Source organism: Malus domestica, chromosome 05, assembly GCF_042453785.1.
Source record: "Malus domestica chromosome 05, GDT2T_hap1".
Lineage (NCBI taxonomy): Eukaryota > Viridiplantae > Streptophyta > Magnoliopsida > Rosales > Rosaceae > Malus > Malus domestica.
In genome coordinates this window covers 24,652,797-24,724,885 of record NC_091665.1, presented here as the reverse complement: position 1 = coordinate 24,724,885, position 72,089 = coordinate 24,652,797, and the positions used below count along the sequence as shown (strand labels likewise).

Sequence of the window (72,089 nt, the reverse complement as noted above, 5' to 3'; positions counted from 1 at the left end):
AAACATGGAAATTTAGAATTTCCGCGTGAAAAAAACTTGGAGTTTGGGATCTCTAATTTCCAAGTTTAAATTCCATGTAAATATATGTCATTTCCTAATTTCTATGATTGAAAGTTTAAAAATAACAAATTCAGTATTCAATTTTGTTTTTACCATACTTAGGGCCTCCGTATTTAGATCTCGTATAAATACTTGGAGGACTCAAATGTAATTATGTAATAAATGAAGGGGCAAATATATAATAAGTGAAGAGCCCTTATTCTATAAAAGGACTCTTCACCCTCCTTATTTGGGGAGGCCAATTCCAAGGCCTGAGATCCCCAAAGCCTCACTCTCACCCTCAGAGGGTCTCACAAACAGAAAAATACAATATTAGTGTTGACGTAACCCAAACATTTGGGTGAACCACGATACATCTTTTGTTATTTACTTTCTTGCAGATTCACGGTCGGATTTACGTTGTTCCAAGACCTCCGGTTTTGTGCATCAACAAATTTCATTATTCTTTTAGGTTAACTAAACAAGAAAATTCACAAATTCTAGAAAATAAAATCTTGTCATTTTAAAATTGTTTAAAAATATTAAATTTCTTCATCCAAACATAGTATAAAAGAATTACAATAGTCGAGTTGGGTAAGGTATATGTTATTGGCACATTAAAAAAGTTATTTTGCACTCCTTGTAATTAGTGTACGTTCGTATGTTATAAAAAAAGTAGTGTATGTTTGTTTCTAAATATAGAAACTTGAAGTGCACAATGATGTTTTTGAGTGTTAATAAATCCGTTTCAATTTTTGTTTTTTTTTCATAGTGAATTAATTCATCTTTTTCATAAGAATATTTCTAGTGGAACATATTTCACAATCTCTAGAGAGATAGTTCACTAATAGACCGAGGGATAAGTAATTCGACTCATCCACATCTAGATCATGAATGTTTGGAATCCATATTATGCAAGGAGACTAAGTGACCCATTTAGATATGCTTTTAAAATCACTGACATCGGTTTTAGAAAAAATATTTTTGGGTTCCAAAAGCATTTAAAGTGCTACCCGTAAGAAGCATATTACTAGTGTTTCTTGTACAAAGCACTTCAAGTGCTTTTCCAGAATTCATTTGCATTTTTACTAAAAATTGGTTATAAAAACATTTTCACAAAATGTGCTTTCAGCTATTTTAAAAGTAGTTCCAAATGAGCCAAATATCTATCTTTGGCAAATTTTGGCAAAAAAGTTTATGATCTTAATAACTAATCAGGGGTTGATAAAATTTGGGTCAAAATATAAATTATTAACTGGGCTTAAAAACCTAATTAGGGGTTGTATATTCTTCTTGGCCTACATGACACACCCTAACAGGGAATGTCCACATAGATTCCGAATCGAGTTGTGTTGGACAACACCAGGAGGGTGATGAAGCCATAAAGTGTAGTGATGTGGAAAATATGAGTAAATTTAAACCCAAAAGTGCCTAAATGTCATAGTGCGCTAGTGAGCGGGAATGAACACATTTCACACGTGATGTCAGAGCATAAGTAAAGTGCAGTAAGGTAGAATGAGAATTATACCGTCGGAGGTAATCATATACCAAAGTTTGTCAAGAGTCCTCGTCGACACGAAAACTCAACTACTAAAACCTGGAGGGGCGGAAAAAAAAAAGGTGAGTGGGCCTAAAAATAAAGTTTTGTAAAAAAACCTTTTTTCAAAAAACATAATAATTCTTCGCCGTAAAATAAGTATAGTTTCCAAAGTATGCATACTATGTATAATACTTACAGTAAACTGTAATATCTTGAGCATGTAATATTTCACAATATCTTATAAATAAGCACATAATGTCCGATAGTCATCACATTTCGCATAAACTAATATGTCATATCAAGTGCTCATCGACATATACTGACACACGAGTTCATGCAAAAATATTCTTACATGAACAGGATTGGGTGTAATAATGATATATGCTCACCTGAAGCTTGGAGTTATGTGCATCACATACAAGTCCTAATTACCTATAGCAATCTAGGACAGGATTGTCACCTACGATGGATCCAAAGTGAGCGTACGGTGCGATGTGAACATACACGTGAAAGATTGGTCCTGGCCTGGGTGAGTACTAACACCGGGCAGCAACAATGAGCAGGTAACGTAAATACAATCATACAGCAGTAAATCAATAATTTACATCGATATAAAACTATTCATTACTGTAAATATAAATAAGGCATCCCATAATAATATGCATACATGTGCATCTCATAGGATTCATAATAATCTCACAATTTTTATCATCGCGACAATTCTTATAATGTCAATTTAATTATGGCATCACTTAGGAAATGCATTATTAATTTATGTATGGAAACTATATATATATATATATATATTGATGCACAAAACCAAAGGGGTCTTGGAACAACGTAAATCCGACCTGAATCTGCAAGAAAGTAAAGAACACAAGATGTATCGTGGTTTAACCCAATGTTTGGGCTACGTCCACACTAATATTGTATTTTTCTGTTTGTGAGAGGATTGTGAGGGAGAGAGAGAGCCTCTGTAATGAGAGTGAGGCTTTGGGGATCTCTGGCCTAAGTATTGGCCTCCTCAAATGAAGAGGGTGAGGAATCCTTTTATAGAATAAAGGATCCTCACTTATTACATATTTGCCCCTTCATTTATTACATAATTACATTTGAGTCATCCGAGTATTTATACGAGATCTAAATACGGAAGCTCTAAGTATGGTACAAACAGTAGTTCCCTATGTATTCAGTCAAAAGAGTCTTTTGGTTGGAGACTTGAAATTCAGTCCATGTGTGGGCCGAAGTAACTAGATGTCGTATTGAACTGATACTCTATATAAGGCGGTGATCAATCTGAAATGATGTTTAACTAGAAGTAGCACATGTTGCGAGGCTGCTCTGTTTGTGGCTTATGTTGCCTTGGTTGGCTCGGCTTGTGGCGTTGAAGGTGAGGGAGTCCCTTTTATAGAATAATGGCTCGCTCCTCAATACATAAATGATGGGCTAGAGTTGATGCTCGCGGTGATGCGGTTGCTCAGTAGGCGGTGACGCTTTCTAATGATGGTAAGGGAGTCCCTTTTATAGAATAAGGGCTTACTCCTCAATATATAAGTGATGGGTTAGGAGTGATGCTTACGACGAGGCGGTTGCTCAGTTGGCGATGATGCTCTCTAATGAAGGTGAGGAAGTCATTTTTATAGAATAAGGGCTCGATCCTCAATACATAAGTGATGGGTTAAGAGTGATGCTCGCGGCGAGGCAGTTGCTCAGCTGGCAGCGATGCTCTCTAATGAAGGTGAGGGAGTCCATTTTATAAAATAAGGGTTCGCTCCTTAGTACATAAATAATGGATGCTCTCTAATGAAAGTGAGAGAGTCATTTTTATAGAATAAGGGCTCGCTCCTTAGTACATAAATAATGGGCTAAGTCCCCCAAGTATTTTTCATGAGGCCCAGTTGAAGCCCAATATATGGTACATAATGTAGTCTCCCAAGTCTTCAGTCAATAGGGTCTGTTGGCTGGAGACTTCAAATTGAATCCATGTATGGGCCGAAGTGGTGGTTGTTCGGAGGCGGTATTTGTACACCATGCATTGAAGCTTTGTAGGTGAAGCTTTGCAAGTGAAGCTTTGAAGCTAAAGCTCTGTAAATGAAGCTTTCGAAGCTGGAGCTTTTGAAGCTAAAACTCTGTAAATGAAGCTTTTGAAGCTAGATTGACATGAGTGATGCTCATGAATGTTGACATGAATGATGGTCATGAATGTTTATGTATGATTGTTATGAATGATGCTCATGAACGTTTATGTATGATTGACATGAGTGATGCTCATGTATAATTTTGGAGTACTTGACATACTTTTGATCACCTGGTTGGTGATAATAGCGGCAGGTTGCCGAATAATTTTGGAGTACTGGGCGTACTTTTGATCACCTGGTTGGTGGTAATAGCGGTAAGCTGCCGAATAATTTTTTTTGTAGTACTGGACGTACTTTTGATCACCTGATTGGTGATAATAGAGGGCCTGACTCTTTTGGGCATATGGATTTTCGCCCTCCACTTAACATTCCAGCCCATTATTGTGGGCTTGCCCTTTTTTTATTTTTTTTATTACCTTCTGATGAGGTTTATACAAATGTCTCTGAAAGATAAGAAAAATAAATCACATCATTCAAAAATAAGAAAAGTAAATCACATTATTCTGGTGAGGTGTTTATTCCTTGCTTTTGCAGTGTCCCCATGTGCTCTCGCAGAGGAAAGCTTCCCTTTTGCTTTTCTTGATCTCCCTGCTTCTTCTCTGTCCACCAACTTTGCCTTGCAAGGTCATCTTTTGCTTTTCTTGAAAAATGATTTCACATGGCTGTGACTGCTTATTCCTTGCTCTGGGTCCTCATTTAACACTTTAATGTATGCTTGGAAGATTGTCTCTCGATCCTCATCACTGGGGTATCCATCCATGAGCTGATCGTATACAGTGACAAAACCAAGAGCGAACACAGGAGGGCCCACCGAGTCAGAGAGCTGTCAGATTCTTCAGCCCTGATCTCCCGCTCATCTTCTGTGATCTTGTAATAGCCTTGATGCGTGAGTCGGTCGCGGTGAGTGCTGTTGGTGTCCTTGTATTTGGGTCGGGTGAAGAAGAACCACTTATTCTCACGAACTTCTGGGATGAAACCCGTCGTACAACCTAACCCGACCCTTGATGTAAAACACATCCATGAGGAACGGCTATCAGCGAAACAACGAAGAAGCTGAGGCCCACATTGATCCGGACATAAGCTTCAGACTTGTGGGAGTAGAAGATTATTAGGAGGAGGCAGAAGAGGCTCACCACTATGTACACGATGGAGAATATACGGTCGACACTGGCATATGGGTAGAGGTGGGCGAAGTAATCGACGGCTGTGATGAAAGCATTCCATGGGAGGAGGTAGTCGAGACCCAGTGTGAAATAGAAGATATAGGCCAAGTGGAATGAGTCCTTTGGGATTTTATTAGGTACTGCGGCGGTTACGGTGGGGAGCAGGAAGCTGGCCTTAGAATTTTCGTCGACGATTTTGGCATTGAAACCGGGAGCCTCAGAAGATGAAATATGTTTGTAAAAGCTTACAAGAGAAAAAGTCAAGAATACAGCCCATAATACTGAGAAAACATAAAAAAACACCAGAGTTCATCTTCCCATCGCCGTGGCTGACTTGCTCTTTTCTGCTTTTGTTTCTTTTTTTTTCTTTTTGCTTTCTCTTTTCTTCTTTTGTTTCTTTTTTTCTTTTTGCTTTCTCTTTTCTTCTTTTGTTTCTTTTTTTCTTTTTGCTTTCTCGATCTGCTCAGTGCTCCCTCCGTTTGAACTTTGCACTTTACACTTTGATGTCTCCAGCGCTTTCTAACCAATCAGAGTTCGCCACTAAGGGGGTTTGCATAGTCTTGTTGAGCACAGCCTTGAACACGGAGCAACACTAAGAGGTGAAACAAGTCCTAAAAGAGCTTAAACGAGGATGATCCAACGGCAGATAAGTCGTCGTGAAGATGGGAACTCGGAGAAGTGAACTCGGAGCAGTCGTAACCGCCATCACCGAGTTGAATCGTTAGGACAGAGTGAGCTGAGTTCATAAGCAAGAAAGAGAGAGAGAGCCGAATTGGAGCTCACCACAGACTCGTCAGGGGAGTTCAGGGCCGAGTTGAAGTCGGGTCGGGTTGAGGGGCTAACGGGAGAGTGGTGTCGGGAGTGCGATTTTGATGAAACCCCAGGAAAATGAGAAGGGAAAGTAGAGCATGAATGTATCTAGCCAGATCTTGTGTCCTTAGCTCTTCATGGTTGTAAATCTCTTAATTCACCGTGACAACGATTGACTTGTCCTCGTTGTAGAGAGGTTGATCACTAGAGGCAGGGTCAATGATGGCTAACTTCTGATGAGCCAAAAAAAAAACAATCTCCATGCTGGTACAGCCCACTTCAGTCAGGTCCATGATGCTTCAATCTGCGCGAAAGCTCAAGAATCGGACCTTCTTGGCGAGATTTTTCCTGCGGTGTTAGGCAAACATGTCACAAAAAATATCGATATTTCGGACGGATCCCTCAAATGCTTGATGTAGCCTCTTATCTGGTGGGCTTGGGCTTTCTTAAGCGTTTGCGTTCCCTTTAATGTAGTCTGCTGCCTTCACCTTTGGAAACATGCAAAAATGTGCTCCTGATTTGCCTCTCAAACAAAGAGGCATAATAGAGTGCCAACCATCCTTTGGTCCTGATTTCATGATGAAGGGTGGAACCAGGAATTAATAAAAGCCTTGTCCAGATCTGTTGTTCGAAGAGTGACATTCATCACTGAGTGGAGGAGCCAATGCATCCGCTGTCGAGATGCAAAGCAGAGAAGAGAAAAGAGGAGCGTTGAGGTGGTGTGTGGCTGAGACCCACACATTATTTTTCTTCTCTTTCCTGGTCCTCACAGAAATCAGAAAATGAAAGCTGGCGTAGTACTCACTAAATGAAAGCTGACAGAAATCAGAAAATGAAAAATGGCGCATATTCATGGCGGAAGTGAAAAAATGAAAGAGAATCGACACAACTTTTCGTATCGATTCCCACAGACAGCGGCAAATGTTGATGCACAAAATCAGAGGGGTCTTGAAAAAACGTAAATCCGATCGTGAATCTATAAGAAAGTAAAGAACACAAGATATATCGTGGTTCACCCCAATCTTTGGGCTACGTCCACACTGATATTGTATTTCTCTATTTGTGAGAGGATTGTGAGGGAGGGAGAGAGCCTCTGTAATGAGAGTGAGGCTTTGGGGATCTCAGGCCTAACTAAGTATTGGCGTCCTCAAATGAAGAGGGTGAGGAGTCCTTTTATAGAATAAGGGCTCATCACTTATTACATATTTGCCCCTTCATTTATTACATAATTACATTTGAGTCATCCGAGTATTTATATGAGATCTAAATACGGAGGCCCTAAGTATGGTACAAACAATATATATATATATATATATATATATATATATATATATTATATAAAAGAAAAGACCCACTCACAGATACTTGTAAAGTCATAGCCGTTCGAACAAGCGAAGTCGGAGTCTCTGATAGTAATTTCACCTAAGCATAATGGAGACCCATTAGTAAAACTCAATTAGAATGTTTGCATTTGGAAAAACGGAAGGCGGATTCGGAATCACTGCATCGAAATAGGCTAAGAAGGGTCCCGACAAATTTTGTAAAAGTTCAACGAAAAGTCAACGGTCAACCCTAAAAAGTCAACCGAGCCATCTCAACGGTCAACTACATTAAAACTTTGGAATTTCACTAAATGGATGCCAAAAATGGACCCAGGACGTCAATGTCAATGCAAGAAATATTTTAAAGAATATTTCAAAGAATATTCCAGATCCATTTTCAGAAATAGGCCGGATCAGGTCAATGGCCCAAAGGTTTGGGTAGGACTTGGGCCGAGCTTGGATCAGGTTTTGGGCAGGGTTTGGGTTTAAAGCCCTTTAAAAAAAATTCGGGTTGAGTTGGATTTGATTGGGTTTGCGGGTCGCACTTGCTTGACCCAAAAATGAAGAACACCTGTTTCTGGAAAATTTGGCCGGGAAACTTCCCAGCTCTAATTTAGGTTCAAAACTTAACCAAAATTAGCATATAATATATGGAATTGAAACTTAGAACATGAGGAATAAGATTATACCATCAAAAGGTCAAGCCATGATTGGAGACAGTAAAAAAAAAAAGCCTGCAAAGCTCGGGTTCTCGCAGGAAAACTAGAGAGCGTTTCCCCCATGTGATTTCTATGTCCAAACAACACCCCAACTATCTTAAAAACAACCCAAACGTACTCTTAGGCACAATCTATAAATTATTAAGAAGATTTCAGCCTTATCTTCACCGTAGACGGCGAGAGCTCGCCATATTCGACATTGCACAGTGATGGTACTGTGCAGCGGGGGAGAAAAAGAAAACGAGGGGTTTCTCCCTGTTATTGTTCGTAGGACTCGCAGAGCAGGAAGTGGTGGTGGTGGCATCGCCGGAGGAACGGTGATCAGTGGTGTTGTGTGTATGTGTTGACGGGGAGGGGAGAGAGAGCTAAGAGAGGGAGAGTGTTGAGAGAGTTAGAGTGAGGGAGAGACGGAGAGAGTTCTAGAGAGTGAGGGAAAGGGACATGCGGTAGCGAGAGAATGGAGACTTTGTGATGTGTGGGCCCCATGGGCCAAAAATAAATTATTAAAATAGTAAAATATCCCCAAATAATAATATAATAATTATGAGAAATATATAAAATAATAAATAGTAATTTTTACAAAAGTATTTTTTTTCAAATTCGTAGTTCTGTAAAACCTCCATAGTAACTTCAATTTCGATTTTGTTTGTGTCTATGTGTTCGTACTGTTGAGTACTTCGAGAATACAGTAAAATAATAATTCGTACGTGTCACAAAAAGACGGTCAACGAAAGTTAGCAATCTCGTCTTAAGGACATTTTCGTCAATTCACTCCTCTAAAATTAATAAAACTGTAAAATTTGGGACGGGTTGTTACAATACAAATAAATGGTACATATATGTGGATGCAAATTTCGTCCACGGTTGATTTCACAAAATTCTACCTACAAGGAAAAAAAACACCTTTAACCTAATTAGCGAACACCTATAAAAAGAAGGAGGCGTCCACTAAAGGACCTTCGATCAATGGCGGGTGTCCACTAAAGGACATTCGATCAATGGCAAAGCCAGAAATTTTGTGGGGAGGGCAAAAATTATAAAGGTAAAAGGTCCAAAAAAACAATGTTGACAACTAAACCCTTTTAGATGGTAGACAATGTTAATGTTGTTCATAATTTATCAACACAAACAAGTTAAAATTGTCGTCGGCAAGGTTTCAAGTCATGAAAATGTCGCATAATAGGTTCATTATCAGTAAAATAAAAAACATCTCTCTCAATGTAAACAATCATGTTATCACTTAACCATTGATCTCCCATTTTGTGAAGCAGTGGTGTTTTCACAATATTCATAGCATAATATGCTCTCTCCATCGAAGCAGTTGCAACTGGTAACACCAAAGTCAATATAAGAAACTTATACACTAGTTTGTAGCCTTCACATCTCCCGAGTTCCGGTCTTCAAATTATTTCTCACTAATATATAGGAGAAATAATATTTGCATTGCCATTTTCTCCCTTTGCACTCCTTCCTTTTCTCTAACATTTGCATTTAATAAAGTAATAGACAATTAAGTGATGCAATGCATGGGGAACAAATATATTTAAGGCTTTCGTGACTTCTCATCTCCCAAAACCTTTGTCACCTTCTCTTTTAATTGAATTGCCTTGTAACTATCCTACTCATAAATATTTAGTGTACCAATGCTTTGTAATCTCCCTATTCAAAGGGCTCCATATGTATCTTTGAAGTTGTGAATTGAGTGAATTATAATTAATCCAAGAAGAAAGTGAGTTTCTCCTTCCTAAACAAGCATTTGGCTTGATCATATTGAGTGAATCCATGATTAGCGACGTGAGTGATTCCGTTGCACCTAGTCGAGCAATCCCAAGTTCATCCCTGTAACGACGTCGAGCGAATCCGTTGCCCTTGGTTGAGTGATTCCCAGGTTATCTATCCCTCATCTCCTTGAGACCCCTTGATTTTTCTGAATCATTAAGTGACATAAACAAAAAATGAGGACAAAAAGAGAAAATGAAAGTGTGAAAATTACTAATGAAGTTATCTTTTATACGTGATAACTGAAAATCACTAATAATGTTATTTTTATATGTGATAACTAGTTAATATGGTAATGACACATGACGAGAAAACCAATTTGATTTGGATTGTTGACCCAATAAACTATGTCCAATAGAGCATGAAATGACATCTCCTCCAACATAAGAAGCAACTTGGAAAATGGTTTTCCCATCAGGGCGGTCGTCAATTCTAATTATCAAACCTTTAGTTTTGGTTGGGGTCAATTTTCATGATTGAGCATTAGGTTGGTAGTACCAAATTGGCTGGGCTCATTAGGTCTAGTGGCAGTTTTGATATATCACAACAATACAGTATCATTTTTGTCACAAAAAATCAAAAGGAAACCTTGATTAACTTGTCATCTCTTGGTATCTTCGTCGTCTTTTGGTTTGCCCCCTAATTGGAGAAGAAAGGCAATCAAATCCCAGCTAATCCTTGTCATTTCCAGGGCTTCGAATTCCTGGTCCTACGAATTTGTGGTTTTTTTTATAATTCTTTTCTGGTGTTCCTCACACGCAATAGCGCAGCGGGAACAACTACAGATGGCAGATTCTTGCTTTTACTTTTAGGGTCGATTTCCGACAACCGGAGGTGCGGCACCTCCTTGTGCCTCTGTGGCTTTGCCACTACCTCTAATGCCTTAGAAAAGTAATAGAGAAAAACAAAAAAAATAAAACTTGAGAGAGGTTTGAGTAGTAAGTGGCGATCGTTTCCTCTGTTTGACCTAACTATTTATAGAGAAGAACTCTAACAGGCAGCTGGGGAGAGAGGTTGTAGAGCATACTAGGTAGTCCTTGATGATACAAGCTAATCTTAGCGGTCCTGCTAGCTAGTAGTTCTGAATGTTCTTGTTGGTATGAGTGCAGATGCACCGGACACCCAATAGGATACTCTAGAGAGTTGGGGCTCTGCAACCATTAGAACGATTATGGCTCGATGTTAGGTTATATTATGGGCAGCCCGGAGAGCCCAAGACACGTACCATGGGCTACCTTGGAGATTGCATGGTCTGTTAGTGGCATAAAAAGCTATTACCTTATAGCCGACTACGTCATATTCCTGGAGAGTAATTTTGTGGTGTACTCACGATATCAAAAATGAAACTTTTATATATAACATATTGTCCATGTGTCCTTCTCCTATTGAATGTAATTAATTTATGTGTCTGCAATACTGACCTCCAAGCCAAGAAAGGTACAGTAGTTAGTTCTCCACAAGAGCTCTTCTCCTTTTATATTCTGTCAAACAAGGCTCTCATTCATGCTTGCTTCTCATTGTGAAAATACAACTACAATCTAAATGGATAGAATTACATGAATTACTTCAATTTCTAAGCATGGTTCACTATTTATTAAGTTTGTGCATTCTACATGCCCACATGTAATAACTGTTGAAAATAACTCACGCTCGTGCTCGATGGATGGTAGTATTCCTTAACATCTAAATAGAAAAGTGTATTACTCCCTTCCTCTTATTGCAGATAATATCGTTTGTTCCAAAAAAAACAAAACAAAAGTGTATTAACTTTTGTTAAAAAACATTGTATTAACTTCAACTATTTGGATGAAACCAAGAAATAACCTCTCAAATGTAAAATTAAAGAAGAAAACCAAACCATTTCATCAAATTGAGTATGATTCCACCAAACAATTCCCACTTTCTAGCAATAGCAAAAGTCACAAAGAGACAATCCTAGCAACTTCGCTATCGACCCTAGCCTTAGGCTTAGGTGCTGGAGGCATCCACCCTTCCTCATTTCCTTCCTTCCTTCCTTTCTTCTTTTCCTCCCTCTTCTTTGTTTCCTCCTGAGTTTTCTTAGGTTCTCTTTCATTTGCCCTTTCCCTCTTTTCCTCCCCTCTCACCTCCTTTCCTCCTCCCCTCCCTGCTTCTGTCCTCATTTTCCTTTATCTTTCCAGTTTTCTCCCTTCCTTTTTAATTCTCAGTTTTCCCTTGTTTAATCTTAGATTTCCTTGAGTCGCGTCTCAACTATCATGGGCTTTATGCCCTTTATTTGACGTTTTCCCCTTACTTTTACTCCTTTTTGTCTTTTATTGTCTCTTCCTCCCTCCTCCCTAGATGTGATATTTCATTCTCATCCCACCATGGGCTCGGATCGGCGGGCTCCGATCAAAAATTGGATATCATATCCACTTGCCTCCCTCACTTTTCCTCCCTAATCGGCATGTCGGATCCCTATCGAGGGCAAGTGTTGGGTATTTTACATATCCCTTAACCTCACATTCTTCCCATATGTTATTTTGTTTGTATATATTTGTTTGCAGGGGTTCGTGAAAAGGACTTGGATATGGTGTCTACTTTTTCGGTTCGGAGTTTGGCTTCATCTGAAGATGTGACGGCGGCGGCAATGTGGTCTTTGTTGCTGGAGATTAGGTTTTTTTATTGTTTGTTTTCTGTTGCCTTCGGGCTTAAGCTTGTGTGGGCCTTCTGTTGTATATTGAGTTGTTGCTTTCATTTTGCTTGGACTTTTTACTTTTTCTGTATTTGTTTACTTAATTATTTTTGGGCCTTGTACTATTTTTTATTATAATGAAAGTTGTCTTCATGATAAAAAAAAAAGAAAAAAAAAGAAGAGTGATTATATTGTGAGATGTAAAACTCTGGGTAACCAGTCATGTCTCACTATTAAGCGTACGTTTACCCCTTCAACCCCAAGACTTTGCCTTTTAGCTAGCTAGGGTTTATGAACTATAAGCTTGGTAAGTTCATATAACTCTGTAGGTTGAGGGAGATGGGAACAGAGGCTACACAAACAGCTCATTAATTAGCATACCCTTTGACATTTTTCATTCCGTTTTTTCGAAGCAACCCTAATATATAATATGAAAATAGAGAGTTGAAACTTTCTGTCCACAACCGAATATAAATTCTTCATATATTCTCGAATGCCACCTGTTTACAAACCTTCTAAATTCGAACCAACTCCATCTGATTAATTTACTAATCAATCTCAAATAATGTTCTCCTCTCTATACATGCTCATCAATTAAGATGAGTTTTAATTACAAATAGTCTTTGAAATTGACCAACACCATCAAAATGACTCCTAAAATTAAAAATCGATCAAAGTAATCTCTTAAAATAGATGTCACAAATCAATATGGTCATTTTGTCATAATTTTGTAAAAACAAATTATGTTACGTGTTGACGTAGCACATAAATGGGCCCCATAAGTTTTATTTTTTTTATTTTTTGCTTTATTTTTTTATTTTTATCACAAAATTGTCCTTGAAATTGACCCGCACCATCATGATGGTCATTGAAAATCGATCCATGTAATCTTGGAAATAGATGTGTCAAATCAATGTAGGCATTTCCTCACAATTTTCCTAAAATTTTTGTTATATGCTGATGTAATACATAAATAAGTCTTACAAGTCTAATTAATTAAAAATAAATTAGAAATAGGTTCAATAATTTAATAATTAATTTAAAAGTTGTCAACCTAGAAACCCAATCCTGCAATCACTTCCAATCCCAACCCACACTCCTTTACCTTCATATATGGTAGCCTTCGCCGTCTCTTCTTTGAAAAAAAAAATCACAAGACACGCATCTTTACACCTTTCACATAATTGGATCAGCATCGAAACCACCTTTGGTGATGTCTTAGATTTGCGACGACTTCTGTGATATCGTCGTTAATATTGAGCCAAAAATAATCAAGAAAATAATGGAGATGACACGTGTACTTTAGGGTAAAAAGACAAAATTACCTCCGAGGCACACTGAGATTCCCACGCGCATGCAATGGACAATAACGGCTCAACCAAGGAATAGTAAAAAATGATCAAAATGGTATTTATTCAAAACTCTCTCTTCACTCATCATCAAATCCTCACCCACAAGGTAACTCCCAATTATTCTTTTCAAATTGGGATTAATTACCAAATTAATTGCAAGATATTATTTGACATAATATCTTGCAATTATATTCAAAATATCACCATAAGTGGCGGTCCCTATTTCTCCAAATAAGGTCGCCCACACCCGCTATATATAGCGCCATCTTCACACCAAAACGCAAGTTCATTCTCTCCCCAAAAATTCCTAAACACTTTCTCTCTCAAATTCTAACTATGGCATCAGAGATTCTTCGCCCAAAACCCTCCCATTCATCGTGGGCGCGTGAGGCTTTTGCCTTAAATCTTAGGTGCTATTATTTTGTAGGTGCATTTGTATCAAAGGAGAAGACGGCTTAAATTTGCATCCACAAATTGGTGCTTTTATTGAGAGTTTGATTCACACGCTCGAAGAAGACTCTCGCATTCAAAGTTTCTCATTTCATTTCTTGTTCGTTCGTAAATTTTTCATGCGTTCTTTTTTCTAGAATTTTTTAATTTTTTGAATAGACGTAGGAGAAAAATACAATGGTGATAAATTTAGAAACCATAACAAACGAAACTTCCTACATTCAAAGATTTAGATTAACTGATAGAGATTGTGATGTAGCCCTACCACGACGATCCATAAGGCTTAACGCGGGTGCAAGAAAAGCCACCACGGAGCACCACCACCATGGCAGCCACGGGGACCACCGTGGCAGTAGGGAGTGGGCTAGCTCCATAACAGCAGATCATGGCCTTATGCGCTACCACTACAACATCCTAAACCTAGGACCAAGCCCAAGCCCAGGAGTTGGTAGCAAATGCGCAAGTAGCCCAGGATGTGGCCTAATTTGCGGCCCACGCCGTAAGGCAGCCGAGCTAAGCCCAGCGCGAGCATGTCCAAACCGCTGACCATGAAGCATTACAAGCCTGAGCTGCGCCGACCATCCCCTCGGCCCAGATTCAACATGCTCCTAGCGCCGCACCGCTCCCACGTGCCCCGCACATGGCACGACCCACTTCTGCGGCTCAACTCGCTCTTGTGGCCCACTTGGTGATTCTGACCAGTTCAACTGTCCCAACTTTAGATTTCTGGACTAACGATTGAATCGGAGGGATTTTCATCCCGAGTTTCTACGAATTTGACCTATCCTAGCTTAAATTTTTCACCCGGAGTCCATTACACTTCTACCACCTATAGAGACACTTACCATCCAAGCCCTTCCATCCTGCATGGCAAACAACACTTGTCTCAATAAGTCATAAAGTTGACAGGTGCCCTTGCGCAACAGACGACCTTGGTGAATCAACTTTTGCAGCGTACCGAGATGCAACGTGCCCCATATGAGGTATCCCGAAGCAGGACAATGACAGACGACGAACCTCTCTAGCAGCCACTCAACTAGTCATGAATCGAGCTTTCTGGCAGTGTACACTCCCAACTGGGCCCCCAAAATAGCGTATACTCTCGTCTTAGAGCGCAAAGAAGTATGCATTCTTAGTTAAGCCCACAGACAAGCATACATTCACGGTTGGGGCCATATTCCGATAATCAACATAAGCAACCTTCCAGATGAAATGTTCATTTGCAATTAGGCCTGCAATGAGAATTCTCCATCTCGCATCAATGTAGGCAACATAACGGATGGAGAGAAATAATCACTCAATCTGGCTCAAGTTCAACTAGTAGCATGCGAGTAATTTGCTCGCCTGCTAGGAACGTACCATATGCACCGTAACTGTGACATAGATGAGCCGAGCACATGAAAGAGAAACCTATACCAACATGTCATTATCGGAGGTAGCCGAAAACTTTACTACCCCACTAGAGGAAATTTTAGGAAGAAGTTGAGAGGCTTCCGATTAAACGATTGCTCGATTTCCAACGCAATAAAGCTTGACGAGGCGCTTCGATAAGACATGACCAACATAAGTTGGTCACATTTCATTGATAAAGATCGAGTAGACGGGACTATCCTACATAGATTGTCGAATACAAACATTACTTCTGTTTCGACAAATGCAGCAGCTCAGCCTAATGGCGTACAAGGGGCAGACGAGTACCAGAATGACACACCAGCCCAACTACCAAGAACCGAGGGCATGCCTTGTTCTCAACATTCCAGACGATTCAATATTAAAGCAACACATCACCAGTAGCCGAGCATCATGGACCTAATGGTCCAATTCTTCCTGTTGCGCACAAGTTGGCTTAAGCCAACCCTAACTCTACACTTATAGTCGTGCCTACCTGCTCCACGGCTCCTAGCACCTCTTGATCTATCAACATGGCTCATAACTGTGCCGATCTTGCACCACGACTCTTAACCGTGCCAATCTTGCCTTGTGGCTCGCGCCGACTAAGCCCATGACACTCCAAACTTCAAAGCATTCAACGACGGAGTAGAAGACAAGGCTTTATTAATAGCCCCTGCTAGCGAAAGACTTAGTGGTGAAGTAGCTTGCAGTCTATTCAAATTCTCAGCTAATCACCAACCAAGCCTCAAAATGGCACACGACGAAACATCTAATGATGGCGCAATACTTAAAGAAAGTTTGGGAGCATCTCACTGCACTTCCTACGTACACCTTTACGTGGGTTCCATAAGCTGTTAGAAGTCTCAAGCAAATCATCGAACAAGACCTCACAAGCTGAGGATTATTTCAATAGTCTAACAGTCTAGTTTTGCTCAGTTGCGCTCACAACAACCACTTCTGTGCTCTCCAATGCAAGAAGGTAAACTAATTCTCTGACACCCATTTGGGTCCACTCTCCAGTGGGTGATGATAAACTAATTGCTCTCCACTACGAAAGGGTAAACTAATTTCCCGACACCTATTTAGGTCTACTCTCCAGTGCGAGAGGATAAACTAATTGCTCTTCAGTGCAAAAGGGTAAACTAATTCCCTAACACTCATCTGGATCTGCTCTCCAGTACAAGAGGATAAACTAATTGCTCTCCAGTGCGAGAGGGTAAACTAATTCCCCGACACCCATATGGGTCTGTTCTCCAGTGCAAGAAGACAAACTAATTGCTCTCTAGTGAGAGAGGGTAAACTTATTCCTCGACACCCATCTAGGTCTGCTCTCCAGTGTGAGAGGATAAACTAATTTCTTTCCAGTACGAGAACGTCACACAACTCAAAAGATCAAATACTCGAAAACCAGTTGAGCAACAAATGGTCAGGGGACAGCAGCCACTTTGCATTCAACAATTCGCTCACCCGACACTTCATCTTCAGCAGCTCCGATCTTGGTAGCTCGGTCCTTGATTGCTAAATCTACAACATCTGAGAAATCAAACTCAAGCAATTTCCTCATTCTTGGCAAGCAACTCAGATGTGGCAGCCCAAACCATGGCACATGCAACGCCACTTCCTCGGTACATACCGAGTTAGCCCTTGGCTTTAGTCAAGTTAAGTAGCACAAGTTATGGCCCTGCCACACCATCTCCTTGACCCATGACAAACCAACTCGTGGTCCTTGCCAGCCGACGTGTCGCACCACCCCAACGGCTGCTCTGTGGCAGCACCATCCAAGAAGAATACAAAGAAAATTAAGTTTTTCTTACATTAGTATGGTGTGAAGAAGACAAAGAAATCAACAGAAGACTGTTCTTTGCACGAACAAGCAAAGAAGAGTGCTAGAAGTTGATTTAATCCCTTACTTAAGGTAGGCTTAAATAGGCTTTGGAGGCTATTTATTTCCCTTTCCTAGAAGAATCTAATTCCAAGTCCAAGTGAGAATCTACATCAAAGTTGGAGATATCTACACCTACTGCTTTTTCCTGCGAGCAGCCCAATAGGTGTGGGGGCATTTGTGGAGCAAAAAATAATTAATAAAATTATGGAGGCGACATGTGTACTTTAGGGTAAAAAGGACAAAATTACTCTCGAGGCACACCGTCATTCCCACGAGCATGCAACGGACAATAACGACTCAATCAAGGAAGAGTCAAAAGTGATCAAAATGGTATTTATTCAAAACCCTCTCATCACTCCTCATCAAATCCTCACCTACAAGGTAACTCCCAATTATTCTTTTCAAATTGGGATTAATTACCAAATTAATTGCAAAATATTATTTGACATAATATCTTGCAATTATATTCAAAATACCACCATAAGTGGCCGGTCCCTATTTCTCCAAATAGGGCTGGCCACACCCCTATATATAGCGCCATCTTCACACCAAAATGCAATTTCATTCTCTCCCCAAAATTTCCTAAACACTTTCTCTCTCAAATTCTAACTTTGGCATCGGAGATTCTTCGACCAAAGCCCCCCCCATTCAGTGTGGGCACATGAGGCTTTTGGCCTTAATTTTAGGTGTTATTATTTTGCAAGTGCATTTTCGTCAAAGGAGAAGACGGCGGAAATTTGCATCCACGGCTAACATTTGGACGATCGACATCATCACAACCTTAATCTTAGAGAGCTTGTTGAGTGCTTCTACATGTGATCTTGGTGACGTGGAGAATGGCGAGCTACGCCTAGATATAATCCCATTCTATAAAAAGATATTTTGACAACTTTTTAAATTAATTATTAAATTATAAAACCCACATCAGCACCCATATCAGCACATGACAAAATTTTTGACAGAATTATGAGAGAAGGACAACATTGATTTGCGTCATCTATTTTGAGGGACTACATTGATCAATTTTTAATTTCAGGCCATCTTGATGATGTAGTTTAATTTTAAGAACTGTTTGTGATAAAAGCCTGTAAATCTTGTGGGACCCCTTTATGTATCACATCAGCATATAACAAAATTCTTGACAAAGTTGTGATGAAATGACCGAATTGATTTGCACACTTATTTTCATGGACTATATTGATCAATTTTTAATTTCAAAAACTATTTTGATGGTATAAGTCAATTTCAATAGTAAACCAGCTTTTACAATAAATTCATTATAATAAAAACCCGTCTAAGATAAACATAACAAATAGTGACTTGGAGAGATCCCCTTTAAACGTGTACGCGTCGTTTCCATTACCACAAACCTTCAACATTACTATTTTGATCTGTTTAGAACTTTGCATGTGAGAGCCGTCGGTGTGTGGCATTCACATGTATAATTAAGTAATGAATGGTTATATAAAATTATAAAATTATAAAATTACAAATTTATAAAATCTAATGATTGAATAAGTGACCGACCAGTCTTCCAAGATTATGTCATGATCAATTTAAAAGGTGAACCTTGTTTCATTAATATTTTAGAAGTTATATACCATTGTGTTGGATAATAGATTTTTACATGAAAAATATAACAAGATATATAGTTTATTTATGGTGGTAGATCCAATCTTAATATTACTCGTTGTCAGCTGTTAAGTTTAAGTTGTGATACGATTGGCTGATTAGACGTAAATGTGAGAAGAAAAAAAAAAGAAAATTAATGAAAAAAAAATTAAAAAATTTTGAGTTTTAACTATAAAGATAAAATAAAGTGTAAAGTGAATAGTACCAGAATTGATTTTTTTAATGTAAAAATATGATTTTTTGTTAAAGTGAATAATACCGAAAGTTTTTTGTTAAAATTCTCGAAAAAAAATGTAAACTTGATATACATTGTTATCTCTTTCCTTTTCAGTTTAAGTTGTTGTAACTAGGGGTGGGCATTTAGAACTGAAAACCGAAACCGAAACACGAACCAAATCGAACCGCACCAAACGGTTTGGTTTTGCGGTTTTGGAACGGTTTTGGTTTTGAAACCGAACCGCAACATAGAAAACGGTTTGATTTTGGTTTTGACTTTTGAAAACCGCACCGAAATCAAACCGCACCGCATATATTAATAAACCTTTAATTAAATGTCCATATTAAATTTCATGTTTTAATTAGTTGTTTGTTATAATTCATGCACTTAGTATGGACTCAACCACACTAGAATATCATCATTCATCACTTTATTTCGTTCATTAACTTGAAGGACCTTTGTTATTTTATACCATCACACACACACACATATGTACAAGGGTGGACTAATCTTGATATCAAGAGTCGAACAATGATCTAATGAAGTCCACTCATTTGAAGCATGATATCACATATTCTAGTATGAAAGTTTCACTCACGTTCAATGAATTCAAAGTTATTCAATTTGTATTATGTTATACCTTGTACGCGACATCCTTTTGTTGCTCAAACATGTTTTAACATCACAACTGCATGCAACATGCTAATTATTTATATAACAAATGTCTTTTTCCTATTGCTACTGGGTAATGCTTATTAATATGTTAAATTGCAAATTGTACATTTTTTTCTTAAAAACCAAACCGAAACCGTTTGAAACTGTACCGAACCGAACCAAACCGTAAAAAATTCGATTTTGATTTTGAGAACTGCACCGAACCAAACCGTGCCCACCCCTAATTGTAACCTGCTGGTTGTCTAGACCCTGTTTACTTCGAATATCACAGCTGAATCCCAATGGGCATAGAATAGAAGTTTCTTTCTAACAAAGTCAAATGGTTGCTATCATTCGGTTTAATATTTGATTAAATATTCTAGCTACAACTCAGATGGCAAAATCCCACATTCGCAATTCCTATATAAAGCTCAATCGTGGATGTTCATCGGTACACAGAAGTTTAATTAAATCTTAATTAAACACACACGGCACACAACAAAACAAACTATCAGAAAAATGGGGCTGATCAAGAGAGTATTGTTTAGACATTTTCGAGCTCCGATTAATCGAAAGAGCAATTTGATCGGAAGCAATGAGTTCATAGAGGCTGTTGCAAAAGTAAATGGTGGTCATCATCATCAGAGTACTAACGTAATTTCTCATCAGGCTCAGGAAGATGGGGTGGTGAGGATGAAGATTCTGGTAAGAAAGCAAGATTTGAAGCGAGTTCTGGAGCTCATTAATGGCGCTGGCATTCATAACCAAGCATCAGTTGTTAGGGCAACATCGTCATTTTCTCTGGAGCAGAGGCCAAGTCTTTTGAGAAAACAACAGATTCTGAGAGCCAGACATAGTCGCCAAAGTTCTTGGATCCCGGAGCTGCAAAGCATACCTGAAGAAATATAATTAAGCTTAATTATTATAACAATTTTTCAAGTGTGTATGTTTTACTATATATGTTTAGCACATCGCTTTGATCACTGTAAACTTTTTTCCCAATTCCTATTGGTTTGTCTCCTTCGACATAATCAGACTGTTGGTTCTCTGATAGCTTGATGTAAATGAAATTAAACGTTCATTTAAAAATATTTTTAAAATAACAGAAAACGCTTTTGGCGAAATTGATTTGAGGTTTCAAAAGCACTACATATGTGCTTCTTGCAAAAAAAAAAAAAAACACTTAAATGCTTTTCCAAGATCCACTTGAATTTTTATTAAGAATTTGATTGGAAAAACATTTTCACAAAAACGTTTTTAATCATTTTAAAAAACATTTCCAATCCAGCTATAATTTGTTTCCAGTAGTACTAGTTTTTTTTTTTTTTTTTGGTGGTGGGAGAATACCAATACCGTCAACGGCAATCACAGAAACAACCAATCATCGCTAGTCGTTACATAATGAAGACTACACTTCATAATTGTAGAAGGAAATGAGTGCAAAACAATTGCAATCCCTGGCTTAGCAAAGCATAGCCTCAATCGGGTTGAACTCTATAAACGTGTCGGAAGTAACCTCTTTGAAGCATCAAATAACATAACAAATGTTAGTAACTTAGTTACCAAAGAATGAACACCAAGTCGTGAAATGACTGTAAAACAATGTCAATTAGGGTTTTGATTAAACGAATTGACACTACGTATAACCAACTTATCTAAATTTATTAAGGCCCATTTGACATAACAGTTTGTTTTCAGTTTACACTATAGGGGAAATAAGTGTGGGAGAGGAGGGATGTAGAAAAGGAATGAAGGATTGTGGATGTATAAGAAATGAAAGACTTAATGAAAGAAACCCTAAAACCATTAGAAATATAAAATTGTATAATGAAAGACGTAACTGAAAATTATTTTAAAAAAAAACTACTAATTTTAAGCTGTTTTTACTCTCAAGATTTTGATTGCATTCATTTTTTTTCTTGTCTCTTATCTACTTTCCTCAATATACAAAACGTAAAAATTGGAAATTGAGAACGAAATGATTATTAAACATGTCTTAAACGTCTTTTATAATTCCTCTCTCGGAGGGGAAAACCCTCATAATTTACCAATCATGTCTAATAATTAAGCGTCATTCGTTACTTAGTACTACGGTCTAGTGATATTCCTTTTCACTTGTAAGTGAGAGGTCTTAAACTCGATTCTCGTCAAATGTGAATTTAAACTAAATTATTACTAGCCCATTGTGAGGTTAAGCTCATCCTCATTCCCCTTCATGTAGATAATTATTTGATAAAAAAAAAAACAATAATAATAATAATTAAGCGTCCTTCAACCCCAAGACTTTGGCTCATGTTTAGGGTTTATGCGCTGTAGCTTAATAAGTTCATACGATTGTAGGTGGGGAGAGAATAAAACTAATGATTAGAAACGCGTACGGGCCATACAAACAACTAACTATATCATAACCTTTCACATTTTTCATTTCAAAATTTTGAAGCAACCCTAATAATATTGATTCTTCATTCTCGAATGCCACCTGTTTTAATTTGAACCAAACTCCATCTGATTAATTTAATTAATCTCAATGAATGTTATCTCTTTACCTAATCACCAATCTATGATAAACATATATAACAGATAGATTCTCATGATTCTCGAATGCTACAACTGTTTACAAAGCATTTTAATTTGAACCAAACTACATTATGATTAATTTAATTAATCTCAAAGAATGTTCTCTCTTTACCTAACATTAAATCTGAGATAAAGATAACTGAACTGAAAGAGAAACCTAGTGATCTCTGTCTAAACGTGTGCACGGGCCGTTTTCATTAGCACCAACCTCCAGCACTAACATGTAGGGCTTTGCATGTGAGCTGTCGGTGTGTGCCACAATCCATTCATACGTACGTTCACTTGAACAATGTGGTCATAAAAATTTTACAATTGTTGTAAAATCGACAATGTGTGTAGTGGAATAAAATAAACAAGACACAAAATTTACAAGGTTCCTCTACAGTCAGTGTGACTGGAGTACATCCTCGGGGCAGCAGTGGTGCTTTCATTATAATTTGAATAATAGGAGTACAAAGATAACTCTCTCTATTATCTCCTCTCCTCTTCCCCTCTTTTCTCTCTTCCTCTTGTATCACCCCATTTTGAACACTTGTAATGCTATTTTTATAGAGCAAACATTTTGAAAAGCAAACAAAACACTATTAAACTTGTGAAAGGGTTTACTATATGCATGTGGGCATACATGCCCACTATTTACAACACTCCCCTTTGGATGCCCACATAAGTCTTCAATTAACTTGTTAAAATCTTGATCTGTTTTTTGATGCTCCTCCTGACAAGTATCTCCCCCTGATTTCAAATTCTTTAGGCTAATCATTGATCATTATGCTTCAGTCCCTTAGCGAGGAGAGTTGCCAAAAGAGATGTTTTATTTGTTGTTAACTTTCCACATGTTTGTTCTTGAACTGGGCTGAAGGGTCTTTTGCTAGACTTCCTCCAAAAGTCTGAATTTACTCCTTTTATCTGGAGCTAAATTTAATTCAAGGGTGGTGGACACTTGATCTTAAATCAGACTTGTGATTTCTTCAAGGACCTTCGAAGCTTGATCTTAAATGAAATTGGACCATGAGGAGCTTCAAGTGGCAAGTGATATTCGGCTTTGTCGGGGACGAATCAGAACGTGTTTGTTGCGCTTGTCTCCACATGTTTTAATGTATCATTTTCACTTACCTCATATGTTCCCCTTGCAGAAGTGGTATTTTCCCTGGTTTTCCCCCATGCATGTGTGACATCTTTTCTTCTAGGATTTGTCCACTGATGCAAGAGTGGAATGCAACCCTTGCATTTGAATGGTGCATCACTTCTTGGTGACTCATCCATGTGTGGCAACTTTAGTGTAAATAGCCAACATCATATCAACAGTTGAAGATGAGTACTCAAGAGCAATGCAAGGTAAGCAACCAGGCAAAGGTTTTGAGCAGTCGGTTCCTTACCCGAAGTTTGAGTGGAGGTTCCAACATATTGCTTTCTTTATCCTTGTCTTTGCAGGTAAGAACAAGAACAAAGGAAAAGACAGGGAGAAAGCATGATATGAGATACTCTTGCTTTCGACCCTGATGATATGAGATAATCTTGCTCTAGTGTGACTTGTTTTGAAGAGGTATTCTCGAAGATGAAGAAAATTGAGTATTTCGAGATGCTTTGTTGAAGATGCATTCTCGGAGATGAGGAAGAGTTAGGTATTCTTGCAGGTTTGCCTTGTTATGGAAAACGGAGGTTGACATATATAGAGATTTCCCAATGCAAGTAATGGTGTTGTGCCTTTACTCTTGCCAGCAACTGTGGTGTAATTAGAACAGTAAGATTTACGCGTTTTCAACTTTGTCAGAGATCTTTGACAAAGTTGCACGCAATATTAGAAAAAGCTGAGATTGCGTCTGAGAAATGCCAATGAACTTTATTAAGGAAAATCTGGTTTTTTGAAATTTGGAGAGCGGTGCCTCTTCAATCTCTGAATAAGTGGCTATGTTGCCTCTTATTTTATAGTGACGTCCATTGTGTTCATGAGTATGCTTAGAAGGTTACTGCTTGTAGAAATTTTCCCCTTCGAGATTTAATTTGACCTCTTTTTTTTTCATCATTTCTGAAAAATGGCTTGCTCATCTAACATTTGCTTAGATTTGAATCTTAAGAGTGATACAGACGAGTAGCATCAAGATAACATATGGCGCACATCCTTCTTATCTTCTAATGGTCCTCTTACGGTTAGGGACTCTATGATGAAGAATAACATAACCGCTACTGTGGTAACTAAGAATCTTCTCACTCCAAAGGATAACAGAATCCTTTCAAAATGATCTGATGAGTTGGTCGTTCAAGACTCCTTGGTGCTCAGTGTTCAGTGTGCATACTCTGTATCCAATATGGGTCAACGCCTATTTGCTCAAACTCGCCAAGTTGAATCATTGATGGCTGAGGTGGCAAGTCTTAAACAAGAGATCAGAGGGCTCAAGCACGAGAATAGAGCGTTACACGTGCTTGCAAATAATTACCCTATGAGCATGAAAAGAAAGCTCGACCAGTTGCAGGAATTCGAAAGTCGGATTCAAAGTGATCACCAGAGGTTCGTTGCTAGATTCCGAAAGCAACTGATGTTTTTCCTTTCTGGTGTTTTGCCAAGTACTGGGGTGCCACATGATAAATCTCCAGTGCCTCCCCCTTCTGGGGTACTTCCGAGTACTGAGGCTTCACATGAGCAACCTTTGTGAAGGTTTCATCCTGTTTGTTTGTTTTAACTCATGTGTATGCACATATCTGTAATTTCTCGGAGATATTAATAGATAAGTTTTTCATTCAATATATTGTGCTAAATATAATAAAACATATACTTCACTAAGATGTGGTACTTCTGGACCAAACATTAATTTATCTTTACCCTAATGAAGATAAATGATCATTCTTAGTATCGACATCATTTGCGTATTTAACTCATAATCTTCAATCCATATGGTTCTTTAATATCATAAACATCATGGATAAGATTCGTGTTGGTAGATTATTCGATCTTCAGCTCGAGACAATATTTCTCTCAACACTTTATATTCTTTCTAGACTCTTCGGGAGTTTCAATTTAATATCATCAACTCTTCAGGAGTTCTAATTTACTGTCATTGACTCTTGCAAGAGATTTTAGTATGTTACAACAATATCATAATGATAGTACTCACTAAGGTAATTTATACCATCCATTGGTATTGAGTATATAATTTATGCTTTTACCTTTCCGGGGCTTACTTCAAGCAATTTGAATCCTTCAGGGATTTTCTACACTTCATGACACATTTTCCTTTTGGAATTTATACAAAGCAATTTTCTCCCATGTATACTTGAGGGATTTACTTATGGAAATATGATGTGGGCAATTCACAACCCTTCTTATATAATTCTCCATTCATATGAACTTATTTACAGCCCTGTGTCATATCATGTGAGTGTATTTCACTGTATTACAAATGCCCATATGTAACCTCATTGGTTCCACATCTTTTGGTTATTTGTATTGTATTCAAGTATATAGGTCCATTTTTCTGCGTTCTTAAAATTGTAATGGAATTGTCTTTCTCCATTTTGGCCAATAATTTTGTTGACGAAAAAGAACGGGACTTAATATCAACACAGCTCATTGATGAATTTAGTAGCTACTTATAAAACCCAAAATTACCATTGGTTATCATCAATACATGATCCCGTATTCTCATGTGCATGCGCATGCATAAAAAATTTTCATTTCTTTTGGATATCCATTGCCTCTTCAAAGGCATTACACTATCTCTTCCAGGATAGTCATAATTTAGAGAATGCAGATCATAACCTCTTCTTGAGCGTTATAGAGCTTGTATTTTACTCTCCACTGCCAGGAGTTGAGTCATTTGGAACCTATACGTTTATCATGCTTCATGCATGAGACATCAACATTCCCATGTCCACAAACTGTCCTTTATGGGATTTGCGTCCATGCGGTGACCGTCATGCTTATGGCATGCAACTGTTATGCTTTTGAAATGCAATAGTTCAGTAGTGCCATATTCTTTTTCTTTCAAATGACTGAACATTTTGAGTCTAAGGGTCTACCACGCTTCAGGCATGCAACAAATAAATCATTTGCTGCCTCATTATTTTTGTCCAACAAGGACATCAATTCTTATAGGCACATTTGCGGCAAGCATATATGATTTCATCACTTTCGTTGCATCATTCAATTATTCCTGTTTCATTTTCTTATTGATTGCTTCGTGAATCAAAATAAGACAAATTCTCTTCGTTCTTCTAGAACGGTCTTTTCTTATCATTCTTCTATAATGATATTTTCTCATCGTTCTTATGGAACGATATTTTCTCCCCTTAATTGCAGGAAAATTATCTTATCAAAATGGCAGTCCGCAAACCATGCGGTAAACATATCCCCAGTCAAGGGTTCCAAAATATTGAATGATAGATAGTGTTCAACATCAATGCCTAATCCGCAATGATGCCTCATTTCAGGACGTTGTGGCAATGCAATAGGCATATAGATAACACAACCAAAAACTCATAAATGTATAATGTTTGGCTGGTTCCCAAACACAAGTTGTACTGAGAAGTATTGATGGTTGGTAACATGTCTCAACCGAATTAATAATGCATCGTGTAAAGTTTACATGTCCCCATGTAGAAAACTGGCAATTTTGTTTTCATGAGCAGAGCACAGGTAATCAATTTCATTCGCTTAATAAATGCTTCTGCTAAACCATTTTGAGTATGGACATGAGGAACTTCTGGTCCTTATTTAATAGTATTTAGACTAAGACTCTTATGTTCTTTATTACAATTAAGTTGAGGCACTGCGGGACTTCAAACTTACAGTACTCATCAAGGAACTTCATGTCCTGATCTTGAGGATCAAGGGACTTCATGCCCGATCTTTTTGCATGATGGAACTTCAAGTCCAATCATTTTTATATGTTGAGGATCAAGAAACTACAAATTCTGATCTGATCAAGGAACTTTAAGTCCTGTGTATACTCATCGTAACAAAAGATAAGTATAATAAATAAATTAAAGCAATAGGCGGTAATTCCAGCGATAATGAATAAATTGCATTTAAGTAAATAAAGCTTGTGACAAGGGTTTTAATTAAGCACCATTCATATAAATCAAAAACCGGCCATGGTAAATAAATTGCTTTTAAGTAAATAAAGCTTGTGATAAGGGCTTTGATTCAGCACCATTCTTATAAAGATCAAAGCTTTAAAGCAAAGGGTAATAATTCTACCCACTGTAAATAAATTGCTTTAAATAAATAGAACTTGTGACATAGGCTTTAATCTAACACCATTCACATAAATATGCCAAAACAGAAAATGCAATGATTAAGTTCTCGTCTTTTGCTTTTTCATTTTCTTGGTATGCCAATTCCTTTTTTTTTTTTAATTTTCATTTCACAACTCCAAGTCTCTTTAGTTACTCAGGAAGTAATAGTAACAATAAGTTCCAATTGGTGTTCCTCCTCGGTGAGTTTCGAAATGGTTCCAATAAGTTTTAAAGTTAAGAGTGTCTGCAACTTATGAGAAGATCAAACCGTTATATTTAGTTCAAATTTTAGTATGATATGGATAAGAGAATACCGAACAACTTTCGTGAAGAAACAATTTTGATCTGAGCTACCGAAATGGAGTTTTGGTACTCATAAGGTGCCTGTCCAATTTTCTGCGGAAATTGGAAACTGGTTTGGTATTTCAGGCATTTGTGATGATCGCACCGTTGAAATTTTCAATCCGAGATTCGCAAGTTCGAGTTCCGAGGCTATTTACATGGCTGTCAGATTCTTTACAAATTTTGAGTCTGTACTCTTTTGCTTCTGCAAAAGATGATATACAGTCATACAACAACATATATATATAGTTACTTCAAGAAAATTAATAGTACAAAGATTTTAAGATGAAATGAAAAGATTTTCTTATCTGTGAGATTTCAGCCGACATAGGTGAACATGATTTGTGGAGTTATGCCTTCCACTGACACTAGAGCTTCTCGTGCTGATAACGTGTTGTAAATTTGACAATGTGTGCAGTGGAATAAAAGAAACAAGACACAATATTTACGAGGTTCCTCTACAGTCAATGTGACTGGAGTACGTCCTCAGGGCAGCAGTAATTCTTTCATTATAATTTGGAATAATAGGAGTACAATGATAACTCTCTCTATTATCTCCTCTCCTCTTCCTCTCTTTTCTCTCTTCCTCTTGTATCACCCCGTTTTGAACACTTGTAATGCTCTATTTTTAGAGCAAACATTTTGAAAAGCAAACAAAACACTATTAAACTTGTGAAAGGTTAACTATATGCATGTGGGCATACATAACCACTAGTTACAATAACAATATAAATCTGTTGAATGAAGCAAAAGTCCTTTGTTGGCCATTTTACAAAAACAAATCATAAGTTATATCAAATAGCTCGACTTCAAATTGTATTGAGACTTTTTGCATAAAAATGCACATTTATTGATTGCACGAATAATTAAGTGGAAACAGTATCAATGCTATTAGTGGTAAATTGTAGCCCGTCTCTCTGAAACTTTAACAAAAACCTAATCATCAAATCAGTAATCGAAGTCTATCAGGACTATGCTAATATGGTATGATCAACTTCAAAATGAGACCTTGTTTTACTAACATTTTAGAAATTGATATTTTGATACGTAACCCTCATTTACATTGTTAGATTCGTTTTCTGTTAGCTTAAGATTTTGATGTTTAGTTGTTGTTTGGTTGTCTTTCTCCCTTTATCTAACCAAATCCTTACGTTAGAGAAGATGTAAACTTAATATACGCTATTGTCTTATTCTTGTTTGCTTATATTGTTGTAACCTAGTTGTTGTATAGACCATGCTGACTTCGAATATAAGTATAACAGCAAAAACCCAATTGGGCACGGGGGTATATTAATAAAGTCAAATGGTCGCTACCATTCAGTTTAATGTATTAATTAAAAATTTTAGTTACAACTCAGATGGCTAAAACCACAATGGCAATTCCTATATAAAGTTCAATCACAAATGCTATGTTCATCACTACACACAGGTTTAATTAAAGCTTAGTTAAACACACAAAACATAAAAAATCAAATATTCAGAAAGATGGGGCTGATCAAGAGAGTACTATTTCGACATTTTCAAGCACCGTTTAACCGAAAAAGCAATTTGATCGGAAGCAATGCGTTTATGGAGGCCATTGCAAATGTAAATGGTGATCGTCGTCATCAGAGTACTAACGTAATTTCTCATCAAACTCAGGAAGATGGGGTTGTGCGGATGAAGATTCTGGTAAGAAAGCAAGATTTGAAGCAAGTTCTGGAGCTCATGATCAATGGCAACGGCGTTCATAACCAATCATCAGTTGTTGGGGGCATCGGCGTCATTTGCTTTGGAGCAGAGGCTATATGCTTTGAGAAAAAAGCAAATTCAAAGAGCCAAACATAGCCGCCAGAGTTCTTGGAGTCCTAAATTGCAAAGCATCCCTGAAGATATTTAATTTTATAACCTAATTACAACTAAGATTTTCGAGTGTGTTGTTTATGTGTTTGACATCACACTTTGATCGCATGTAATTTTTTTTTTTTTTCCAATTCATATTGGTTTTTCTTTCAACATAATAAAACTATCCTTGTTGGTTCTAAACACTACGATAGCTTGTTATAGCTCTAGTAGCTTTAATTTGGGTTTTGCAAGTCACATACAAATATGAGTTCATGTGATCAATAATTTACCTTCGATCAATTAACACGTCTGGATAGAGGTAACCAACCAGTGGCGGAGCCAGAAAGTTATCGTAATGGGGGCACAATACAAAAGAATAATACTTGGCTAAAGAATGAGTAGGAGTTCCTACTCAAAACAGTTTGTTACCGATCTATAGAACTTAGTGTTTATGATCATAACAGTTTATATTATAAATCATTATATAAAGATCATATGTGCAAAAAACAAAAAACAATTAAAACTAGGATCGTTTAGTCACCGAATTGTACAAAAACAAATTAACGAAATTAGTAAAAGCATTACAAATTGTCTATGTATTTGCTACAATAAATTGACTAAACGACTTTAGTTTTAATTTATTTTTTGCATAGATAATCTTTATAAAGTGATTTATAATATGAACGATTTTGATTATAAGCACAAACCTCTGTAATTTGAACATGAAGAGTTTTAAGTAAGAATTCATACTCATTCTTAAGTAGCCAAACACTATTCACAACAAAATAACTCCGAAAGTTGGTTACCGTCCATTTATAATTTTCCTTACAAAATCTTATGTTCTGTAAGCTATATGATTCCTTTGAAAGATATGCATTATATCTAAAATTTAGTTTTCTCAAGTAAATTAAAACAAACCAATGATAGTTAAATATTTTAGAGCTCCCAAATATGCATTTGACACGTTAAAAAACACTTGAGACATATATTTGTTAGTTATGTTTGGAAGTAACTTTAGAATGACTGAAATCACTTTTGATGAAAGTGTTTTTGGTTTACAAAAGCACTACAAATGCATTTTGGAAGAAGCTCATTGCTGTGCTTTTTGTAGGAGTACTTCAAAATGTTTTTTTTAGGATTCATTGACATTTTTATCAATGATTGGTTCCAAGTATAATTTTTTTCAAAGTGCTTTCAATTAAGAAGTACATCCAAACACGTATTTGTACATATCAAATGCTCAATGTTAATTCACATCTATGTTGGTCCTAGTAATGTATCTAATGTATAACCCTAAATTATTTGCAAAAGAGATATATTTTGCATAGGTGTTTGCCTTTCTTTGCATGAACTTATCTTTGGGGTTAGCACCGAAATTCAATGGGAAGAAAACCATCTCGTTGGGGTCACAATCATCCATTGGCCCCACCTTCCCTCCGCTAGCATAACGGACCACTTAAAAATAGCTCCATTATAATAACAAAGAGCACATATATTTATGTTCATTAAGAGCAAAGCACAAATAGTATTTGTGCGTTTAACTAGATATATTAGTGTTGATAACATGTTTTCTTGGATCAATGGGGTTAGAGGAATCAAACTTAAGATATTTTTTTTTCAATAATGGAAAAAGAGAAGTACTACTAAACCAATATCTACTTGGTATAACACGTCTATTAAGATAAGATTGCCATTTATTTGTATATGATGTGGAATTAAAGTATAGAGGAAGTCTAAAGAAGCTAACTCGTTTAGAAGAGTTACTTGATGAAGTTTGTTTTCACTGTTAATAAATATTTTATGTGGTTAGAGTGAAAACAAAACATTATCATCAACAATCGTAGAAACAAGCAATCCTCGTTGCATTATGATGACTATAGTTCACCATTGAAGAAGGAAATGAGTGATTCAACCGTTGAAAACCTTAGCTTAGTAGTTATATCTGCAATCGAATTTAGTCTCAAAGACGTGTCTTGGTATAACCAATTTAGCAAAATTAATCTTTTATACTTCCCTCACTTGGGAGAAAGACATACATGACACGGGTACATGCCGCGGCGGTGTCTACATGCCATTATAATGAAGGCGTGTAAATTTTCATCTCTATTTTTTTTTCATTGGAAAGGAATGTCGCGTGACAGTTTTCTCATGTCATATAAGTCGTTTTCTTCACTCGGAGGTTTGCTTTAACTATGACTACTCTTTGGGCTTAAAATAGCTGGGCTCAAAAGATTCGGGCTGCCTCAGCCTGTTAACGATTGCATATATCCAGAGTTTAAAAGTTGTCAGAAATACCTATCCTTCGAAACCCGCGAAGAAGGAGGTGGAAGACAGAGCGTGTGTGTACCCCTTTGGTTTTTGTCTCTTGAGTAATGAGTTGGAACGGCTATTTTCCCAGCGCCACCTAATCCCTGGAACCCTTCAAAAATGGCTGCAACTCTCGCTCACAGTCACAACTCTTACCTCTACAACTCCACCTCCCCGCCACCGAGCCTTTTACGAAAACGAGCCGCTGAGCCGAAAGCAAACCAAAGCTCCGACCAGCCGAAGTTTCCTAAGTTGGTTCGTGGAATCCGAAAACTATCGAAGAATCCGAGCACCTCGATTGAACCCCTCAACAACTATGCGCTCAAACAGGCTCTTCAAGAGCATGTGGAATCTGGGTCCATAGAGGATGCACTCCGGGTGTTTGAGAAAATGTCCCATTCAGATACGTATTACTGGAATGTTATGATTAGAGGTCTCGCTGATAATGGGTTGTTCCGGGAGGCGATTGGTTTTTATCATAGGATGCAAAGGGAAGGTGTTCGAGCTGATAATTATACCTACCCATTTGTGATCAAGGCATGTGGTGGGTTGTTGTCGTTGGATGAAGGACAAAAGGTTCATGGGAAGTTGTTTAAGGTCGGGTTGGATTTGGATGTTTATATCGGTAACTCGCTTTGTGCTGCGTATGCAAAACTTGGTTGCATAGAGTATGCAGAGAGAGTGTTTGACGAAATGCCTGTTAAAGACTTGGTTTCTTGGAATTCTATGATTGGCGGGTATGCTGCTGTTGGGGATGGTTGGAGGGCGATGGTTTGTTTTCAGGAAATGCAGGTGCTGGGTATGAAGCCTGATAGATTCAGTATGATTGGCGGTCTTAACGCTTGTGCTATTGATTGCTTTCTCCAACCCGGGAAGGAAATCCATTGCCAGGTTCTTAAATGTATGCTTGAATCGGATGTCATGGTTCACACCTCGCTTATTGACATGTACCACAAATGTGGTAGAGTGGACTATGCAGAGAGGTTGTTTGATGAGATTTGCACCAAGAATGTTGTGGTTTGGAATGCAATGATACATGGGTATACTCTAAATGCTCGGCCGCTTGAGTCACTTTCTTGCTTGAAAAAAATGCAAGAGGCAGATAAGCTGATTCCTGATGCTATCACAATGATCAATTTTCTTCCCTCTTGCACACAACTAGGAGCCCTATTGGAAGGTAAATCAATCCATGGCTATGCCATTAGACGAGGTTTTCTCCCTCATATTGTATTCGAAACTGCACTGATTGATTTGTATGGTGCCTGCGGCAGGATAAATTTGGCAGAACGTATGTTTGGTCAGCTAATTGAAAAGAACTTGATATCGTGGAATAGCATGATTTCTGCATATGTACAAAGTGGACATAACAGGGAAGCCTTGGAATTATTTTGGGATCTCTTGAATGAACCGCTTGAACCGGATGCAATTACATTTTCAAGCATCATACCTGCCTATTGTGAAGTAGCATCCATTGGGGAGCGGAAGCAAATTCATGGTTGTATCACAAAATTGGAGCACAACTCAAATACCTTAATCTTGAATGCAACTGTTTACATGTATGCAAAATGTGGGTATCTGGAGATGGCGCGAGAAGTTTTTGATAGGATGATATTCAGGGATGCCAGTTCGTGGAACACTATAATTATGGCTTATGCAATTCATGGGTTTGGGAGAATATCCATCGAGTTTTTCTCCAAAATGAGAGACAACGGCATTCAGCCTAATGAGAGCACATTTGTTTCCTTGTTAACGGCGTGTAGTGTTTCTGGCATGGTTGACGAGGGTTGGAAATACTATAACTCGATGAAAAGAGACTATGGTATTGATCCTGGAATAGAGCACTGTGGTTGTATGATCGATCTTCTTGGTCGAACAGGTAATCTTGATCGTGCCAAGATTTTTATCGAGGAAATGTCGCTGCTGCCCACAGCCAGAATTTGGGGGTCATTACTGACAGCTAGTAGAAACAACAGAAACATAGAATTAGCTGAACTTGCTGCTGAGCATATTTTGTCCTCGGAACATGATAATACCGGGTGTTATATCTTGCTTGCGAATATGTATTCTGAAGCTGGGAGGTGGGAAGATGTAGAACGGCTTAAATCTCATATGAAGCAAAGAGGACTCCGGAAAACTGTCGCGTGCAGCTTTGTTGAGACCAAATGTAGGCCTTACAGATTCATCAACCAAGATACGACCCACGTTGAAACCTACATGATTTATGCTGTTTTAGATTTGATTCTGAGGAAGATAGGGGAAGATAAATATGTTCATAGTATCACCAAGTTCAGACCGATGGATTTGAAGAGAAAGAGAGCAAATTCCGCAGAGAGTCACAGTGTAAGATTGGCAATTTGTTTTGGTTTGATCTCCACAGAAATCAGACGCCCCGTTGTTGTTAGGAAGAACACGAGAATCTGTGAAGAATGCCATAGCGCTGCAAAGAAGATTTCAGAGATCACCAAGAGAGAGATAATTGTAGGAGATTCGAAGGTCTTTCACCACTTCATTGACGGCAATTGCTCTTGTCGTGATTACTGGTGAGACTAGTTTTGTAGAAACTTGGTGTATATACACAAATACATTGCACGACTGTGTGACAAAACATCTAGGCCTCCTTTGGTGCCTAGGATGGATTTGAGTAGATAACTCACTAGATCCCATGTTAGTTAAAAAAAGGTCGTATCCAGTGCATAATGCTCCCGCTTTACGCAGGGTCTGAGAGAGGTGAATGTCGGCTAACCTTACTCTCATGTTAGTTGATAGAAGAAATACATGCCAACTTCCAAAATTTGAAGGTCTAAGATTAGTCGTGAAGGAAACTTATCCTTAATGTTTGTGCGTAAATTTGACGTCATCCGGTCTAATTTGCTTTGGGGTGATGTAATCTAGTCAAGTTGGGTCAAAATGAGGATAATTGAGATAATAAAAGAGATCTAGCCCGAAATTGATTTAGGCCAGACTTTAATCCATGCTGAAAAGGTGATTTTGATTAAAATGAATTGATATTATCATGACACTAATCATGTCAATAGTTGTATCATTCTCTGGTCATGTTCGCACAAATCTACTAGTATGGCTACATTAATTCTTAAGAAGTGTGACAACAAGTTATTTGTACAAACATCAAGATTTAAGAGCTTTTTCAATGCAGTTCCTACCACTCTCTACCACCGTACGTACTTAAATTTGAGAACTTTGTAACTTCCAATGGGACGAAGCTCCAGTTCCTGTAGTAGAGGGAGTAAATAGAGTCCTTAAAATTTTCCTCACATTTGAAGACCACATAAGGGCTATCTTTATTCATTTTTTTAATCACAAATTCTGAATTTACCGTGTCTTGCTATCTTTTTCAATTCAAATGGGCCCGTCACTTCCTTCTTTTTTCTTGTTGTTTTGCACAATTATTTTGCACAATTTGACCGCGACTTCATCTAGACCTGGCATTCATGTCGTGTTTCTCGTGTTCGTATCATACTTGATTGTTTAACAGGTCTTGTCGTATAATACCCGTTAAAATAAACGAGTAATATGACCTAACCCGAAATCAACCCGTTAATATTATCAGGTAATATGATCCAACTCGTTATCCCGTTAAGAAAAATATATTTTAAATCAATAAAAATGAAAATGAAAAACATAATTTGACCCAAAAAAATGTAAAACATAATACTAATTAGTATATACATACTAAATTTCGGAGTTGACTCCTTCATGAAAGTTGTAAAGCTTTTCATTACGAGTGATTACATTTTCACACTTCTACAATAATTATTATTAATTTTGCACTCAAATAAAAAACATTGTTCATGAGATTTGGAGGGTTTTAAAAATCTAAACGACCATGTAACCATCGTCTAAGCGTTGATGATGCAGTTATGAACGTTTATTATGTTTTCACATCTTTCAGACTTATACATTAGAGCAACTTCACCCTTGGAGCCCTTCCCCCAGGCAATCCACTATTCAATCCATCATGTGAACAGTAACTGCCTTTTGCATCTCCACCGTTGCACTTGAATAGCCCTGGCAATAGGCAATAAAATATTATTAATTTTTTTTTACAAAATAATACTAAATAAATTTATTAATTTTAAAACTTTTTTTTTAGAAAATAATACTAAATAAAATTTATTAATACAAAATATTATTAATTTTAAAACTATTTTTTTTTTAATTTATAAAGCAGATTAACATCAACCGTTGATCTCAGATCGAACGGTTGATATTAAATCAGCTTTTTTTTATTACCGTTGGAAATCGGACGACTCGTATTAAAGAGTCGTTGGGATTGAACGGACCGTGGGAAGCCACGTGGCTTCCCAACGGTCATTGCGCGCGGGTCATTCACTCTGAAAACGTGTCGGTTGACGCGCCCCCACGCACGTGTGAGAGGCACGCACCTGACACAAAAAAAAATAAAAAAAGGACCGACGCCAGGCATGGAGTCAGCCTGATGTCACACCCCTCGGGCTAAAGGGCTGGCAATCCCTCACGGGCCTGGCCCTCAGGCTCCCACCCTCACTCGGGCTGCCCAACGGTGGACTTGTTCTTAATGATTATGAATTTTGTTTATTTTGAACTCCTTTAAAAATATTATTCATGAGAGTTTGTATGGTTTTAAAAAATTCAAACGATCATATACCCATTCTCAAAGCGTAGAAGATGCGACTACGAGCGTTTGCATATTTTTTTTCATATTTTTCGTACATGTAAATTAATTATTATAATTTTTTTTACTGTGTTTGGTATTTTTAAATTACTTATATTTTTATTTTTAATTTATTTTATGATTTTTAATCTCAATCTTTGCCTATAATATACTATAAAAATAAATAAATAAATAAAACTTAAATTTTAAAATTTATATAGAATAATAATTAATAAAATATATATACGTATTCATTATATCTATTGTATTTTATAGTAAGTTTTTTTTAGTAGTTTAAAAAATTAAAATCATCAAAATAACTTTTTTCTTATCGTGTCGAAACAGGTTATCCATGTGTCATTCTCATGTAAACCTGTTAAGGACCTGTTATTAACGGGTTATTATCGTGTGACCCGATAATGACCCGATTAGTTATCGTATTGATCCAAAACCTGTTATTTTCATGTCGTTTACGTGTCGTGTAAGAAGTTACCAGGTCTACTTCCATCCCTTTTCTTCTTGTTTGCTTATTTTGCCTTCCAATTTTATATGCTTTCATGTTCTATATTCATTTCTCTAAATTACGTACAATTTATCTTGCTTAGTTTGTTAATTTATTTTATTCATCAATGGCAGGTTCAAGTAAGCTCTAATCCAACTAACTACTATATTTTTTTTATAACTAATTTAATAATTAAATCCATATAAACTTATTAATTCTTTTATTCATTTCAAATTACAAAACATAAACTACATACTTAATCAACAAGAGTTAACTAGTAACATAACAATGATATTTATTGTTACTTATTGAAAGCATGAAAAATTGATTTGCAAATTATTTAGTTATCCACTCTCCGTCCATTCCACAAGTGTTCAACGAAATCATTTCAAAGAGCCATGTGTCCAACTAGTCAGAATTTGAATGTTTTTTAGTCAAAATGTTTACAAAAATATTTTATGACAACGTTAAATTAATTAAAAAAAGTTACACAAAAATAGAAATTGTACCTAATCAAATTATCACATAAAATCGTAAAAAAACTCAAATTTAAGAATCCTACTATAGGGACTCTTCCATTAGAGGCAATATTCTTTAAAGATACAGAGATTCCTTTAAGTTCCTAAATGAGTTTTTAAAAGTAGTGGTGGGAGTCCCTAAATAGAGAGTCTCATTGGAGATGCTCTAAGGTTATTTCCAACCGAAAAGGCTAAACATATTCTCGTCTAGAATTATAGCCTTGCAAAAAGTTATTTTTAAATGAACAATGTCAGACCATCTCTAACCGAATGAGCTAAACATATCTCCCTCAATAATTTATTTGTTTTACGTTTATACTTTAAATTTATTGGTTAATTTAATTAAACGACCTTTGCCACTTAGTACTACAATCTCGTGGTATTCCTCTTCAATTGTAAGTGAGATGTCTTAGGTTCGATTATCGCCAAATGCAAATTTGAACCACATTATTACTAGCCCATTGTGAGGCTAAGCCCACCCCACTCCTCTTAGTGTAGATAATATCGTTTGTTTAAAAAAAAAATTAAACAACATTTGAATGTTTTCAAATCTAGTCGTTGAATTTGAATTAATAATTGTAACTACGAAGGTTAGCCCTGAAAAATGGGCTAAGAAGGGGCTATATTTGGCCAGCTTGATACACTTTTGGCCAAATAATGGCCAATGGGCTCCATAAAATTATAGCCTGGTCATCGATTGAAAATGAATTTTTGAACAAATTAAACTATTTGTTAACTTTAGATCTTTTACCCTTCCTATTAGAGATGGCCTAACGGTTAAAAGAAAATATGCAAAATGGAGCACCATAGATTTTTTTTTTTTGGACAAACAAAGTAAATTTCATTTAAAGAGAAAACTAATACAAGATAAGGATAACTCCAAAAGAGAATCCAAAATAGCCAAGCAAAAGCCAACTCTATAAACAAAAACTACAATGAAAAGGGCCCAAAGCGAGCAGCCATAGCATCAACCAAACCAAAAAACCTAGATAGCCATCTCCACCAAAACAGCCGCACCATAAATAAATTTGCAAAAGAAAGTGACCATGCATGAGTGACCATAGATGAATTTACAAAAGTGAGCACTATGGATCTTTTGCCAAAAGCAAAAGTGACCATGCATGATTAGACTTGTCCTACACCTGGGTAATTCAACGACCCAAGCAAGTCAAGTTAGGAACAACATGATATCTCTTCCAACTTGTTTCTTTCTATATGTCTCTCTCTTGCGCTGGATTATTTCCATCAGGGTTCTGGAGAAACTTCAACTCGATCAGTCTTTCATTTTAGATCTCTAGATCTTAATATTTCCTAATCAATATCTTTCTTGATTCTGAGGTAATCCCTTCTACTTTGCTTTGAACACTTCGATATCAGCTTCAGTGTCCTGCACCGGCCCTCGTTGTGGCAGGGGTCGGTGGAAGATCTTTCCTTTTTCTCCAAGTTTCATCTTTTTGTTCATTTTGCTGCCTTTACCCCTTGCTATCTTGTCCCGATTTACCTGTTCTTCAAACCTCACGGGCGTCCATCTTCCTCGTCCAATTTCATTTTAGTCTGCAGTCAGTTTTCAACGCAATTTGTTGCGATCATTCGAGAAGGTGCGTAGAGTTCTGGTGGTCACGCCGGCTCAGGTGTTTACAACAGCACCTCCTTCTCTTTGTCTGCCTTTGTTGGCAGTGTTGTTCGTGGTAAATCCACAGGCTTTTTTCAATTTCTGGCTGAGATTGGCGCGAGGATCGTGGCTGGATGATGAGATTTTCCTCCATTTAATCTCTACGATGCTGCTTGGTATGATTTTTGGTGTTTGCTGGGGAAATCGATTCGGATTGATTGGGAAATACCATTGCGGTGGTGGTAGAAGGAATCTAGAATTTTCTTTTGTTCTGTGTCTAGCTTTGGGCTCTTAGTTGGGTTCTTTTAGGTTAGCTTGGGTGGCCTCTGTTTGTTTTGTTTATGTGTATATGGGCCTTTGGTTTGTAAATTAATGCTGGAATAAAAAATTTAGGAAAACTAATGAAAAAGCTTGAAAACTTTGAGTTTTAATAATAAGGACAAAATAAAGGGTAAAGTGAATAGTATTAAGTTTGACTTTTTAGTGTAAAAATGTTATTTTTCGTTAAAATGAACAGTACCGTGGGCTTTTCGTTAAAACTTCCATAAAATTTTGTTCCTCTCCACGGAAAGGATTTTACCAAAAAAAAAAAAATCTTTTGCCAACAGAATTTGTATGTATGATTAGAATTGTCCAACACCTGCGTAAGTCAACAACCCACACAAGTCAAGTTAGAACAACATGATCTCTCTTCCAACTTGTTTCTTTCTATATTTCTCTCTTGCGCTGGATTATTTTCGTCAGGGTTCTGGAAAAGCTTCAAGTTGATCAGTCTTTCATATTCGATCTCTCTAGATCTTAATACTTCCCAATCAATTTCTTTCTTGATTCAGAGGTACTCTCACTGACTTAATTACACTTGGATAAATAATTACCATATAATTATAGTCTTCTCTTACATTTCTTATAATATTGTATAGCGACTGTTAATTTGTGCTGACTTTTTGGTCCCTCAGAATGTTTATGAAGCCCACCAAAATAGAAATTTTTTCTTTCTTTCTTTTTTTGTTGATAGAAGTGATTATGTTGGGGAAGAAGATTCGAATTCAGTGACCTCGGGTGCGTTCAAGGGTAAATGTTCTAAACTAACTGAGATATATGTCAGTTGTATATAGGGGATTTTGGCTTAATTATTAAATAATTTCATATTTTGTCATAGTTAACGGACCCCTTATGAATATACATACATGTGGGTATGTTATGAAATAGGTCAGGTCTGGAAGGATTTGCAGGTTTTGAAATATATATATATATATATATATGGATGGATTCGCAGGTGATGAAGTATAAATAGTGGGGTTTGCAGGTTATTAGTATGGCTTCTTCCTCTTCCTCTGCTGCTACTATCTCATCACCTCGAAGAAAGTATGATGTGTTTCTTAGTTTCAGAGGTGAGGACACTCGCAAGACTTTCACCAGCCACCTTCATGCTGCCTTACTTCGAAAGAAACTTCAGACCTACATAGATTCCAAACTTGACAGTGGGGATGAAATCGGACCTGCCCTTCTAGAAGCTATTGAGAAATCAAAGCTTTCGGTGATCATTTTCTCAAAAAACTATGCTTCTTCCACATGGTGTCTGGATGAACTCGTGCATATACTAGGATGCAAGGAAAGGGATGGACAGTTTGTTATACCCATTTTTTACGATATCAGTCCATCGGATGTACGAAAACAGCAGGAGAGTTATGCAGTTGCATTTGCCAAGCTTGAAGAACGTTTCAAGGACTGTATGGACAAGGTGCTTCAGTGGAGGGATGCTTTGGAGAAAGCTGCCAACCTATCTGGTTATGATTCAAACAAAGCCGGGTAACTAACTTTGCAACTCTTGCAGCATTTTTTACTTGTGGCCTTTGTTTCAAACAAGATTCATTAATGCAGGACTTAGTAACTATTTTTTTCCTTCATGGTTACTTATATTTTCCAGGACAGAGGCCGATTTGGTTGAAGAAGTTGTCCGTGATATATTGAACAAATTGAATTGCAAAAACTCAGATGATTTAAAGGGCCTAGTTGAGATTGAAACCAAAGTTGAGCAAATTGAATCGTTACTATGCCTTGATTCATCGGATGTTTGCGTTGTAGGTATTTGGGGCATGGCTGGTATTGGCAAGACCACCCTTGCTGATGTTGTATATCACCGACTCTCTTCCAAGTTTGAAGCTTGTTGCTTTCTTAAAAATGTTAGAGAAAATTCTGAAGAAAAAGACGGAATATATAACTTACGAAATAAACTTCTCCGTGAGATTTTAGATGATGAAAATATAAATATTAGCGCTCCATCTATGGGATCAGAGCTTGCTAAAGGGAGGCTCCTTTGTACAAAGGTACTCATTGTTCTTGACGATGTGAGTGATTCAAGGCAATTAGAACTTCTAGTTGGAGGTGATCTTCAGTTTGGTGTCGGAAGTACAATCATTATCACTACTCGAGATCGGAGCTTACTCAATGAAAAGGTTAATGATGACAAAATTTACGAGGTCAAGGGATTGAAACATGATGGCGCTCTTCAGCTCTTTCATTTGCATGCTCTGAAAAATAAGTCTCCTACGACAATTAAAACAGAGTTTTCAAGAAAGGTGATAGATTATAGTCAAGGCATTCCATTGGCTCTTAAAACTTTGGGTGCCTTATTCCATCGCTGCGATACAGAAGAAGACTGGGATGAAGAATTGAACAGATTGAAAAATTTTCCTAGCGAAAAAATTCAGAATGTGTTGAGACTTAGTTATGATGGATTAGAAGAAAATGAGAAGGAATGCTTTCTTGACATTGCATGCTTTCTGAAAGGGGCAGATGTTTATATTGCAAGAGGAATATTAGATATTCGGGGTTTCTCCGTGACGGGAATCCAAATTCTTATTGACAAGTCTCTCATATCAATTTCAAAGAAGAATTGCTTAGAGATGCATGATTTGCTGCAAGACATGGGCCGGACAATTGTTCGTGAACAATGCAGGGACGAGCCAGGAAAACGTAATAGGTTGTGGGCTGCTGATGATGTCTATCAAGTACTGGAGAATGATACGGTAAGAATAAAAAATCATGAACTTTCTACGACAGGGGACAGCGGAAACTCATTTTGACACGTCTAACAAAAGTATTTTCTCTTGATTTCCAGGGAACTTCAACAGTTCAATGCATATCCTTTGACACGTCTAACATTACACGGTTGGAATTATGTGGATCACCCTTCAAGAAGATGTCTAATTTAAGATTGCTGATGATTCATGATCCTCATCTAAGAGTCAAGTACAACTATGACTTTGAGGTTCATCCAAAATTTCTGAAATACTTCGGTTTTTCTATCAGTGAAAAGCCGTACAACAACAATCTGGACCTTTCTCAAGGTCTTCAGTCTCTTCCCAATTCTCTCAGGTACCTTTACTGGCAGGAATACCCGTTGAAATCTCTTCCTTCAAATTTTTCTCCACAAAATCTTGTTGTGCTTCGATTGCCCTACAGCTTTGCTGGGGAAAAATTTTGGAGTAAAAACCAGGTATATATATGCTTCCTCTTCTGTTTTTCAATTTTTTTTTTTTTAATACAAGTATATGTGCTTAGTTTTGTTCTTTGTATTAAACTATGGTGCCTCTGGAAATCTATTTCGCCGAAGTCAATAATGTTCTTCTTTCCATTTCTCTTTAATTTGTTACAGAATCTTGGGAACTTAAAAGTGATTGAACTAAGTTTTTGCAAGCATCTGACTGAAGTTCCAGATCTCTCTCGCAGTAAAAAAATTGAGCGTATAGTGCTTTTTGGCTGTATAAGATTGGTTCGAATTCCTTCTTATTTTAAAGATCTTGACAAGCTTAGGTGTCTGAATCTGGGATGGTGCACAAGTCTAAAATTCTTACCAGAGCTCCCAGTGCAATGTTGTCTTGAAGCAAGTGGCTGCACTTCACTGAAGACAGTTTCAAGTTCAAGAAATTCACTCACACAAGCTTGGGATAAATATGAATTGTTTCGAGGGCGTTTTAACTTTGCTGATTGCCGGAACTTGGATGAAAATGCAAGGACTAATATAATGGCTAACACACAGTTAAGAATTATGCGAGTGGCAACTGGGCCATTGAAAACTCAGCAACATAAAGAAGAAGAAATTGTCATGGTCTCTCTCTCTCTCTCTCTCTCTCTCTCTCACCCACGCACGCACTAGCACACACTTTCATATCTCCTTTATGCCATTTTTTCACGTGTTGAATAATTTATTTGATTTCCATGCATCGATATTACAGGAAATGACTTCATTTATCCCTACCTCTTGTCGGACTTCAGGTAGCACCGTCTCTGCTCGGACTTTAGTTAGCACTGTATTTGCAGGAAATAAAATTCCAAATTGGTTCTGCCATCAAAATGAAGGATCTTCGATAACTATCAAGCTTCCTCGATATTGGTATTGTACAGATTTTTTGGGTTTTGCTTTATCTGTTGTTGTCCGTAGCTATAGTTGTTCTAACGCTCTGATGTTTGGATGCTCGTGCAATTTTAAAACTAATAGTGGTGAAAGCCATAAAACCATTTATCCTTCCCATTATCCTTTTAATAAAGAAGGGGGAAGGGTTACTTATTCGAAATTCGATCACATATTTGTGTGGTATAGTGCGCTTGCACTTGGAGAGGGAGCAAATTTAAATCGCTCCACTTCTTTTTACAAACTTGTCACTGAGGCCTGTTTTGAGTTCAACGCCTTGCACAACGGCCCTTTCGGATTAGAGGTGAAAAAGTGTGGGATCAGCCTGCTGTATGCTCAAGATGTCGAGACCATCAAGTCGGGAGGAACTACAGGTTGGAGTAGCCAAAAAAAAAAAAGTTGGAAATGAAAAATTAAGAATTTGAGTTCCTTATTGTTTGTATTCTCATCTTTTTAACTGTTTGTAAGCCTTGTGGCCGAGGGATTCCTTGTATTAGTCTCTGTTGTTGTAACGCTTTGCCTCTCCATAAGAGGCGTTTTGATATAGGTGGTTCAATTTTGAATTTTTTATATCAAACATCTATAGCTTTTGGCCTCTATTTTTTTTTTTTTTGAACAATCGATATCATGGGTTCAGCAGAGAAATACTAGTAGACCGTAGTACTAATTGTTATAGTTTTTAGGCTTTTTGATCAAACATTCTTTTATTAATTTTTAATACTTCATTTACTTAATTTATCATTTAATTCACAAATTAATATAAAAAGACTCCAAAAATCATGTAATCTTAACTTATCTTCTCCTATAATAATTCGTTTCATAATAATCACTAGCAAAAGTGCCCCGCACATTGCTGCGAGTGCTTTAAATATTTTGATAATATATACATACAGAAAACATAAATTATTGAAGCTAGATTTATAGAAATTGGCAGTGTTCATAGTTTTAATTACCTTGTATTTGAAAAGAGGTTCAGAACTCTCTTCAATTTCTTTTGGTTCTGGTTTGGCTTCAAGCTTAGCCTCCGTTGTCGCCATTGACAGAAGACGGGCTCTTAGGAATAGAAGTGGGCATGAATGGAGCTTGATATGATCTAATTATGAAAACATACACTAATCAAACATAAAATTTCAAGTGCACGAACGAATTTATACAAATATGTTGAAAAGAATCACTTTTTATGTTGAAATTTGCTGATGCTGGGGTGAGTCAAAACGACGTTGCAGTCTGGGTGTAGGTCGACGACCAAGATTTCTCAATGGGTTTTCCATCCAGATGGGTTTGTAGTGGGGCTGCGATTAGATTTGTTGACGATGAAGCGGTGAGCGAGAGAGAAGCGGTGACTGTAAGAGAAATTGTGGAAATGGATTTCTTGGCTTGAGTTTTTTTTTTTTTTTTTTTTTTTTTTTTTTTTTGCAGTGATTGTGAGCGTGAGAGAGAGAGAAATTGATTTGGTTGAGCTGTTTTTGGTTTCGATTAGACTAGCTAGTAATGCCTGCGCGTTGCTACGAGATTACAAATTGCATGAATAATTATGTATCATTCTCTTCTAATAGGTTCTCTAGTTATGAGTTTTATTAAACATAAAATAAGATTATTTTCTTGTCACAAAATTAGCATTTTCAATGCATCAAAGCAAGTGTTAACATATAGCATAAAATCTAATAACCTGAATAATAGTATTTTAATTGATATTAACAATCAGAAACACAATTGTAAATATAAAGTTGGATGATTTAATGGTTACAAACCATGTAAATCACCTAGACATAAAAAAATAAAAAGTAGATGAAAATTAAGGATTGACTTGAGCTTGGAGTTCATCAAAAAGTGAAAGATCAAAATTACTTTTACTGTAAGAGGCAATACCAGAAGATGTAATCTAAATTATTTATATTTGGTTCCCCTGAAATCCTTTTGACTGCTTCAACATACGATATGCAGACAGAACCAGAACCAGAACCAAGTCTAGACTCTTACTCGTAATAGGTCTCCTCATCCACAACAATATCCCAGCTTTCCCCTGTCGTGCTTTTCCCATATTTGTGCACCTTACTGCAAAGAGAGAGCAAGTTAACTTGTCAAAGAAAAACCAGAACAATAGATGCCAACGCAGTTCAGCAAGTTTATTTCCTTTCGTACCCATTTCCAAAGTGCTCTTCCCCCCATGTCCTTGACCACCCTAGACATGAGAGAACAAAAACAGAGTTACATCAGAATTAATTATTGAAAGAAAAGTTCACTTCTGTTGTAACGAATCGACATTAGAATCAAGCAACCAAGTTATGAAATACAAATTTTAAATGTAACTATTTACTGTGTTTGTAATGAATCTGTGAAATCAAATAGTTAAACCCTAAAAAGCACCACTGCAAATAGCATAAGAAAATTGAAATTAACCCTAAAGAAATTGGGAGAGAAGAATATGAAAAGGGAATACCTTTCGGCCCTTTGAGTTATTGGAAAAAAAAAACCCAACAGAGCAAAAGCCTCAAACTCCAAAGACTGTTGTGGGATTTTGAAGAGAGCAAGAGAGAGAGAGAAAATATCAGAAGAAATAAAGCAAGAAAGGGAGGAACCAAAAGGGGGAAGAAGAAGAAGAAGAAGCAGCAACAAAAGCGAGCAGATGAAGAAGAAATAAGGGAAAAAAAAGGACGATTGAAATTAATGGAGAGAGCACCCTTGGATTCTTCGGCTTTAAGATGTTCATAATCGAAGAGTTCGAAGGGATTTCCCTTTGGATTCTTCGGTTTTCAGATGGAGTTTGCTTGTGTGTGGGAGACAGAGGTGGAGCGGCTAGGGTTTGAGTATGGAAGAGATGAAAAATGGAGAGAGCACCTGTTTTGGCTGAAGCAATGGCTCACACAGGCGTGGATCAAAAGTAGCGGCAGACAGAGCGGCATGGCCTCCCATTCCCGAAACCCACCCGCACGTCTCTCCTCGAAATCCTGGCAAACGTCTCCCTCTCACCCTTCTGTCGCCCTTCTCTCTCTCTCTCCCCGAGTCGAAGCCCAGATCCAGCCCAAAGAGTGAAGACCCGTTCTTAAGCCCAAGTGGCAATCTTGTAAATGAAGCGAAATTTGGGCTGAAATCAGTCCGGTGGCAAACTCGTAAATAAAGTAAAATTGAGCCAAAATTGCACAGTACCGTCATCCCTCCTACTTTAGACAAAAGTAAAGTGAAGTAAAAAGGAAGCGGCGCAGACTGCAGCGGAAGCAGTGCAGTAAGAAAGAGGCGGAGAAGGAATAAGGAGAGTGAGCCACGTATTCACTGGGCAACACGTATCAAAGATGGGCAAACTGGTCAATTCACTATGCAAGTGAGGAAAAGAAGAAGAAAATTGCACAGTAAAAAGGATAATTTCGCCACTTCACTGTACGTTGGAACAATGTTTTTCGCAGTCGGCTATAGTATCCCCTTAGAGTGCGTTTGTTGCACCGGATTATCTTGGACTGGACTATCTTCAGGGATTAAGCTGGACTGGCTTAGACTAGACTAAGCTGGACTGACTTAGTGAAGCGTTTGGTGCAGTGTCGGGATGGCCATTAGTTGGCCGACAATCATGCTCCACGGGACTTGAGTTTTCCTTAGCCATGTACCCATAAGTTGGCAACTCATAGGTTGGCTCTATATGATTTTCACCATAGCCATGGCTCGGGCATTCTTCAACACCATCATCTTCTTCCCACTCCGGAATGTAGGGCTTGAAAACATGTCGAGAAAAATCATAAACATAAGGATTGTTCATGATCTAACTCCATATAAGGATCCCACCGGGCGTGCCAAAATATGTTTGCTCCCTAAATCCACCATGGGCCTCGCGGGCAAGCCGGGGATTTACTTCACATACGAGATTGGTGGGTGCGGGCATGCCACTACTAGATGCCGCTAGTAGACGGGATTTGAATGATTGAGGTTGCGCCTTTTGACTTCAAATCAAGAGATTGTGCCATTTGAGTGGGAGTTGCTCAAATCAAGGTTCTTTCTTTGCCTTAAAAATAAAGACTTTACTTATATGGAGAGATAGAACAATATGTAAATGACAAGGTTGCTCGGAAATTTAAATGACAGAGGAAAGTGACTAATATTGCAGATTGCTTGTAATTTAAATGACTGAAAAGGAGTTGTACATGAACTACAAAAAAGATCGATACTGCAAGTGAGCATCAGAGCTAATAAACAAGAAAAGCAAAGGATGCTTGGCTAAAATTAAATGTCTACAAGGAAGCTGATGAGCTAATTTGAGCAGAGTTTGTGTATTTGTTTGGTTGTTTGAGTGTCCATAATCCTTGTGTTTGTACTCCTTTATATAGAGGTCTGGAGGAAACCCCCTTGCTAAGGACATTGCAGCTGTCCAAAAGAAACTTGGGCAGTTTGTATTCCATTGCTTGGGCAGCTTGCTTTTCACTTGCCAACTTGCATGGAGAAATAATATTAAAAGGGGAACTTTGCATTACCACCACATGCTTTCATCACATGTTTTCCCACTTGTAATAAACTAACATTTAAAAGAAGCAAGTTGGCTAGTTGGCTTCTTTCATCACACATTCTTGCCCGAAAGCATGCATGGTGTCTTTCCATCCACTTGCATGAAAAAGCATGCACTTGTCTTGATTAAACAATTCTCTTGGCAAACCTCCACCACCCAAACAAATGGGAGAAACAATATTATAGTGCCAAACCCTTCAACTTGTAGTCAAATATCTTTCCAAATTAGCTTTTTGCACATTAATCCTCCAAATGCCAAATTTTCCCCAAATGGCCCAAATAAGTAAAAATAGGTATATTTTAAGTGCAAACACAACCTTTTAATGACTATAACTGTTTTTCGATCATGTGTGTGTGTTTTTTTATTGGTGTATGCATGGAATTGATCACTTTGAGTCTTTGCCGATGTAATATTTTTTTCACTTTATGATTGAATGTTACTTGCAGTTAACTAAGTTATGTGAATTGGGGATTGATGATAGTGTTTGTTCCGTTGGCTGGGGTTAACGTGGAACTCATCTTGCAGTTGGAACTAGCAATGGGAAAGTCCAAGTAAGAGATACCCTTTCACATCTGATAGACATGCTGCATTCTTAGAGATTTGAAATTGAGATGTTATTTTTATATTTATAATATTGCAAAGTGGAATTACAAGTGTAGTTGCAACAGCATCCGCAATGTAGGTGTTTGAGCAACAAGTTTGTTACTTTAATATGGGGACAAAGATCCTCAAACAATATAATGCTTGAAATACTTATATGTACTGCAGAACTTGTGGAAATTTTTTGTCATTAGAATGTATACTAATACAAATAAAAATTTCCTATCAAGCTACATATTCCTGTCTGGTCTGTGAGGCGACAAGGCCCACCAACACATCATATCAAATATTGATAGGGCAGAATTAGACATTATCTATTTACTCATTCTAGAATGTCCAACTTTTGTTTTGAAGTCCATATTCCATATATGTCTTTAAGTGTTCACTGTTGTACATGATCTATGTTACTGGTCTTTAGATAGGAATATCAATAGGTGAGTCGAAACCTCCATGCCCTGCTCATGACATTGTGGATTTGTGACGATGTTTGGTAATATGAGTCTAAACACAATTGGATTCTTATTTTGGTGATTTCCATTAGTTTGATTTTTTGCACAACTATTCAAACATGAACAAAATTTTGACTAGTGGTCTGATTATATGTGACATGCTTCTTCTCTGTTCGCCCTTTGTTAGAACCAAGTCAGTGGTCTGCTTGCTGTTGTGTTGAATACCTAATTTAACGTTGGATTTTGATTTTTGGATTTGGGTTTGTTTTCTAAGAATAGGATTTGGATGTTGCGATGGTCAAAGCCACCAACCACATCGAGTGTCCACCCAAAGAGAAACACCTCAGAATTCAGTTACTAAATTTTGCAGATTTTTCAGATCCATTATTTTATCAAAGAGGTGGTTGAACTTTGATCCACATATGTGAACAAAAGAAGGAAGGGAGGAAGGGGCAGTTATGAAATCAAAGGCGCAAAATAGTCAAGTTTTTTAAGAGGAAAATAATCGCGAGACTTCCGTCATTACTTACACCGAGAAGGTCTCGCTCTCTCTCCAAATTTCTTGGTGATTTGTTCAATGTGTGTTGGTTGTGGTCTTTTTGCAGATAATTAAGAATGAACAGCTTCAATTAAGAAAGCAAGTATATTTGATTTCAATGTATTGTATATGGATTGTTTTAGGGAATTATTATTGCTTTAGTTGTGTGTTTAAGCAGTAATGCAGTGAACTAGGGTTGTTGTAGTCTATGAAATGAATAAGATGATCATTGAATATTGATTTTAGTGATTGGCTGATGCTATAATTGGTTGTTTAGAAATGCAAGCTGTTTGATGAACTAGGCAAGTTTAGGTTAAACTAGAAGTTTAGAGGATTTATTAGCTTAATAGAATTTGCTAACCCTTTGTTTCTCTAATGTAACTGCAGGACTTGCTGTGCTGAGATTGCACACAACATTTCCACTAGGAAGAGGAAGGAGATCGACGAGCTTGCAGCCCAGTTGGATGTTGTTACCAACAAACTTGCCAGGAGGACGAGTAAACCTTGCAGCTGTTGTAGTTTATTCTGCTATGTGTGTTTATACAATGCTAGTTTTCAGAATTTTGGGAGAAATCTTATTCAGGATGCTACTTTTGTTTTCAATTTGGTACTATTGAATCTATATTATTTTACTAATCTAGTCATGTTAGACGACATGAAGTTCTACCAATTCGTTTGATTTTGCCATATTTTTTCCAATTCTCGAGTAAATCTTCAGTATTAATTACTCTTTTCACTTTTACTATCTAGTGTCACTTTTGTTAAATTTTGCAATTCGATTTGTTTTAAGTTTCGTACATTGTGCGGTTTATTCGCCTAAATGTTATCGTAGTTTTAGTACTTAGTGAATCGGTGTTTGTCTTGCCATGTGCATGTTTTCAGTATGCAATGTGCATATCATGTGCATCCATGCATCGATGTTACAGGAAATCTCTGATGAGACTTTAGTTAGCACTATATGTGTTGGAAATCAAATTCCACATTGATTCTGCCATCAAAATAAGGGATCTTCGATAACTATCAAGCTTCCTCCAGATTGGTATGGTCCAGATTTTTTGGGTTTTGCTTTCTCTCTTGTTGTCGCTGACAATGCCCTACCTTTTTTCCTTTCTTTGGGTTTCATGAAGATTGTATGCAAGTGCAATTTCAAAACTAATTGTGGCGAAAGTCATGAAATCATTTATCCTTTATTCCTTTTACTGAAAGAGGGGAAGCTTTCTTATTTGCCGTTCGAATTCATGTTTGTGTGGTTGTTGACCCTAAAAACTACCAAGCCTACGTGGCGCGCAGGCCGAGTAATCTATGAGCTAACTACGTTCTTCGGTGATATGTGGGGCGTGCCAACTTGACGGCCGAGCTCGACCGGTGAGTAAAATTTGTTGATGTTGCGTTGGTCGCGCTGCTAGCTTCTTGATCTTGCGATTGCAGCCGAGGAAGGAACACACCTCGGCCTTTAGGTTCTAAAGCTTGAAGACAAGACTGCTAGTTCTGCGAAGTTCAATATCAAATTCGGTGGTTAATGCGCCGAATGTAGTAACCTGGTAACACCTCACTTCGCCGAGAAGGCTAATGAGATGACATCTGCCAATAAGGATTCGAAAATCCTTCTCGACCGAGACTTGGATAGATAACCAATCGGCCTCTTCGCAGTGCTGTTTATCCAAACTGAAGATGTTCCGCGATCGACTAGTTCTACGGCTATAGTGTTGTTTATCCAAAATGAAGGTATCACCGGTTGCCTTCACAGTGCTGTTTATCCAAACTGAAGGTGTGTCGGCGAAAGGGAAAATAAAAATCTTACCAGAGCTCCCAGTGCTATGTTGTCTTGAAGCAAGGGGCTGCACTTCACTGAAGACAGTTTCAAGTTCAAGAAATTCACTCACACAAGCTTTGGGATAAATATGAATTGTTTCAAGGGTGTTTTAACTTTGTTAATTGCGGAAACTTGGATGAAAATGCAAGGACTAATATAATGGCTGACATACAGTTAAGAATTATGCGAGTGGAAACTGGGCCATTGAAAACTCAGCAACATAAAGAAGAAGAAATTGTCATGGTCTCTCTCTCTGTCTTTCTCACCCACGCACGCACTAGCACACTTTCATATCTCTTTTATGCAATTTTTTCACGTATTGAATAATTTATTTGATTTCCATGCATCGATGTTACAGGAAATGACTTCATCTATCCCTACCTCTTGTCGGACTTTAGGTAGCACCGTCTCAGCTCGGACTTTAGTTAGCACTGTATGTGCAGGAAATGAAATTCCAAATTGGTTCAGCCATCAAAATAAAGGATCTTCGAAAACTATCAAGCTTCCAAATTGGCGGAAAACTCGAAATTCCTCACCAAAAAAAACTCAATGCGCAATTAGATCATCAGGTTTCACGTCATATTGTTTTTCGTTTAAGAAAACCTTCTTGCAGTTTGTTGTTCAAAAAATCATACTTGAAGTAAAAATTAATAGTAGTAAATTATAGCAGCAGAAAGTATAATTAGTACATCAAATTTGACAGAACACAAAACACAATTTAACTAATATACACATAAAAAGGTCGTACCCAGTGCACAAGGCTCCCGCTTTACGCAGGGTCTGGGAGAGGTGAATGTCGGCTAGCCTTACCCCCATTTATGGAGAGGGGGCTCCCAAGTCTCGAACCCGAGACCTACCGCTCATGGACGAAGGCACTTGCCATCGCACCAAGTGCGACCTCTTCAACTAATATACACATAACTCATTAAATTAATTACCACATCAAACTTGAGAGTCCAACAGGTCTAAATGTGCAAAAACCTTCTCCATATTCAACTTCAATTGCCTGAGAGCTGGTTTGGTATTGCTGTGCTTTGAAAAAAAACTGTTGTGAGAATAAGCGGCTGTGAAATAAATCAGCATAGTGTTTGGTAAACTTTTTTGTAAAAGTGCTTTTGAAAAAAAAAACAGTCTAATAGTGGGTTTTTTCATTAAAGAAGCACTGTAGCTCCGTGTGCTTTGAAAAAAAGCCAGTTTTCCAAAGCTGCAAATAGCAGCTTCATCTTTTTCCTTTGATTTCAGCTTATTCTCACAGCAGCTTCCAAAAAAAGCCCTTTTTTTTTCAGTTTACCAAACACCTAAAACCCTCACAGCTTTTTTTCATGGGTGCTTTTTTTTTAAGCACCTCACTCCCAAACTAGGTCTGAAAATATCGAAAAGCGAAGCAAAAAAATAATTTCATCAAATTTGCTTACCCAAGGATAAGTTAAAAATAGAAAATAATCAAACCTTAGAAGCTATGGATTATTAAGCACCATACAAATTACAAATTAAACCAAAACTACAACTAAAACAAGGAAACATCAATTATCCAGATATATAAAATTATCATATGAATTACTCTCCACTAATTGTATGTTCCATTGAGTAAAGCAACTAATGCAGTCTAGGCTCATCGTCCATATTCACATTAACCTAGAAAAAATCTAACTTCAAATTGTAATTCAAAATTGACCCAAAAAAATATACAACTTCAAATCGAATTTCCACAAAATAAATTCAAAATCCCATCTGAGAAAATTAAAGGCTAAATCCAAAACCTGCATTCTCATCAGAAAAAAAAAATACAAAATCTCTTAAAAGAAAAACCCAGAAAAGTAAAAAGAACTTGAATACCAGAGAATGTGTGGAGCCGATGAGCCGGTGGCGGTGGCGGTCGACATCGCGCGAGTCGTTCTCGGCTGCTATAAGCTGACTCAGTGCGGATTCGTCGGGTTTTTTGGCGGCGGTCCACCACGGGCTCTCATACTCGGCCACCTTCGTTTGCATGCGAGAAAGAAAGCTCTCCAGATTTTGTAAACTCGAGGCCTAAAATGGAGGCCATGGTTGAGAGAAATTGGATGAGTGACGGCTAGGGTTTAGAGAAATTGAGTGGCTTGAGTTTTTTTTAAGAGAAGATGAAATAACTGAGAGATGATGAAGAGGAATGGGGGTGAGCGGCACTGAGGCTAGAGAGAGAGAAGTAGGGGTGGTTCGGGTCGGGATCCCGAACCGAAACTCCTTTCCCAAATCCCAAACCAAAACATTTCGGGATGAGATTTTATATCCCGAAACCGAATCGAAAATGTGCATTTCCCGAAATTCGGGATTCCCGAAAGTGTTTCGGGATTTTCGGGATACTTCGGGATTGGGCCTTGAAGCCCAAAATGTTGGGCTTTTAAGATTGCAGCCAGCCACTGCCCAAAAAAAAAAAATTAAGGTTACAGTCACTGCCCAGCCCACCTGTTTCAATTTCACCACAAATATCACAATACCACATGTTTCAATTTTCATATAAAGGAAGCAACTAACAAGTCTATCTACCAAACTATTTAATTAAAAGTGCATACAACAAAAACGAAATAAGTTAAGTTTTACAAACCAAACTTCCAAATTGTCTACCAACAACAACAACAACAACAACAACAAAGCCTTTTCCCACTAAGTGGGGTCGGCTTTTATATGAATCCTAGAACGCCATTGGGCTCGGTTTTGTGTCATGTCCTCCGTTAGATCCAAGTACTCAAGTCTTTTCTTAGGGTCTCTTCCAAAGTTTTCCTAGGACTTCCTCTACCCCTTCGGCCCTGAACCTCTGTCCCGTAGTCACATTTTCGAACCGGAGCGTCAGTAGGCCTTCTTTGCACATGTCCAAACCACCGAAACCGATTTTCTCTCATATTTCCTTCAATTTTGGCTACTCCTACTTTACCTCGGATATCCTCATTCCTAATCTTATCCTTTCTCGTGTGCCCATACATCCCACGAAGCATCCTCATCTTCGCTACACCCATTTTGTGTACGTTGATGGTTCACCGCCCAACATTCTGTGTCATACAACATCGCTGGCCTTATTGCCGTCCTATAAAATTTTCCCTTGAGCTTCAGTGGCCTACGACGGTCACACAACACGCCGGATGCACTCTTACACTTCATCCATCCAGCTTGTATTCTATGGTTGAGATCTCCATCTAATTCTCCGTTCTCTTGCAAGATAGATCCTAGGTAGCGAAAACGGTCACTTTTTGTGATCTTCGCTAGATTGCTCCGGTCATTAGTGTGGATAAGTATATAAATGGATAGAGATAGGAAAGCAAACACAAGATGTACGTGGTTCACCCAGATTGGCTACGTCCACGGAATAGAGGAGTTCTCATTAATTGTGAAAGGTTTACACAAGTACATAGGTTCAAGCTCTCCTTTAGTGAGTACAAGTGAATGATTTAGTACAAATGACATTAGGAAATATTGTGGGAGAATGATCTCGTAGCCACGAAACTTCTAAGTACCGGAGTGTGGTATCGTCTTGACTTGCCTTATCTGTCTCATAGGTAGATGTGGCATCTTCTCTGGAAGTACTCTTCCTCCATCCAGGGGTGGTATCTGTAACTGGTGGAGATGCACAAGGTAATGTATCAATTTCACTTGAAGCTTACTTGTAGTTTCATGCTTGGTCAAGCGCGATACAAACCATGTAGTAGGAGTCCCCCAAGTCGCCGAGCTAGGGGATCTGCTGAAAGAGGTGAAAGACAAGGTAAGCAATCAGAGCTCCGACTGATTGTTCACATTCTCCCTATCTTGCAGGCAGCATGAAGGATAAAGAGAAGAAAAATGAGGAGAGATGATATGGGATACTTTTGCTTTTGAAGAAGTAACTTTCCACAGGCTTATTCTTGAACTGGGCTGGAGGGTTTTCTGGTTTCCTCCAGAGTATAAGGCCGACTGAAGAATTTGAGGGTCAAAACAAGTCCATCAAATCTAGAGTACGTTCGACCCTGCTGATATGGGATACTTTTGCTTTTGACAGAGTAGTGGATGTATCGGCACGTGTGCTGTTACGCTTGTCTCCACATGCTTCCTTGTATCCTTCTCACTTGCCCTATCTGTTCCTCAGGCAGATGCGGTATCTTCCCTGGAAGCATAAGATGTTGAAGATGAGTACTCGAGACCAATGCCAGGTAAGTAATCAGGTAAGAGGTTCCCGGCAGTCAGTTCCTGGCTGGAAGCTTGATTTCAAGTGCTGACTGATTGCTCTCTTTCTCCTTGTCTTGCAGGTAAGAACAAGGCCAAAGGAAAAGACAGGGAAAAAGAATGATATGGGATACTCTTGCTTTTAACCCTGATGATATGAGATATTCTTGCTCTAGTATAGCTTGTTTATAGAGGTATTATCGGGGGGAAAGAAAGCTGAATATTTCGAAAGGCTTCGTTGGGAGTGCCCTCTCAGATAAGAGAAAGGGTTGAGCATTTTTGCAGGTCTGCCTATCTGTTAGGGATGGAGGTCGACATATATAGGAGTCTCCCTAACATCAAGTAATAATGCTATTCCTTTACCCTGCTTGGTTATAGCACGGTAGTGGGAGCTGCCAGCTTATCACATGTTTTAACTCTGTCAGAGCACTTTGAAAAAGTGGTCTGTGGTATCTGGAAAGCTGATGTTATGTGTGAAGATTATAGACAAGCTTTATCCAAGGAGATCCAGCTCTTGAAGTTGGGAAAGTGGTGCCTTTTCGGTTTTCGAACAAGCAATCCTGTCGGGGATCTGGCTCTCGAGATTCGGAGAACGATGCCTCTTCGATTTTTGAGAAAGCAATCCTGCTGGGGGTCTGGCTCTCGAGATTCGGATAGCGGTGTCTCTTCGATTTTTGAGAAAGTAATCATGTTGGGAGTCTGGCTCTCGAGATTCGGAGGGCGGTGCCTCTTTGATTTTGGAGCAAGCAATCTTGTTGGGAGTGTTTTCTCGAATGTGAGTAAAGGTTGGGCATGTTTGCTAGTCTACCTTGCCACGAGGCACAGAGGTTGACACACAGGGACTTTCCAATTATCCAGCAGTGGTACTGTTCCTTTACCCTCTCTTCGATTTTTGAGAAAGTAATCATGTTGGGAGTCTGGCTCTCGAGATTCGGAGGGCGGTGCCTCTTCGATTTTGGAGCAAGCAATCTTGTTGGGAGTGTTTTCTCGAATGTGAGTAAAGGTTGGGCATGTTTGCTAGTCTACCTTGCCACGAAGCACAGAGGTTGACACACCGGGACTTTCCAATTATCCAGCAGTGGTACTGTTCCTTTACCCTTGTGGGTAATAATATGGTAGCTAGACCTTCAAAATTTATGTGTCTAAACTTTGTTAGTGTTGTTTCTTTGCAATTCTTTTACCCTTCTTGGTCAGAGCGATGTAGTGGGAGCTGCAAGCTTCACGTGTCTCAACTTTGTCAGAGAACTTTGGCAAAGTTATCTGTGGTACCCATGAGCTACTGTTGCGTGTGGGAAGTGGGTGATTGAACAGTACGATTCATGTGCTTTCTACTTCGCCAGAAATCTTCGACAGAATGTCCATAATTTCCGCAAAGCTGAGTGTGCGTGTGACAGGTGCTGACAAGGCTGGAAAAGTAGGTGCCTCTTCGATTTCTGAGATCGGCCCTCGTGGTCTCTGAGCAGCCCAGCTTTTGAGAAAGCAAGCCTCTTCGATTTCTGAGATCGGCCTTCGTGGTCTTTGAGCAGCCCAGCTTTTGAGAAAGCAAACGCCTCTTCGATTTCTAAGATCGACCCTCGTGGTCTCTGAGCAGCCCAGCTTTTGAGAAAGCAAACGCCTCTTCGATTTCTGAGCAGGCGCCTCTTCGATTTCTGAATCTTCGTCGAGTGCAGATTTTTATAGGGGCTGACATTAAGTTCCAAAGCACACTTGAATATCCACCAATAGAAGCTCCATTCTTGCACTTCTAAGATCTTGATTTGTCCGACCTCTTCTCTCTTCAACACCTTTGAAAATGTCTGGCCCCTCCGACCGTCGTTTTGACTTGAACCTTGTTGAAGAGGCAGCCCCGCCTTCTCAAGACAACATATGGCGCCCATCATTCGTCTCCCCTACTGGTCCTCTTACCGTTGGGGATTCCGTGATGAAGAATGATATGACCGCTGCGGTAGTGGCCAGGAACCTTCTCACTCCCAAAGATAACAGACTACTTTCCAAACGGTCTGATGAGTTGGCTGTTAAGGATTCTCTGGCTCTCAGTGTTCAGTGTGCAGGTTCTGTGTCTAATATGGCCCAACGCCTATTTGCTCAAACCCGCCAAGTTGAATCATTGGCGGCTGAAGTGATGAGTCTCAAACAGGAGATTAGAGGGCTCAAGCATGAGAATAAACAGTTGCACCGGCTCGCACATGACTATGCTACAAACATGAAGAGGAAGCTTGACCAGATGAAGGAATCTGATGGTCAGGTTTTACTTGATCATCAGAGATTTGTGGGTTTGTTCCAAAGGCATTTATTGCCTTCGTCTTCTGGGGCTGTATCGCGTAATGAAGCTCCAAATGATCAACCTCTGATGCCTCATCCTTCTAGGGTTTTGTCCAGTACTGAGGCTCCGAATGATCCCCCTCCGGTGCCTTCTCTTTCTGGGGCTCTACCGACTGCTGAGACTTCCCCTAAGCAACCTTTGTGAAGGCTCCCTCTTGTGTGTTTATTTTGACTCAAGTATATGTACATATTTGTAACTTATCGGGGATATCAATAAATAAGCTTTCCTTCATTTCAACGTATTGTGTTAAATACACCAAAGCCTTCTTCGCTAAGTTCTTTGAATTTTCTTTTGTTGAAGCTTGTATGTTGAAGCTTTGTGAGTGGAGCATATAGGTTGAGGTAGTGTTCCCTTAATTTCCCGAGTGAGGAAAACTTCTCGGTTGGAGACTTGGAAAATCCAAGTCACTGAGTGGGATCTGCTATATGAATCTTAGAACGCCATTGTGTTCTGTCCTGTGTCATGTCCTCCGTTAGATCCAAGTACTCTAAGTCTTTTCTTAGGGTCTCTTCCAAAGTTTTCCTAGGTCTTCCTCTGCCCCTTCGGCCCTGAACCTCTGTCCCATAGTCGCATCTTCTAATCGGAGCGTCAGTGGGCCTTCTTTGCACATGTCCAAACCACCGTAACCGATTTTCTCTCATCTTTCCTTCAATTTCGGCTACTCCTACTTTACCCCAGATATCCTCATTCCTAATCTTATCCTTTCTCGTGTGCCCACACATCCAACGAAGCATCCTCATCTCCGCTACACCCATTTTGTGTACGTGTTGATGCTTCACCGCCCAACATTCTGTGCCATACAGCATCGCCGGCCTTATTGCCGTCCTATAAAATTTTCCCTTGAGCTTCAGTGGCATACGGCGGTCACACAACACGCCGGATGCACTCTTCCACTTCATCCATCCAGCTTGTATTCTATGGTTGAGATCTCCATCTAATTCTCCGTTCTTTTGCAAGATAAATCCTAGGTAACGAAAACGGTCGCTCTTTGGTATTTCTTGATCTCCGATCCTCACCCCTAACTCGTTTTGGCCTCCATTTGCACTGAACTTGCACTCCATATATTCTGTCTTTGATCGGCTTAGGCGAAGACCTTTAGATTCCAACACTTCTCTCCAAAGGTTAAGCTTTGCATTTACCCCTTCCTGAGTTTCATCTATCAACACTATATCGTCTGCGAAAAGCATACACCAAGGAATATCACCTTGAATATGTCCTGTTAACTCATCCATTACCAACGCAAAAAGGTAAGGACTTAAGGATGAGCCTTGATGTAAACCTACAGTTATGGGAAAGCTTTCGGTTTGTCCGTCATGAGTTCTTACGGCAGTCTTTGCTCCTTCATACATATCCTGTATAGCTTGGATATATGCTACTCGTGCTCCTTTCTTCTCTAAAATCCTCCAAAGAATGTCTCTTGGGACCCTATCATACGCTTTTTCCAAATCTATAAAGACCATGTGTAAATCCTTTTTCCCATCTCTATATCTTTCCATCAATCTTCGTCAGAGATAGATTGCCTCCATGGTTGAGCGCCCTGGCATGAACCCGAATTGGTTGTCCGAAACCCGTGTCTCTTGCCTCAATCTATGCTCAATGACTCTCTCCTAGAGCTTCATTGTATGACTCATTAGCTTAATACCCCTATAGTTCATGCAATTTTGTACATCGCCCTTATTCTTGTAGATAGGCACCAAAGTGCTCATTCGCCACTCATTCGGCATCTTCTTCGTTTTCAAAATCCTATTGAAAAGGTCAGTGAGCCATGTTATACCTGTCTCTCCCAAAACTTTCCACACTTCGATTGGTATATCGTCTGGGCCTACTGCTTTTCTATGCTTCATCTTCTTCAAAGCTACACCCACTTCTTCCTTCCGGATTCTACGATAAAAAGAGTAGTTTCTACACTCTTCTGAGTTACTCAACTCCCCTAAAGAAGCACTCCTTTCATGTCCTTCATTGAAAAGATTATGAAAATAACCTTTCCATCTGTCTTTAACCGCGTTCTCTGTAGCAAGAACCTTTCCATCCTCATCCTTGATGCACCTCACTTGGTTTAGGTCCCTTGTCTTCTTTTCCCTTGCTCTAGCTAGTTTATAGATATCCAACTCCCTTCTTTGGTATCTAGTCGCTTATACATATCGTCATAAGCCGCTAACTTAGCTTCTCTCACAGCTTTCTTCGCCTCTTGCTTCGCTTTTCCATACCTTTCACCATTTTCATCGGTCCTATCCTTGTATAAGGCTTTACAACATTCCTTCTTACCCTTCACCTTTGCTTGTACCTCCTCATTCCACCACCAAGATTCCTTTTGGTGTGGGGCAAAGCCCTTGGACTCTCCTAATACCTCTTTTGCTACTTTTCGGATACAACTAGCCATGAAATCCCACATTTGGTTAGCTTCCCCCTCTCTATCCCACACACACCGGGTGATTACTTTCTCTTTGAAAATGGCTTGTTTTTCTTCTTTTAGATTCCACCATCTAGTCCTTGGGCACTTCCAAGTCTTGTTCTTTTTTCTCACTCTTTTGATATGTACATCCATCACCAACAAGCGATGTTGATTAGCCACGCTCTCTCCTGGTATAACTTTGCAATCCTTACAAGTTATACGATCCCCTTTCCTCATTAGAAGAAAATCTATTTGTGTTTTTGACGACCCACTCTTATAGGTGATCACATGTTCTTCTCTTTTCTTAAAGAAGGTGTTGGCTAAGAAGAGATCATATGCCATTGCAAAATCCAAGATAGCTTCCCCATCCTCGTTTCTCTCCCCAAAACCATGGCCACCATGAAAACCTCCATAGTTGCCTGTCTCCCTGCCCACGTGTCCATTTAAATCTCTTCCTATAAATAACTTCTCCGTCTGAGCAATTCCTTGCACCAAGTCTCCAAGGTCTTCCCAAAATTTCTCCTTCGAACTCGTATCCAACCCTACTTGAGGTGCGTACGCACTAATCACATTGATAAGTTCTTGTCCTATTACAATCTTGATTGCCATGATTCTATCTCCTACCCTATTGACATCTACAACATCTTGTGTCAGGGTCTTGTCCACGATGATGCCAACACCGTTTCTCGTTCTATTTGTGCCCGAATACCATAGTTTAAACCCTGAGTTTTCTAGATCCTTTGCCTTACGACCAACCCACTTAGTTTCTTGTAGGCACATAATATTTATCCTTCTCCTCACCATAACTTCTACTACTTCCATAGATTTTCCAGTCAAGGTTCCTATATTCCACGTTCCTAAACGCATTTTGCTCTCTTGAACTCTACCCTTCTGTCCTAGCTTCTTCACCCTTCCCCGTCTAATAGGATCAAAGTACTTCTTTTGTGTGTCCCGTGTAAAGTTGATAGGAGCATATGCTCCCAAACAACTTTGAGTGGAGTCGTTCGAAAAGAAGTTTCTATAGCCCCCTTGCTCATTTAACACTGCATCCGGGTGCCGATGGAGATACAACGACCCTTGTTCACTTATCACTGTGCTCAGGCCACACAGCGCGCCACTTACGGGTGACGCCCTAGCTTTAGCGCGATTTTGTTCTAGTTAATTAAAAGTGCATGCAACCAAAATGAAATAAGTTAGGTTTTACAAACCAAACTCCAAATGAATTTAGATTAAGTTACAATCCAAAAGGAAAACATAGTTTATATTATAAACACTTTCGGGAAGATCTGAGCTAAAAACAAACTGCCATTAGCTTGAAACAAACTGCCATTAAGTATCACAAACTGCCATTAGCTAAAACCCTGCAATTCCAAACAAAACCAACCTGAATTACATGAACCCATAAACCAAAATAAATGAAGTAACAAGTCACTGTGGAAACTTGAAAATCTGAGCTAAAAACAAACTGCCATTAGCTAAAAACAAACTGCCATTAAGTATCACAAACTGCCATTAGCTAAAACCCTGCAATTCCAAACAAAACCAACCTGAATTACATGAACCCATAAACCAAAATAAATGAAGTAACAAGTCACTGTGGAAACTTATCAAATACCTTGCGGGCAATTAAGAACAAAGCAAATGGAATAGTAACATATCACTGAGGAAATTTATCAAACAACTCACAGGCAATCACAACACTCCATGGACAGAGAAAACCAAACGAACAAAACGATAAGAAAACACTGAGGAAATTTATCAAACACCTTGCAGGAAATGTGGACACTCCATGGACACATAAAACCAAACAACCGAAACGATAACAATACACTCAGGAAATTTATCAAACACCTTGCAGGAAATCACAATTCTCTATAGACACCTATAACAAAACACTATGAAACTTTATCAAACACCTTCCAAGCAATCACAATTCTCCATTGACACATTTAACAAAACAAAAGAAATAATAGCAGGGCATCAGAAATATCATCGAACACCTTACAGGCAATCATAATTCCACACGAAAATAAAACAAAACTCAATAAACAAATCAAAGATCAGGAAATTAGACAAACACCTTACAGGCAATCACAAATAACTGGTGGGATTCAAACGAAGAAGAAGACGAAGACGAACCTGGACTTCAGCCGGGAGAGCAAGTGCGAGAGGATAGCGTCTGGAGAGGACCACGACCGAGCGTGAGAGGACACTACGTCTGGAGAGGAAGGAGACAGCGAGAGGGTTCGCTCCGACTAACTGTGTGAGTCTGTGAGAGAGGGACTGTGAGCGAGAGAGCAAGAGTGAGTCTGAGAGAGAAAGAACACCTACCTAACAAATGACCTAACCTAACTCAATGGACGGTTGGATTTGATTTTAGCAAATCCAACGGTTCAATTAATTTCTAATTAAAAATTAAAAATAAATAAATATATATATATATAATAATCGGTTCGGTTCGGGATTACCGAAAGCTTTCAAAGCTGTGGCCGAATCCCAACCCGAAACTTTCGGGACGGGTTCGGTTTCGGGAAATTCGGTTCGGGATTTTTTCGGGAAAATTTCGGGACGGAATCGGGACGGTTCGGGATTTTCGGGAAAAAATTCCACCCCTAGAGAGAAGTCTCTCGAATATGAGAGAAATGAGAGAGAAACGGCTCATCTGTGTGAAGGGCAGATGGAGTGAAAAGCAAAAGAAAAATCCAAAAGAAGTGAAGCCAGAGTACGCAGCGATGAAGGACAGGTGAGTTGAAGGGTATAAACATCTTTTTACTGTGGAAAAAGAAGGCAAGACAACTGTAAAGCATGAGAAGGCGAGGGCAATTTCGATATTTCGTTGTTCATTAACAGTGCAAAACAGTACCGGAGAACCGGGTTATAGTATATGTAGGATGAAATTTTTTACCAAATTACCGTACCAACCGTCTTACTAACCATACCATACTAAATTATTACCAAAAATTTATACCAATTGGTAATGGTACGGTATTTGTACCATACCATACTGTTTTGGTTCAGTACTGTTATCCAAAACCAATACCGATGGTATATCGTACCTACCAATATTATTAATATTATATTATGTATTTATTCATATAATTATTTGAGAGAAAAATTAATAATAATTATTTTAGAAGTGTAAAAAATGTTAAAAAAATAATATATATATACACACACACAATCACTTATAATAACAAATATTACAACTTTCATGAAGAGGTCAGCTTCAAAATCCAACACTATAATCCATAAATCTTAAATTTATATTTAACCGTCGATTATCATTTACGCTTTATTCTTCTTACTGAATTTCATTTTTAAAATTTTCTTTTTTGAAAACATGATCATCTGGCTGATGTAAGAAGATGAACGGTTCAGATCTTTGATATCACGTTTCGATATTTACGATTAACTGAAATATGAGTCGATGTCATATAGTTTGTAGAAACTTTATAAACATCAAGCAATATTTTCACTAACCGTAAAACTCTGAACATAATATCAACGATCCAAACCGTTCATCTTCCTGCATCCTCTAATAGATCACGTTTTCAAAAAAGAAAATCCAAAAAAAAAAAAAAATTGATGAGAAAAATGAAGCGTAAATGTAAACAACAATCAATAGTTAAATTTTGATCTATGATTTATATGATTATAATGGCGAATTTCAAAGTTAAGCTCTTCACGAAAGTTGTAAAGCTTGTCATTACGAGCGTTTATATATTTTTTATATATTTTTTACACTTCCACATTAATTAAAAAATATTAGATTTTAGGCAAACTAAGTAGCGTAAAACAAAGTAGCAATTACCATTGGCATACCATACCAACCAAACTATTTGTTGTACATTTATTCTCATTATACTATTTTCTCTTGATTTCCAGGGAACTTCAACAGTTCAATGCATATCCTTTGACACGTCTAACATTACACGGTTGGAATTATGTGGATCACCCTTCAAGAAGATGTCTAATTTAAGATTGTTGATGATTTATGATCCTCGTCGAAGAGTCTTGTACGAGGATTACTTTAAGTTTGGTCGAAAATTCGGAAATACTTATATGCTCGCTATTGCGAGAGGTACAACAACATTATGGACCTTTCTCAAGGTCTTCAGTCTCTTCCCAATTCTCTCAGGTATCTTTACTGGCAGGAATACCCGTTGAAATCTCTTCCAACAAATTTTTCTCCAAAAAATCTTGTTGAGCTTCGATTGCCCGGCAGCTTTGCTGGAGAAAAACTTTGCAGTAAAAACCAGGTATATGTATGCTTCCTCTTCTGTTTTTCAAATTTTTTTAATACAAGTGTATGTGCTTACTTTCGTTCTTTGTATAAACTATGGTGCCTCTGGAAATCTATTTGGCCGAAGTCAATAATGTTCTGCTTTCCATTTCTCTTTAATATGTTACAGAATCTTGGGAACTTAAAAGTGATTGAACTACGTTTTTGCAAGCATCTGACTGAAGTTCCAGATCTCTCTCGCAGTCCAAAAATTGAGCATATAGATCTTTACGGCTGTACAAAATTGGTTCGAATTCCTTCCTATTTTAAAGATCTTGACAAGCTTAGGTGTCTGAATCTGGGATGGTGCACAAGTCTAGAATTTTTACCAGAGCTCCCAGTGCTACGTTGTCTTGAAGCAACTGGCTGCACTTCACTGAAGACAGTTTCCAGTTCAAGAAATTCACTCACACAAGCTTGGGATAAATATGAATTGTTTCGAGGGCGTTTTCATTTTGTTAGGTGCAAAAACTTGGATGAAAATGCAAGGACCAATATAATGGCCGACACACGGTTGAGAATTATGCGAGTGGCAACTGCGCCAGTGACAGTTTCAAGTTCAAGAAATTCACTCACACAAGCTTGGGATAAGTATGAATTGTTTCGAGGGCGTTTTCCTTTTGCTGATCACCAAAACACGGTCTCTCTCTCTCTCACACACACATGCACGCACACACACACACGCACACTTTCATATCTCCCTCATGCCATTTTTTCACGTGTTGAATAATTTATTTGATGTCCATGCATCGATGTTACAGGAAATCTCTGATGAGACTTTAGTTAGCACTATATGTGTGGGAAATCAAATTCCACATTGGTTCTGCCATCAAAATAAGGGATCTTCGATAACTATCAAGCTTCCTCCAGATTGGTATGGTACAGATTTTTTGGGTTTTGCTTTCTCTCTTGTTGTCGCTGACAATGCCATTCCTTTTTACCTTTCTTTGGGTTTCATGAAGATTGTATGCAAGTGCAATTTCAAAACTAATAGTGGCGAAAGTCATGAAATCATTTATCCTTCCTTTGTTCCTTTCACTGAAAGAGTGCGGAAGCGTTATTTCCGGCCCGAATTCATATTTGTGTGGTATAGTGCGTTTGCACTTGGGGAGGGAGCAAATTTAAATCGCTCCACTTCTTTTTACAAACTTGTTACTGATGCCTGTTTTGAGTTCTACCCTGTGATAAGTCGCTTTCTTGAAAAAGGGGCCGTTCGGAGAATGGTGACAAAGTGTGGGATCTGCCTGCTGTATGCCCAAGATGTTGAGACCATCAAGTTAGGAGGATCTACAAGTTGAAGTAGCTAAAAAAAAAAAAAACGTAGAAATGAAAAATAAAGAATTTGAGCTCTTCTTATTGTTTGTATTCTCATCATGAGCTGTTTGTGAGCCTTGTGGCCAAGGAATTCCTTGTTTTAGTCTTTGTTGTTGCAACACTTTGGCTTTCCAAGTAATTTTGAAAACTCTTGTGTTGGTTTGTAAGTTGGGCGTAATTTGTTTAAGATCACAAAATATTTTCAATATTAGGATCGAGTTAATTAGTGTTTTGTTCTTTTAAAGATATCAGCTAGTGGTATTGAACTTGAAGAGAAAACTAATATTTTTATTGACTTTTGTTTTTGTTTTTTTTTTATTTTTGAAAATTAAAAGGTCTTTCTTTAATCACGTGCACTAGTTACCACTTACAAATTTTAAATACATATATCATACATATACTAATTCTTAGTTCGGCTGGCACTATTTTTCACTGTTTGTGAACAGTGAAAGAACAGAAATGCCCTTTGTTTCTTCTCACTCCTACGTTTTGTTGTTTGCTTGGTACAGCAAAATTTCGATTTTGCCCTTTTTTTGCCACGGGTCACTCATAGTTTAACCTTTTGTTTTTGTTTCTTTTTCTCGATGTTTTCCTTCGGCTTCCTCTTCTTTCTTTCTTGGCCACGCGTTGATCATCGTCAAAGGCTCCGCTCAGACTTTCTTCCCGACTTTTCCTTCCATTTCCATTTCTCTATCTGCGGTCTTCTCTTCTCTCTCCTCATCTCTCTATTCCGTTTACCTTTTCACTGCATCAACCCTCGCTTCCTTTCTCTCTCGCTCACAGGCACCGCAAAACCCCTCAAGCCCTCATACCCTCAAACCAACAAATTTAATTTCACAATCTCTCACACTCTCACACTTAATCTAAACCCTCGAACCAAAAACTCGATTTCAAGTATCAAGCAGCCAGGCTTTTGGGTGTTGGAATTCGGGCGAACTGTTTCTTGCCGGACGCAAGCGAAACGGACCACGCCGTTATTAACAATCTTCATGGCTTTGCCTCTCAGGTTCGATGCTCAAATTTAAGGTATGAGACTCTGAGTCTGAGGTTTCAAAATCAGGGTGGGTTTTGTTTAATTTCAATATCAGTGAAGCTTTTTTTAACAAGGGCTTCAATTCAATTAGGGTTTCGGTTAATTTCAATTGCATTTTCTGATATAAGTTTTAATTTTGCATTTAATCTAATTATTTTGATTATAATTCAAAAAATTTGTGTAAAGTAGGTTTTTTGTTGGAGAAGTGGTGGACCTTTTAATTGTGCCTGCTGTGTTAGTGGTCGTTGCTGGACCGGCAAGAAAAAGTCTAATGTGTATAACACCATGCCTGCATTTTTGCAGCAAGGACCAAATCAAGTAGAACTGTTTGGGTATTTATCCTAAACCTAATTATTCTAATTTAAATGGAGTCTACTCTAACAGATACAAATTTGTATTATGTTATCAAATTTGAGTTTTCTAATTTTTGATTTTGGGGTTTTGCAGGAAGTGCTAATATACTGATTTTGTGGAATTTTTGTTCTTTGCAAGGTTTTTCTAGCTGATATAATACGTTTGCCATCACTCTCCAGGTATGATTATGTTTATGTTTTTTTCTATTTCCAAATTATGTATTCTGAATATTTAATGTATTTAAACATAAATTGGTATTACTTGAACTGGAAGAAGGTTTTCTTAAACGAGAAAAAAATATGACATGAAGCTTGATGATCTAATTGCGCATTGAGTTTTTAGGGTAAGGGAGTTCGGGTTTTCCACCAAGTCTCTCTCTTATTTTTAATTTTTGAGTTGCATGTAATACTTTATGGTCAATGAATATTGGTGTGTGTGTATCAATATGTATGTATGTATAAAACTTAGAACCTATCAGACTGTTCCTATTGCTTTCCCCTGCCTCTCTTCTCTAAAGAAGAAAAGTGTGTTAAACTAAAAGCTAAGCATTTAAATGCTTTTCTGATTGTATCCTAATATCACCAGTACCACTACTTCCCTTTAAGCCCTTTATGTTGTCATTGAATTTCATACTGTTTCAAGATTTATCTCCAAATCCTGCCAGTAGCTTAATTGCTTGGATTACTCAGAAACCCCTTATGTGATGAACCATATGAAAAGAATCAGTTTAAATCAAATAATTGTGAGATAAACTTATTGAATTTTGACTCTTTATCAATTGGTATTTTCTATACGTGGCATGATGCGACAGTCACATCAGAGTTCCATCGTGCTTGAAGTGGGCTACTCGCAAAGCCATGTTCGCTGTATTATATTCAAGGTTTGATTTTCTAATGCACTTGCTATACACATTAACCACAAAATTTATATAAAAATCTTTATTATTGATTTTCGCATTATTTGTTGGGACATATCCATTCCCCTCAGTGCTTATAATTTTTAATGCAAGGAAAACAAGCAAGTTGGGAAATTTTTTTGAGTTCCTTAAAAAAATTAAGATTACTGATTTATTTCCCTTATTTCAATGTTAATGCAGCTACGTAAAATCTACTTAACTAATGGAAAGGACCTAGTGTTTGGCTGTGGTAAAGTTTTGGTTGGTAAGTTCCTACTGTGACTCATGTGAATCCGTTACAGAGTGGTTTTAGTGTGTGAATTTCATCTTTCAAGCATTATCTAAATTGCTTGAGTGCTTCAATGTTTGAATTTGATCTTTCAAATTGTATCTGCGTTGCGATCCATTAGGGAAATTTTTATTAAAATGTAATGGATGCCTTTGGTTAATATTGCATATCAAGACTCTGGAATCTATTGATTCAGATGTTTGAATAATAATGCATATCAAGACCTTTGAATCTATTGATTCAGATGTTTGAACACAGTTGAAACTCACTATGTTGTTTTTGCAGTTTGATTAGCAATTGTTAATTAGAGTTGCCTCATTTTTTTACTTAGAGTTTAGGGCCAATTAACAAAAGTATTGAGTGATATGTAAGAGTCTAGAAGCAAACCTATTGAAGAAGTTGAAGTCATTCGGAATAAACTAATAAAATTTGACTATCCTGGTCAACATGTTTTTTTTTTGGTACTATTGACAACTTCGTAACCATATTTACTGATTGCAAGAACCGGTTGCATTTGAAACCCGCAGCATCGCGTGGGCAATTTTTGCTAGTACCTATTCTAATTGTTTTGTTTGAGTTATGCTTAGCAGATACATACAATCTTTTTTTTCCATCATACGTGCCACGCGCGACTTGCATTAATTTATAATTTAGTTTTAAAAATACACAAAATGTATGACCTTTTGCATTAATCGCCGTCGGCCCTCGCTGTGGCAAGGGTTGGTGGAAGATCTTTCCTTTTTCTCTAAGTTTCGTCTTTTTGTTCATTTTGCTGCCTTTACCCCATGCTAACTTCACGGGCTTCCATCTTCCTCGATCAATCATTCTGGTCTGCAGTTAGTTTTCAACGCAATTTGTTGCGTTCATTCGAGAGGGTGCGTAGAGTTTTGGTGGTTGCACCGACTGAGGTGTTTACAAACACCACCTCCTTCTCTTTGTCTACCTTTGTTGGCAGTGTTGTTCTTGGTAAATCCACAAGCTTTTTTCAACTTTCTAGTTGAGATCGGCTCGGTGTACGTGGCTGGATGATGGGATTTTCCTCCATTTAATCTCTACGGTGCTGCTTGGTAGGATTTTTTGCGTCTGCTGGGGAAATCGATTCGGATTGATTGGGAAATACTATTGCAGTGGTGGTAGAAGGAATCTAGAATTTTCTTTTATTCTGTATCTAGCTTTGGCCCTTGGTTGGGCTCTTTTAGGTTAGTCTTTTAGGTTAGCTTGGGTGGCCCCTATTTGTTTTGTTTATGTGTATATGGGCCTTTGGTTTGTAAATTAATGCTGCAATAAAATTTTGTTCCTTGTTTATGTGTACATGGGCCTTTGGTCTGCTGGGGAAATAATGTTCTTCTTTCCATTTCTCTTTAACATGTTACAGAATCTTGGGAACTTAAAAGTGATTGAACTAAGTTTTTGCAAGCGTCTGACTGAAGTTCCAGATCTCTCTCGCTGTCCAAAAATTGAGCATATAGATCTTTACGGTTGTACAAAATTGGTTCGAATTCCTTCCTATTTTAAAGATCTTGACAAGCTTAGGTGTCTGAATCTGGGACGGTGCACAAGTCTAAAATTTTTACCAGAGCTCCCAGTGCTACGTTGTCTTCAAGCAGATGGCTGCACTTCACTGAAGACAGTTACCAGAAATTCACTCACACAAGCTTGGGATAAATATGAATGGTTTCGAGTGCGTTTTCATTTTGCTGATCACCAAAACAGGGTCTTTCTCTCTCTCACACACACACGCACACACGCAAACGCACGCACGCACACACACACACACTTTCATATCTCCCTCATGCCATTTTTTCACGTGTTGAATAATTTATTTGATGTCCATGCATCGATGTTACAGGAAATCTCTTATGAGACTTTAGTTAGCACTATATGTGTGGGAAATCAAATTCCACATTGGTTCTGCCATCAAAATAAGGGATCTTCGATAACTATCAAGCTTCCTCCAGATTGGTATGGTACAAATTTTTTGGGTTTTGCTTTCTCTCTTGTTGTCGCTAACAATGCCATTCCTTTTTACCTTTCTTTGGGTTTCATGAAGATTGTATGCAAGTGCAATTTCAAAACTAATAGTGGCGAAAGTCATGAAATCATTTATCCTTCCTTTATTCCTTTTACTGAAAGAGAGAGGAAGCCTTCTCCTTTGCCGTTCGAATTCATGCTTGTGTGGTATGGTGCGTTTGCACTTGGGGCGGGAGCAAATTTAAATCGCTTCACTTCTTTTTACAAACTTGTCACCGAGGCCTGTTTTGAGTTCTACCCTGTGATAAATCATTTGCTTCAAGAATTTGCCCTTCTGAGTAGGGTGACAAAGTGTGGGATCTGCCTGCTGTATGCCCAAGATGTGAAACGCATCAAGTTGGGAGGATCTACAAGTTGAAGTAGCTAAAAATAAAAAAGACAAGAAATGAAATATAAAGAATTTGAGCTCTTTCTTATTGCTTGTATTCTCATCTTGAGCTGTTTGTGAGCCTTGTGGCCAAGGGATTCCTTGCTTAAGTCTTTGTTGTTGTAACGCTTTCGCTCCAAGTAATTTTGAAAACTCTTGTGTTGGTGTGTAAATTAGGCGTAATTTGTTTAAGATCACAAAATATTTTCAATATTATGATCGAGTAAATTAGTGTTTTGTTCTTTTAAAGATATCAATTACGAGCAATTTTAGCAAGTGGTATTGAACTTGGAGAAAACTAATATTTTTATTGACTTTTGTTTTTTTTTATTTTTTTTTATTTTTTTAAATTGAAAGGCTTTTCATCAATCATGCGCATTAGTTACTACCAAGGTCTAAAATATTGATATTATCCTGATAATTCCATCGAAATTTCTGTGTTTTTAGACTACCGATATTTCCGATATCATCGATATTTTAGACCTTGATAGGAGCTCTATGTGGTATCAAGTCACTCATGTATCATACCATACAATGTATATAGTGTAAAATATTGTACTAATTCATTATATATAAATGATTATGGTGTGTTTAAACTTCTTTCATTAATTACTACATATTTTCTACACTCACAATGTTTGTCAGCTCGCTATATAATTAATTTAAATCAGTTAAATCCATCATGCAATGCATTTCCTTCCAATTCTTTTGTGATAAACTAATAGATAATTGACTAAATAAACATCCTGCAAAGTTTCAATAAAAATTTCCAAGTTTTTCTTATAATTTCCATGGTTTTTATTCAATTTTTATGGATATCGATAATATCCCGATATTTCCATCGAAATTTCCGTGTTTTTGGACTACCGATATTTCCGATATCATCAATATTTTATACCTTAGTTACTACTTACAAATTTTAAATACATATATACCTATTCTAATTGTTTTGTTTGAGTTAAGCTCAATAGATGCATACAATCTTTTTTTTTCCATCACGCGCGAGTTGCATTAATTTATAATTTAGTT

The 72,089-nt window shown here is 38.0% G+C and overlaps 3 protein-coding genes across 17 annotated transcripts; all 3 read left to right on the top strand.

Annotated features, from left to right (window-relative positions):
• The first annotated feature begins 32,015 nt into the window (after positions 1 to 32,015).
• Positions 32,016 to 34,676, top strand: LOC103445230 (pentatricopeptide repeat-containing protein At4g35130, chloroplastic). Its single transcript, XM_008384224.4, has one exon. The coding sequence runs from the start codon at positions 32,148 to 32,150 to the stop codon at positions 34,569 to 34,571; it is 2,424 nt and encodes an 807-aa protein (XP_008382446.1). The 5' UTR covers positions 32,016 to 32,147; the 3' UTR covers positions 34,572 to 34,676.
• Positions 34,677 to 38,915: 4,239 nt separating this feature from the next.
• LOC103440867 (disease resistance protein RUN1-like) lies at positions 38,916 to 44,301 on the top strand. 9 transcript variants are annotated; one of them, XM_070821013.1, is made up of 7 exons: positions 38,929 to 39,036; positions 40,326 to 40,381; positions 40,617 to 41,119; positions 41,238 to 42,339; positions 42,432 to 42,809; positions 42,969 to 43,421; positions 43,549 to 44,301. In XM_070821013.1, the coding sequence occupies exons 3-7, from the start codon at positions 40,626 to 40,628 to the stop codon at positions 44,131 to 44,133; spliced, it is 3,012 nt and encodes a 1,003-aa protein (XP_070677114.1). In that variant the 5' UTR covers positions 38,929 to 39,036; positions 40,326 to 40,381; positions 40,617 to 40,625; the 3' UTR covers positions 44,134 to 44,301. The 9 variants fall into 9 exon arrangements, with proteins under 9 accessions (XP_070677118.1, XP_070677116.1, XP_070677114.1 ...); XM_070821019.1 differs by lacking the exon at positions 38,929 to 39,036 and adding an exon at positions 39,986 to 40,145 and having other exon boundaries at positions 41,396 to 42,339; XM_070821012.1 differs by lacking the exon at positions 38,929 to 39,036 and adding an exon at positions 39,986 to 40,145.
• Positions 44,302 to 64,379: 20,078 nt separating this feature from the next.
• On the top strand, positions 64,380 to 68,930 carry LOC139195708 (disease resistance-like protein DSC1). 7 transcript variants are annotated; one of them, XR_011580549.1, is made up of 5 exons: positions 64,386 to 64,754; positions 64,908 to 65,368; positions 65,539 to 65,651; positions 67,314 to 67,456; positions 67,572 to 67,668. XR_011580549.1 is itself a non-coding variant. In XM_070821007.1 (5 exons), exons 1-4 carry the CDS (start codon positions 64,590 to 64,592, stop codon positions 67,444 to 67,446), a joined length of 921 nt encoding a protein of 306 aa, XP_070677108.1. In that variant the 5' UTR covers positions 64,386 to 64,589; the 3' UTR covers positions 67,447 to 67,456; positions 67,572 to 67,668. The 7 variants fall into 7 exon arrangements, 4 of the variants coding, with proteins under 4 accessions (XP_070677107.1, XP_070677108.1, XP_070677109.1 ...); XM_070821007.1 differs by having other exon boundaries at positions 64,908 to 65,417; XR_011580551.1 differs by lacking the exons at positions 67,314 to 67,456; positions 67,572 to 67,668 and adding an exon at positions 68,575 to 68,930.
• Positions 68,931 to 72,089: the final 3,159 nt, after the last annotated feature.

Bases quoted from the DNA above. Each gene is read 5' to 3' on its own strand.
- LOC103445230 (XM_008384224.4), top strand. From the start codon at position 32,148: ATGGCTGCAACTCTCGCTCACAGTCACAACTCTTACCTCTACAACTCC.
- LOC103440867 (XM_070821015.1), top strand. From the start codon at position 40,626: ATGGCTTCTTCCTCTTCCTCTGCTGCTACTATCTCATCACCTCGAAGA. The intron at 41,120-41,237 runs GTAACTAACTTT...TATATTTTCCAG, and splicing joins TATGATTCAAACAAAGCCGG to GACAGAGGCCGATTTGGTTG. The intron at 42,810-42,968 runs GTATATATATGC...AATTTGTTACAG, and splicing joins AATTTTGGAGTAAAAACCAG to AATCTTGGGAACTTAAAAGT.
- LOC139195708 (XM_070821006.1), top strand. From the start codon at position 64,590: ATGGACCTTTCTCAAGGTCTTCAGTCTCTTCCCAATTCTCTCAGGTAT. The intron at 64,755-64,907 runs GTATATGTATGC...AATATGTTACAG, and splicing joins AACTTTGCAGTAAAAACCAG to AATCTTGGGAACTTAAAAGT. The intron at 65,418-65,538 runs GTCTCTCTCTCT...TCGATGTTACAG, and splicing joins TTGCTGATCACCAAAACACG to GAAATCTCTGATGAGACTTT.